Source organism: Geotrypetes seraphini, chromosome 7 (genome assembly GCF_902459505.1).
Source record: "Geotrypetes seraphini chromosome 7, aGeoSer1.1, whole genome shotgun sequence".
Taxonomy (NCBI): domain Eukaryota; kingdom Metazoa; phylum Chordata; class Amphibia; order Gymnophiona; family Dermophiidae; genus Geotrypetes; species Geotrypetes seraphini.
The window spans coordinates 102096736-102168824 of record NC_047090.1 but is presented as its reverse complement, the minus strand read 5'-3'; the positions used below and the strand labels follow the sequence as shown (position 1 = coordinate 102168824).

The 72089-nt window shown below is 42.7% G+C and overlaps 1 long non-coding RNA gene across 2 annotated transcripts; it reads right to left on the bottom strand.

The window, feature by feature from the left end:
- Window positions 1-16432: 16432 nt before the first annotated feature.
- Window positions 16433-48907, bottom strand: LOC117363976. 2 transcript variants are annotated; one of them, XR_004540161.1, is made up of 4 exons: window positions 48695-48907; window positions 25759-25880; window positions 20796-20972; window positions 16433-16799 (listed from the first exon to the last, which is right to left on the bottom strand). It is a non-coding gene; the product is annotated as an uncharacterized LOC117363976 (long non-coding RNA). The 2 variants fall into 2 exon arrangements; XR_004540162.1 differs by lacking the exon at window positions 25759-25880.
- Between the last annotated feature and the right edge of the window lie 23182 nt (window positions 48908-72089).

Genomic DNA, 72089 nt, shown 5'->3' with positions numbered 1-72089 from the left:
ACTCTATTTTGCTTGCTCAAGGGTGGGTTCACCCAAGAATTTATATGTTCTTGCTCCAGGAGGTGAAACTAAAATTGTTGTTTATAATCACATTTTGCGTTAGTTGTATTGTATTCATTTTGTCAAATATTTCACTTTATAATTTGAATATTGTACTTTTTATTAAGCTGTAAAAAAATACTTTCATTTACCACTATAAAGTATCTTTATTTGAATCCATTTACAGTGTTATTGCTATAATTAAATACCCGTGCAACGCCGGGGCATCAGCTAGTATTTTATAAAATTCAGATGAAAAACCATTGGGTCCCGGGGCCTTAGAAAGCAGAGAGTCCCGAATAACCTGCCGAATCTTTAAAGCCGTAATAGGAGCATGCAAGTCCTCAACTGCGGCCCCCAAAACCCGAGGTAACTGTAAGGAGTCCAAATAGGAAGCTACTGCACCCGGCGGCGAAGCTCTCCTAGAAAAGAAGTCCCGAAAATGGCGGGAAAAAATATCAGTGAGATGATCCCTATCGGTGATGAAGGAAGTATGCTGCAATATCCCTTTACAAAATTGGGGACCCTGCCAAGGAAGAACCATACGGGCCAATAATTTACCAGACCGATTCCCATATCTGTTTGTAAAATTGGAAGGATTTATTGAAAGAATCAAATAATCAGTACAATAGGTTAATACAAAAATACATTCAATACAATAAGAATCACAATAATATTTCATACAAATTTAAATAATTTTTTCAAATTTAATTTCCATATGAATTAATTCAATCTTATCTACACCCCCTTAATTCCATCCCCTACCCACCATCTTCCCCTAAATGAAATCCCTCACCCTGGCTGAAAGTTGACAAAAATAAAGAATTAAAATAAAAAACTGGAATATAATTAGTAAACCTAATTTTCATAATAAATCATTGATAACCATACTTCATATTTTTGGTGAAAGATTCTGAATATAAGGATCCCAAACCTCCATAAAAAGATGAGTTTTTTTAGGCAAACCTCGAACCTCCCAACTCTCAAATAAAAATAAGCGATGTAATTGATTCCTCCAATGCCAAAAACTTGGAGATTCTTTCTGCAACCAAAATTGCATAATACATTTATGCCCAATCATATAGGCTTTCTGAAATAAAAGACATTTTAGTTGGCCAAAAACCCCACAAGCTGATGCTTTACCAAAAATTATACCCCTAGGACAACCCACTATCGAATTACCCCATAAAGAACTCCAAAATAATAGGATGGCAGACCAAAATGAGTTGATCAAAGGACACAACCAAAAAGCATGAGATAATGTACCAGGATCTTTAATACAAATTGAGGTATCTATTAAATTCGCATGAAAAGCTTGAATTCGGGAAAAATAAGCCCTATGTAAAATTCTATAAGTACATTCTCTCCAAACATACCCTTTTATAATATTTGGTAGTCTATTAATAGATTGAGTAAAATCAAGAAGAGAAATCTGAATTCCCAACTCCTCATTCCAATTTTGTAGAATTTTATCATATGTACGGGTAGGTAATATATAAAGTATGTTCATGAAGCTTAACCTGGAGCGCCACCCGAGCAGCCTGAAAGGGATTCTCTGTCTACCGGTTTCCTTGAAGCGATCCACCGATGCTTACAGGTGTCAACCGCACGATGCAAATACAATAATTCCCGGGATCAGTCAGCTATTTAACTATGGCACTTTACCTGGGAAACTCAAAACAGTTAACTATGTAAATTCACAAAATTACTCCCCTCAGGGTGATTTGCACAATCCTGTATAGAGTGCATTGCATATCTAATTTGGAATTTGAAGAAAGGACCATTATGCTATTTTATTAATGTGCCGGGTTTTACATCCATTAGAACAAGCTTATTTTATTTGTGAAAGTTACAAATAAACTTTCTCAGTCTCTGTTGCACAGAAGTGGCCGATTTCATCTTTTGATCAGCTTCTTGTTTTTCCATGTCATCATTTGGAGGCTGATACAGAAAGGTTTTTCTGTGAGAAAAATGCTTAGTATATTTGGCCCATGGAGGGTAATTCTAAAAAGAGGCACCATATTTAGACTCCAAGAATGCTCTAATTTGGAGCATATTTTATAGCATAGCAGGTCAAATATGCAACATGGACTCAATATTCAGCCAGTGGCGAATAGTACTTTTGTTGTCCTCCACTGGCATTAACTCTAGATATTAATTTCCAGCAACCAGCCCTAAATATCTTGGGGGGCGCTGGGTGGAGGTTAACCTCTATGGCCTGGATTCTCTAAATGGCGTTTTTTTTAGGTGCCAGTAGGTCTCCAAGCTCAGTAACAAAATAACATTTAAACAACATTTTTAACTGAGTTTCAAAACGCCTACCAGGGCCTAAATATTCAGCGCTGGAATTGCTCCACCATAGGCAATTTAGGCTGCCTAAAGTGGGCGCGGCTATCATCAGAAGTGGCGTTGGGCAGCCTAAAGCGCCTACAGATGCGTAATTTATATCAAAGGTAGGCACCGGAAATTTAGACCTGGAAAACCCTGGCTTATATTTCCGGTGCCTACCTTTGCTGGAGGTGCGATTCTGTAACCAGCGCTGTCGTCTGATTGACATGCGATCGGCGGCCAACTTAACGGTGCCGGTCAAAGAATCCGGCCCTATATAGATAACCGGTTATGCCAATATTCAGTGCTGACCAAGTGACCAGTTAACGTTTTAGCTGTTTCAAATAGGACAGCTATTTATGTGGTCCTGTTTAATCACTAAACTTATCCGGTGCCTAACCGGATAAGTCATGCGATATAGCTGGTTATGTGCTAAAAACCCTGGTGCTGTACAGCCTAATTGAAACAGGGAGATGTATCATATAGTTGCAGCTTCCCAGCAAGACATCTGTTCTATTCACCCCCAAGGTGCCTTTCCCCTCCTAAGGCAATCCGCCACCTTACAATTCTCTATCGCAATCCCCACGGCATACACACTTCGTCGATCTTTTGCCAGCTCTTACCCTTCACGTGGAGAACGCATCCCCTACTCACCTTTTTCCAGCCCTCTACCCCATACATTATCCACCTTTCTCCAGCCCCCATGATACGTACACTCCAACCACTATTTCTGAATATGCCTTTGGTTTAAAGTTTTATAATGGAGTAAATCATATTCATCTATGTGCTGTAAATGGCTTGGCTCATTACTTGTTTTGGCTGGCTCTATCCTGTAGCAATGGTCTTCAGGCAAGCCCTCATAGTTCTGAACCCACTAGGAAGCTTCTTGTGTTAATCCTATCTGTGGGCATGCATTCAAAACTTTATTGCTCTCATGGCTCAGGCTAGGGTTACCAGATGTCCGGATTTCTCCAAATATGTCCTCTTTTTAGAGCGTAGGAAGATCGCTCCTGCCCTGAAAGCCTGCTAGACCACCAGGTAAGGCCGGGATGCCGGGGCGGGGGGGAGGGGGTGTCAGAGCCAGACGAGAAGATATTCGCGGTTTCTCTCAATTCGCGGTCCAGCTCTGCCCCTATCCCCCACAAATACTGAGGGAGAAGTGTATTAGATATGAGCACTTATATCAGCGTTATGGCATGCATTTCACTTGTTATGATAGTATTCGATAATAAAATGTAGATGCCTACTTTCCTTTGTAGAAAAGGTACTACATAGATGACCACTGGGTCCTTATATATAGAGGCATTGCTATTAAATTACCCTCAGAATGTGTATTAGCACTCTGAAGTGTAATGTAGAATTGTTTAACTACTATAATATCTTATCTCTGTAGTCTAAGCACACTCTATTAATTATCTATGGCAAATCAGGGGAAAGCAGAACTGGCAGTGAATGATGGCTTTAGTATGAGTTTAGAGCAGCGATCTCAAACTCAAATCCTTTGCAGGGCCACATTTTGGATTTGTCGGTACTTGGAGGGCTGCAGAAAAAATAGTTAATGTCTTTTTAAAGAAATGACAACTTTGCATGAGGTAAGTACTGACAAATCCAAAATGTGGATTATCTGAAATTATACACAGCTGAAAGCAGTGCAACATGCAGAAAGTGAAAAAAACTATCAAATTATTAACTGCAAGATACAAGATTTTGGTCCAACTATTTTGAGGCCCTCGGTAATACAAAGAATGATTCTTTATGGAAAACTTGTGCCTTAAGTGTCCGGGTGATCCGGTATATAAATTGAAGATTAGATTAGATTAGATCAGATTCAGCTCTCACCTCCTCCAGCACCGGACACACGCACAAGCTGCACTGCCTCCAATGGTTACCTTATGTTCTGGAACATTGCCTGTCTCACTGCTGTAACTTCATGCAAGCGCTTTCCTGCGTCTGTATGCGATTTTGAGGTGGAGTGGAGAGGACAATCGCGTACAGACACAGGAAAGTGCTTGCGTGAGGTTACAGCAGTGAGTCGGGCAACGTTCCAGAACGCGACCGCCAGACACTTAAAGCACAAGTTTTCCATAAAGAATCATTCTTTATAATACCGAGGGCCTCAAAATAGTACCTGGCAAAGGTGTAATAAATTTAACAGAGGGAGAGTTCACAGTGTTTTTTTCCATTGTTTTAAGTCAAATAATGAGGCCTATTCAATAAATCTTTTGCTGATTTTTTTTTTTTTTTTGCTAAAATAGCACTGTGCTAAAATTTTAGTATATACGAGTGAAAATCAAAACGTAAAGGCAAAATACATTTAACAGCTTTAATAGAAGTAAATATGAGCAAATGAACATATCATTTTCCACATAGTCCCCATGCAAGATGACACATTTGTTGTATCATTCAACTAGCTATTGCACTGCTGCAGAGAATAATTTTTTTGGCTGCTTCATCAGACTTTGGGCTCCTTTTATGAAGCCGCGTTAGCGGCTTTATCGCACGCACATTTTTAGTGCGCGCTAACCCCCGCACTAGCCAAAAAAACTACTGCCTGCTCAAGAAGAGGCAGTAGCGGCTAGCATGCACTATTATACACGTTAAATCGCTAACGCGGCTTCGTAAAAGGAGCCCTTTGTCTTTTGCTCTCCGGGCCACAGTGATGCACCCATGTCTCATCGTCGGTGACAATTCTCTTCAGAATACTTGGATCTTCTTCATATCATCTCAGGAACTGGGTTGCAACCTCCACACATCGTTGCTTGTGTAGATAAGTAAGCTATTTAGGACTCCATCGTGCACAGATTTTCTTGTATCCCAAGTCATCATGCTTTATGGCAAATGCAGATCCATAGCTGATATCTAAATTTGCAGCCAATTGAGACACCATTATCCGTTGGTCTTCTGTAATCAAGGCATCCACCCTGTCAATGTGTTCTTGTGTGCACAATGTTGATGGGCGACCAGAACAATCTTCATCGGTTACACCTTTAAACCTTTTTACCCACTCATAAATCTTTCCTTACATGGTACTATGTCCATACTGAGATAATATCCGACAATGAATTTCCACAGGTTTCACTCCCTCTGCCCAAAGGAAGTGCACTACTGCATGTTCTTCAGTTGTGCAATCTTGCAATGGAGAATCCATGTTTCTGACCTTTTCACCTTTTGGCACGCATTGCTCAAGAGCCGCCAACCCGTATTGCTTCTTATCAATGTTATTGCATCATACTTTTTGTTTAAAAGCTGGTACTCGTTTACTTGTTTGTCCCCTGAGGAAGGCAATCCATATAGCCGAAACTGGGATCCTAGTCGGTACCCTAGCTTTGTTATCCAGCCAAGTAAACATACTGGGACTTTGTTATTCAGAATAGTGAAGACGCACGAGGATTGCGAAGACCTGCAACGTGACATAAACACGCTCGAGAAATGGGCCGCGACATGTCAAATGAGGTTTAACGTGAATAAGTGTAAGGTGATGCATGTCGGTAACAAAAATACAGGATGTCTGGTACAGTACTTGGAGAGACTTCCCAGGAAAGAGACTTGGGCGTACTGGTCAACAAGTCAATGAAGCCATCCGTGCAATGTGCAGCGGCGGTGAAAAGGGCGAACAGAATGCTAGGAATGATTAAGAAGGGGATCACGAACAGATCGGAGAAGGTTATCATGCCACTGTACCGGGCCATGGTACGCCCTCACCTGGAATACTGTGTCCAGCACTGGTCGCCGTACATGAAGAAGGACACAGTACTACTCGAAAGGGTCAGGCTGGAGGAGTTGCCGTACAGTGAGAGATTAGAGAAACTGGGCCTCTTCTCCCTTGAAAAGAGGAGACTGAGATGGGACATGATCAAAACATTCAAGATAATGAAGGGAATACACTTAGTAGATAAAGACAGGTTGTTCATCCTCTCCAAGGTAGAGAGAACGAGAGGGCACTCTCTAAAGTTAAAAGGGGATAGATTCTGTACAAACGTAAGGAAGTTCTTCTTCACCCAGAGAGTGGTAGAAAACTGGAACACTCTTCCGAAGGCTGTTATTGGGGAAAACACCCTCCAGGGATTCAAGACAAAGTTAGACAAGTTCCTGCTGAACCTGAACGTATGCAGGTAATGCTAGTCTCAGTTAGGGCACTGGTCTTTGACCTAAGGGCCGCCGCGTGAGAGGACTGCTAGGCACGATGGATCACTGGTCTGACCCAGCAGCGGCAATTCTTATGTTCTAATGTTCTGTTGGTTGTTTTATGACATCTCGCTCACCTTTTCCTCTTTGACCTTGTGGCTGCCACACAATTAAAGGCCGAGTGCTGTACTGTGCATGGACAAATTATCCAATAGGTAATGTATGAGTAATGTATGTTGCGTCTTGCTAGCTCTGTTCTGGCTATCACGTAATTTAACAATTGCCTTTAATTTTTGACTCACCCTCATATAATAAAACCTCAGTAACCTGAAAAACTATAGTGATCACATGCTTATAGTATCTGTGTGCTAAACACACAATAGTGCAATAAACCGATCCTGCTCAGATCTCTTCCTTCTTTCTTCAAAACTGTGTTAAGTCCAACACTGGTAGTTGGCTGTTAATGCTAAGTGATGGATGCAGGAGAATTATGAATCCTAGGAAAGGAGATATGAGAAGAACCACCAGTGGCATAGTAAGGGGTGTGTGATCTGCCCCAGGCACAGTCTTCCTAAGGGCGCAACGGCACCCCTCCTCCTCTCTGCCCTCCCTGTCTTCACGCTCACTTGCACCCCACTCCTCGCTTCTCTCCTTGCCACATGTGCGTGCACCTTGCCTCTCCCCCCACCCCCACCCCCACCCCCACCCCGTACCTTTCCCTGGCACGAGGTTGCTGCCCACATCGGCATTGGCGCTTTCTCTGATGTTACTTCTGGGACCCGCACCTAGGAAGTGATGTCAAAGGTTGAGCCAACACCGATGTGGGCAGCATGCTGCTCATGCGGAGAAGCTAAAAAGGTACAGGGAAAGGGGTGCATGTGCAGCAGCGGGGCAGGGAGGGATGCCACCACCCTAGGCACCACTCAGCCTTACGCCACTGCGAACCACCACACCAGAAGAAGGTACCTCAGATATATCAGGTGTAGCAGAAAGGAGATGGATTAGTTTAAGGATCTGCAGAACTCATAGATGGAGGATGGGCGTGGTACTGCAGCGGCATGGACATAACTATGCCACCAGATGCTTTGTTTAACTAAATAGAAGAACAACATGACCATGGAACTTGTATTTGAAACTCCAATGGGCTTTCTGGAACACACTGCAGAAGAAAACCAAGCAGTACATTTATCAAAATATAGGTATATTTTGGTAGCTATAGGTAGATATAGGTAGCTTAGAGTCCCCACAGTACCATCAAACACATCAAATATCACAATCAATATATCAAATGGAGTATTGAGAAACATCTGCTAAGGCCCTAGCCTTTCACAGGAAAACAAGTGATGACCAAATCTATTCAGATCACCTCACTCTGCTGGAACAACATTTCAAAGAAACATTGGCCTCAGGTAGCATTTATAAGTTTCTTGAGTTCATGGAATAAGACAAGTTATTTCCCTAAATTACCAATATATTTTATTTATTTATTTTTTTTTCAATTTCTATCCCGTCCTCCCAGTAGCTCAGAATGGGTTACAAGCCAACATTCACAATGGAAAACATTTTGAATAGTACAAGTCTATACTATACTATATGTATTAGCTAATTTTCCTCGCAGTGTACTGTATAGCTCTTGGTTTGCTATTGAGGCAGGTTACAGACCTATGGAGTTATTTTTAGCTAGGTTGGAGCCCTAGTAGCTGCAGTGACATTTTTAGAAGTAGAGGCAAATATACACCAGGATCTTTGATGAAGATTGGGGACTTTATAAGAATGGGGCACTCACATTATTTTGGGTCAGGATTCCCCCAGTCCATTTTTAGAGGAACACCTATCTTATCATGTTTATAATGAACATACATGAGATAGAGTTGTATGCACTGGATTTCTAAAATATACATGTAAATTTCATGCATATTTATTATGGATATCTTGAAAGCCATATAAGTCATATATGCCTCAAGGACAGGGTCAGGGAACACTGTTTTACGGCAAGAGATTCAAACTTTCTGATGGAGGTTAAAGAAATGCATTTGTTCCAACAATACAACTTACTTGGCTCTGTTTAGTGTCCCAGATGAACTGCAGCATACACAGGACCCATACGTCTTGATTCCACAACTTCCACAGCGTATTATGAATTATCACAGGGCAGCAACAGCATCATGATGGAATTTGTACAGTGCACAACTATCATCATCAAACTGTCCCCTCAGATGACACCAAGCTAGCATGGCTTTGTAAAGGAGGGCCTTAGTTTAGTTAAATTGATTTTTTTATAGTTTAATTTTTAGAAGTCAGGTTGGGTCAATATTTTTCTGAGCAACTATGTAACGACCATGTAAAACGTAAGTGCGATTGCTAATGTGCTCCGCTTATAGGGAACTTAGATGCTGCTGCCTATCTGTGTACCTGCATTAAGGGCCTCTTCTATCAAACTGCGCTATCAGTTTTTAGTGCAGAGAGCTGCGCTGAATGGCCCACGCTGCTCCTGATGCTCATAGGAACTCTATAAGCGTCGGGAGCAGTGTGGGCCATACAGCACGGCTCACCACACCACAAACTGCTATCACAGTTTGATAGAAGAAGCCCTAAATATCCAGTAGCTTTGGTGATGACCAGCAGTGCTCAGATAACTAACCAGATATAGTTAGGATAGCATAATTGGAGTCCAACATGCCTGTTTAGCTATCCAGGCACCAGCATTAAATATTTGTGGTGCCTGGACAACTTCTAGGTCTGCCCCAACGCTTACTTGGACTGCCCTGGCACTAACCTGATCGTACTGTGGCAATCACTGCTAATATTCAGTGGTACCAGTGGCATAGCAAGGGAGGTTGGCCCCCAGGGTAGTGATGCCTGGCATTACCGCACTGTGCACCCCCCTACTCTTCCACGCCACTTGAGCACCGCCCCCCCCACTGCCCCCCCCTCCCATACTTCTTAAAATGTTCGCCGGTGCAAGCAGCATCTTCCACCTGCTGCTTGCACTGGCCTTGGCTCCCTTCTGACATCATGTCCTGGTTCCCCTTACTACACCACTGAGTTCACTATTCAGTTAAGTAACACTGCAAATCTGCACGATTTAACTATGGAAGGATCCTCTTTAACAGTTTTAGCTAAAGATTTTCAGGTTTATATTCAGACCCCTCAATTAAGGACTTATAATATACTAGAAATGCTATATTTTCCACTGTCGCGCCCTCGCTTTGAAATACAATGCCACCTCACCTCCGTGCAGAAAACTCCCTAAACAAGTTTAAAACACACCTTAAAACATTTCTATTCAAAGACGCCTATCTAAACTCCAACTGAGAATCTGAAAAAAGAAAACCAAAAACTAATAAACAGAGAAACGCTTTTAAGAAGCGACATTCCCTTCTCCCTTTTGTTTTACCCTTCCCTTTCTTCCCTTCCTTTTTATTCATTCACATAATGTAATTAACAACCTCCCTTTCTCCCTCCCTCCTCTCATCACCCACTTGCCTCAATTATGTCTTTGTCTTGTCATTAACTTTCCCCGTTTTGTTTTTTCTTAGCTAGTTATGCAATTTTAAATATCTTATCTATTTTTTCTTTTTAAAAAAATTTTATTATTGTAAACTGACCAGATACTTGTGATGGTCGGTATATCAAATTACAAATAAACTTGAAACCAAAGAGACCTCCGGAGATCCCCCGCAGTCCACAGTAGTACTGTAAATTCAATGCTAGCGCCGTATCCTGCGACCTGCATTAAATTTCTGGTCTATTTTTGACCAGCCAAGACATAGCCGACATCCAATATTCAGCAGCTAGCCGGCTAAGTCTCAATGACCAGCTAAGTCTCAATGACCTTTTAGGTGGTTGTATTTGGCCGCCAAATTTAGCCGGTGAACTTCTGAATATTGGCAGTGACTGACTATGCTGTGCTATATAGCCGGCCACCAGCCAATCCGCTAAGCTGGCTATTCAGCATGAGACAGCCGGCTATCCCCTGCTGAATTTTGGCGGATTACCGGATATGCGCTATTTAGATGGCCACAAGCCATTCCCAGCCATTTAAATAGCATTGAATATCGGACCCTTTAATTTTTTTTTCCTATTAATAGATTTTGTGCGGCATTTTAATCACGCATCTTCACATGCAGCTCTAATAAAATCTGTTTTATCCATCAAGGTAAGACAGGTTTCCCATGGCAGTCTGGATTTGAAATTGCTCTAATTTTATATATAAGGTTAAACCTGCAGGGGTCACTGCAGAACTTTCTGTTAAGCCTGTTAATACAGTATATCCTTCCAAAACAAAGTGAAACTGAATGAGAAACTGTACTAAAGAAAAGAAAGGTCATAAGGTTAGGAATGCAGACTGCTAGCTTAAATGCTATTTCTTTTTAAAACTTGCTCTTCCAAAAGAGCATACTTTTTGAGCTTTAACCCCTGTTCTGTCTGCAGCTGGACACTTATCTCCTCAGTACCCCAAACTGTTGCTATAAAATACCTTGGCTGAAACATTAAGCCTGATTTGAGATAGAGCAGTATAGGACAACAGAATTATTTGACATACATAGTTAGTATAAAAGTACTGTAAACCTAAAGGTACAGGTAAATTTTGATTTTTAAACTGCTTTAAATACTGTTGAGTACAATTGTCAGCTGCAATTCCCTTGGTCAAATGCACTGGCATTGTAAGGGAGGGTCTACCCCGGGCATGGTCTTTGTAAAGGGCGCAGGCACCCGTCTTCTTTTCTGCCCCCCACCTTCCCGACTCCCCCTGTTGCACGTTTGTGCCCCTTCCCTTCCCTCGTACCTCTTTGGTTTTTCCTGCGCGAGCAGCATTACGAACCTGTTGCCCGCGTTGGTGTCACCCCTCTTTGACATCACTTCCGGGCCCCGCGCCTAAGAAGTGACATCAGAGGGAAAGCCGACATGGCACGGGCAGCAAGTTCGTGCTGTTGCTATCACTTTGGAAATTAAAAAGGTATGGGGTAAGGGAAGAGGAGTGTGCGCATGGCAGAGGGGGTTGGGAAGGATAATGGGTGGCAGAGAAGAGGGTGGGGGAGGGGTGCCACCGCCTCAGGCACTACTTACCCTCGATACGCCACTGGCCAAATGGAAAGTGAACATTTTTCTTTCCTTTTGCCCCATAGCTTGCAGACACAGAAGATGGATTTGTTGGTGCTCAAAGAGGGATTATGGACTTCATCTGCAGAGACTGGATTCATGGGTAATAATCACAGAACTATTTGCTGAGCCACCAAAAAGCACAAATGCAAGTTTCCGCAAGACTGTAACCTAAGTTATCCCTTTTGATATGATTTATGATGTCAATAAATTGTCCATGCTGTGCCCTGAGAATGCTTAGGTACAAAACTGAGTCATGAAGATGTGTGACAAAAGAACATTTACAGTTTAAGTTATATTATTTTTAGCCAATGATCGAGTAGCTTAATGGACCCCATCACATCAGCACCTACTAAAAGATAAACTAGGACTTAAGTGCCTGTCAGCGGGGTTTTATACTCTTGTGTCGTTAAGATAAGAGCTGTTCAAATTGTCTCCAAAGAGGCCATAGTTATGTTCCTGTTTAGGCTGCGGAAAGTAGTCATCTGTAATAATGAAGGGAGCTTTAGAGTCTGCAGTAGATTTTTTCTTGGTATTAGTGCATTAGGATTACATGAAACTGCCACTTTTCACCAACTATTTATTGAACGATGGAAGACTTTTATTGATGGCCTGGTATAATCCAAACAGTTAACATTCTCTTTATGCATGCTGAATGAAAAAATAGATGTGACTTGATAGCTCATATATCTGGAGGCTGTAGAATGCTGCTTATTACTAGTACTACTATTACAAGACTAAAAAAACTTTGTTCTGCTTAGAGAACAATAGATAGGGTTACCAGATGTCTGGGAAAACCTGGACATGTCCTTTTTTTTTAGAGGACTGTCTGGGCTCCCGGACAGACTTTCAAAAACCCGGTGTTTGTCCAGGTTTTGGAAAGCCCCTAAGCTCCGGCCACATCTGGAGGGCCTCTGAGCATGCGCAGATGATGTCACACGCATCTGTGCATGCTCCAGGCCCTCCAGAAGTGGCCGGAGCTCATCGCAAAGAGATGAGGCTTTCTAGGGCTGGGGTGGAGAGCAGAATTGGATGGGGCTGGGGCAGGATGGGGCGTGGCTAGAGACGGAACAGGGCGAGGTCATGTGTCCAGGGTTTTCTTTAATTTTTTTTTTTTATTATTTTTTTTTTATTTTTAATTTTTTTATTTTAATAAATATTTTTTATTCTTTTTTTAAATTCTTACATCAAGTGAAATACATGTAATACATTCAATTATGAAAAAACACTTGAAATTGTTTTCTTTTAAAAAATATTTACTTTAAAAAAATTTTAACCACCTATACCTAGGCAGCTTACAAAAATACAATCATAAAGTGCAGGCACATACAATAAGTCTGTACAGACAACTGACAAAACTTGAATTACTTTCAGAGAACAGTTACATAAAATAAACAGTTACATATCGCTGGCAATAGCTTCATAGGCCTCTCTAAGCAATCAGTTAAATGCTTTCAAAAATAAGGTGGGTTTTAATGTCTTCTTACATTTTTGGAGATCCAAAAGGGCATTCAGTGGTCCAGTTAAATTGTTTCACAAAGTTACCCCTGCTAAGGAACTAGCAGATTTTCTCATACTTTCGTAGAGTACTTTCGAAAAATCTGTCAATGACAGTTTTATCATCCCTTTAGAGTGTCATTGCCTGTGTCAAGTACCAAGGGATGACCTTAAATACCAATACTATTATTTTAAAGACGATTCGAAACTTTACTGGTAGTCAATGAAGTTTTTTGAGCTATGGTGTTTATGTTCAAACTTTCCTACTCCACATATTAGGCTGCTGCTGCATTTTGGACTATCTGTAGGGCCTTATTTTGTGCTGATGCAATCCCCAAATAGAGGGCGCTACAGTAATCTAGTTTTGCAATAATTATTGTCTGAGCCACTATTCAGAAATGATATGCTGACATCATCGACTTTAACCCGCTCCAAGAAACAGAAACAGAGAAATGATGGCAAATAAAAACCATTTGACTTGTTCACTCTGCCCATCTACTCCAACTGCTCAGTTCTACAGTCCCTCTCTGTAGTACAGACTTAGGCCTCTTGTCATTACTCTGTGCTCCTGGAGCAGTAACTTTCCAGGCAACATACAGTCCTCTTGCACAGCTTCACTCAGAGTTTCATTTGCTTCACGTTGTTTTGCATGTCATTTCTGGGAACATTCATTTATTTATTTTTCATTCTGTCATCACAGAATCTAGTTAAGAGTGTGTACTTAAAAGTGCACACTTTGCAAAGAAAACACTGCCTTCTGGAAGAGGGCACACATACAGAATAGTGTGCATTATTTATTAAGTTATTTTGATTTCTAGCCCGTCCTCCCCGAAGCTCAGAACGGGTTACATCAGGACATTCACAATGCAGACATTACACAAAAGTGAAGGACATGACTGGTCATAGGGTAGTGGGTACAAAGGGGGAGAAAATTGTTGAAATTTCATAGAGACTAAGGTCGAGATTGGTCATTAAATAAAGGGACATGGAGGGTTATAGAAAGGGGGAGGCAGTCTGACAGAGTCTGTTTAGTTGAAAAGGAGGGTCTTCAGTGTTCCCTCTAAGCGGGCGGGTGTTGTGAGCAAACTTTTTTCACTGTGAGCTAAAAATATCGGGCGCCAGCAAGTTATGAGCCAAATAAATATGTTGTCAAAGTTGCTGATACATGAGGACGAGGTATTCAAAGGAATTTTAGGCCTACACGCTAAATTAAATAACGTTAAATAATATTTTTAAGAACACAGAAATTGTAGGGATGAAATGATATCTTAATAAATGTTTTACAACAAATGTAGTTATGTCTGTTACATCCATATGTGTAAACTGTAAATTAAAAACAGTCCAGAAGACAATACGTTTGATGCTTTCAATTTCTAGACCAGTGTTTTTCAACCTTTTTTGGGCAAAGGCACACTTGTTTCATGAAAAAAATCACGAGGCACACCACCATTAGAAAATGTTAAAAAATTTAACTCTCTGCCTATATTGACTATATATAAAGTAATTCTCTTGAATAGGAATCAAATAAACACAAAGAAAGTATTTTATAATTACTTTATTATGAAATAAAAATTATAAAAATTATAAAATACTTTATTCAGTGCGAAACCTGGGCCTGTTTGGCTGGAATGGAAGAAAGACACACACGTAGCTCTTCGTCAACAGCTCTCAGTCTCTCTCTGTATTTGGTTTTTATAGCATACAAAAATAGACAAATATACCCTCCATCCTTTTTATTAAACCACAATAGCAGTTTTTAGCGCAGGGAGCTGCGCTGAATGCCCAGCGCTGCTCTTGACGCTCATAGGCTCCCTGCGCTAAAAATCACTATTGCGGTTTAGTAAAAGGTGACCATATTGTAAAATATAGACAGCAGATATAAATTCAGAACTGTGCATAGTAAGTGAAGGGAAGTTTTCATCTCTGGGAATTTACCCAGTTAACTATTAAGTTATTTGGGCAAATTCCTTTGAAAACTGTGGTAATACTGCCTCCACTTTGCTAAATTTAAAATAAAATCATTTTTCCTACCTTGTCTGGTGATTTCTGGTTGCACTTTCTTCTTCTGACTGTGCATCCAATCTTTCTTCCCTTCTATCAGCCTGTATGCTTTCTCTCCTCCACACCTCATTCCCTCCCCCAACTTTTTCTTCCTCTCTCCCTGACCTTTCTTTCTTTTTTTCTGTTTCTCTTCTTTCCTTCTGTTTCCCTGCCTGCCCCCTTTCTTTCTTTCTCCCAGCCTCCTGTCCAGCAGTAACTCTCTTCCCTTCCTCCCCTCCCAGCAGCATCTCTCCGTCTCCCTCTCCAGTAGCAGCTGTCCCTTTTTTTTCCTTGCCCAGCAGCTTCCCAGATTCCTTTCCCTCCTCCCCTCCCAGAAGCATCTCTCCTTCTTCTCCCTCTCCAGTAGCAGCTGTCCCTTTTTTTATCTTGCCCAGCAGCTTCCCAGATTCCTTTCCCTCCTCCCCTCCCAGAAGCATCTCTCCGTCTCCTTCTCCCTCTCCAGTAGCAGCTGTCCTTTTTTTTCCTGGCCCAGCAGCTTCCCAGATTCCTTTCCCTCCTCCCCTCCCAGATGCATCTCTCCTTCTCCTTCTCCCTCTCCAGTAGCAGCTGTCCCTTTTTTTTCCTGGCCCAGCAGCTTCCCAGATTCCTTTCCCTCCTCCCCTCCCAGATGCATCTCTCCTTCTCCTTCTCCCTCTCCAGTAGCAGCTGTCCCTTTTTTTTCCTGGCCCAGCAGCTTCCCAGATTCCTTTCCCTCCTCCCCTCCCAGAAGCATCTCTCCTTCTCCCTTTCCAGTAGCAGCTGTCCCTTTTTTCCCCTGCCCAGCAGCTTCCCAGACTGATAGTGGTTTTCTCCCCTCCCAGCAGCTCTTCTTACTTCCCAGCGCAGCGATTCACGAAGGCAGCCTCGGGTCCTTTGTTGTGTCGCGCCGCCTCTGAGGAAAGAGGAAGTTGCATCATCAGAGGCAGCCGCGACTCAGCAAAAGCCCCGAGGCTGCCTTCGTGAATCGCTGCGCTGGGAAGTAAAGGAGAGCTGCAGAGAGGGGAGAAAGCCACTGTCGGAGGCTCCCCAAGATCTCTCCGGCCCAGCGCACGCTTCCGATGCTGATCTTGCTGGTCCTGCGCGGACCGGCAGGAAGTTCAAATGAGTCAATCTTGCCGGTCCTGCGTGGACCGGCAAAAATTTCCTGCGGACCGATACCGGTCCGCGGACCGGCGGTTGAAGAACTGTGGATTAGATCGCCAAGACAAAGTGAGTCCTGGGTGATCGACTCACTTTGCCTTGGCGAGCTACTGGCGCCCCTGCCTCGGGCCCCCTGTAAGCTCCGGGCCCGGCGGCCCTGCGGCACACCAGGCAACATCTCGCGGCACACTAGTGTGTGCGCTGTGACGAGAAACTTGTGCGCTGCGATGTAATATTTTGTGCGCCAGCGCACGCCAGCGCAGCTTAGCGGGAACACTCTTCGGAAGGTCATCAGTGAGTTCTGAGATCTTATCTGATCAGGCAACTGGTTCCAAAGCTGAGGGATGACATGACTGTATGAGCGTTTCCAGGCCGTTTCCATCTGGAGAGATTTTTCCCTGGGGGATGCACAGTTGTATTTCCGCAGCTAAGCAAAGGGGCGATCGGGGATGTACTGGTGGAGTTTGGAAGCTATGTATGCCTAAGAACAGTACCGGGCAGAGCTTTGGATTCTTGTCCAGAAATAGCTAAGAATAAAACAAACAAACAAATATTTAGATTGAATCAGGTTGGGCAGACTGGATGGACTATTCGGGTTTTTATCTGCCGTCATCTACTATGTAAAAACAAGGCAAGTAACCTATTAATGGCACATGAAAAAACATGACATTTTGTAGGTTGCTTTTTTTTCTCATGTCTTATGTCATTTCAAGCAAATGCACTTCCCTAATTTCCAACAGGTGATAAAAGTTCACACACACTGTTGTTCTGACCCTCCATAATTAGGTTTCCTGCCCCAAACAGCTGAGTAGCAGGAGGCTACTTTCGGGGCTTCCCCTGTCTCTCAGTTGTTCGGGATTTCCCTACCAGCTCTGCACATGTGTGAGAGTTGCTCTCACATTCATTAGTGAATCAATAGCTCTTTTTGAATCAGCCAAAAAAATCAGATTGGAGAAACCCACACAGTCTTTCCGATCCCTATATATACTATATAGAAGAGATAGGTTTGGGCAAAAAGGGGGGGGTATTGCCCTGTATGTCCAAGAAGACATAGAGTCGGTTAGTGAAGGAGATACAGAAGTAAATGGTAAACTAGAGTCACTCTGGATAAAGATTCCTGGACGAAAGGAAGCAGACACACGAACTGGTCTTTATTATCGACCCCCGGGACAGACCGAGGAAACAGACATTGAAATGATGGAAGAAATTACTCAGAGAAGTAAATCGGGAAATACAACGATCATGGGAGACTTCAACTTTCCGGGGATCAACGTCAAACTGCGGCAGGGAGTTAAAATTCCTTGAAATGTTAGGTGACTGTTTCCTTGAACAAATGGTAAGAGATCCGACAAGAGGAAATGCAATCCTGGACTTGGTCATAAATGGCATTGCTGGAAGGGCAGCAGATGTAGAAGTTACGGCCCCTCTAGGGACAAGTGATCACAATATGATCAATTTTACCATTGACATCGGAAAAGAGAAACCAATCAAGACTAAAACCACGACCTTCAACTACAAAAAAGGAAATTACGACAGCATGAGAACTTTGGTTAGAAAACGGCTAAAGAAGGGCATAGCAGACATCCAAACAGTTGAACAAGCATGGTCTCTACTGAAAAACACCATCATAGAAGCACAGAATCTACACATTCCGAGGATAAACAAAGGAAGGCGTAAAAAGAAAAATGGTGAACCAGCTTGGTTATCCAAAGAGGTAAAAGACGCAGTGAGGGAGAAGAGGAACTCGTTTAAAAAATAGAAACGAGAAAACACGATGGAAGCCTGGAACTGTCACAAAATTGACCAAAAAAGGTGTCATAAAGTGATAAGAGACGCCAAAAAAGTCTATGAGGAGAAGATAGCGCATGAAGACAAAAACTACAAGCCCTTTTTTAGATATATAAAGGGAAAGAAACCAGCAAGAGAGGCGGTAGGACCTCTCGACGATCATGGAAAGAAAGGGTCAATTAAAGAGGATAAACAGGTTGCCGACAGGTTAAATACATTCTTTGCCTCAGTCTTCACAAATGAGGACATTTCAATAAAGCCGGACACAGGGAAGATATTCACCGGGGCCACAGAGGAAAGCCTAACAACAGTGAAGGTGACGCTGGACATGATTTACTCCCAGATTGACAAACTAAAAAGCGACAAATCCCCTGGACCGGATGGAATTCACCCGAGAGTTTTAAAGGAACTCAAGGAGGAAATTGGCGATCTATTACTAAGAGTGGCTAACATGTCAATTAGAACTGGACAAATACCAGAAGACTGGAGGATAGCTAATGTCATCCCAATTTTCAAAAAAGGATCAAGAGGGGATCCAGGAAACTACCGACCTGTGAGCCTCACATCGGTTCCAGGGAAAATAATTGAAACACTAATCAAAGAGAACATTGTACAACACTTGGAAGACCACAATCTAATAAGGGATAGTCAACACGGTTTCAGGAACGGGAAATCATGTTTGACAAACTTATTACAATTCTTCGAGAAAGTGAACAAACAATTGGATGGTGGAAAACCAGTGGATATAATTTACTTGGACTTTCAGAAAGCGTTTGACAAAGTCCCTCATGCAAGGCTTATGAAGAAACTAATAAGCCATGGAATTGGAGAAGTACACAGATGGATCGGCAAATGGCTGGAAAACAGAAGGCAACGGGTTAGCATAAATGGGAAATTCTCGGACTGGGAGAAAGTGACTAGCGGCGTGCCCCAGGGCTCGGTTCTTGGGCCTATCTTGTTCAATATTTATATAAACGACCTGGAAGAGGATACATCATGCAATATAATTAAGTTTGCAGATGATACAAAACTATGTCGGGCGGTTGGCTCTCAAAGGGACTGAGAGGACCTCCAGAAAGATCTGAACAAGCTGGAAACGTGGGCAATAAAGTGGCAGATGAACTTTAATATAAACAAATGCAAGGTGATGCATCTAGGAAAGAAAAACAAGGAACACGAGTACAGGATGTTGGGGGTGAAGTTAGCAAAAAGCGAGCAGGAAAGGGATTTGGGGGTACTGATTGACAGTACCCTAAAACCATCGGCACAATGTGCGGCAGCGGTGAAGAAAGCAAACAAGATGTTGGGCATAATTAAGAAGGGGATTACGAGTAGAACGGAAGAGGTCATAATGCCACTTTATAGAACAATGGTCCGACCGCACTTAGAATACTGTGTCCAACACTGGTCTCCATACCTTAAAAAAGATATAACTCTGCTGGAAAAGGTGCAAAGGCGAGCCACGAAACTTATCAAAGGAATGGAAAATTTGACCTACAATGATCGACTCAGGAAGCTGGGGCTGTTTACCCTTGAGAAGAGAAGACTAAGAGGGGATTTGATAGAGACTTTTAAAATATTAAAAGGATTTGATAAAATAGACCAAAAAGAAGCATTACTTAAATATTCTGATGTGACGAGGACAAGAGGACATAGACTGAAACTGAGTGGCAGCAGGTTTAGGACAAATGTCAGGAAATTCTGTTTCACACAGCGCATGGTAGGTGCTTGGAATGCACTCCCGGAGGAGGTTGTGGAGGAGACTACTGTTCTGGGATTCAAACGCAAGTTGGATGCACACCTTCTTGCATATCATATTGAGGGATATGGTAAATCCAGGTCTCCAAAAAGGAGTACCTAAATGGGCCGCCGCGTGTGCAGATCACCGGACTAGATGGACCTCGGTCTGATCCGGTGAGGGCGTTTCTTATGTTCTTATGTTCTTATCCCCTTTAGTGCATCTAGGCCACAGTCTTTGTCTCCACCACCTCTGCCGGGAGACTTTATCATTCATGCCATTCATTTACGTGCAGCCATGCAGCTCTCAAGTGATATGGCATTACTTATCAGTGTTGTCAACTTGTATTTCTTATTGCGACATACAGACATTTTATATTACAGCGCCATCTACTGGATTATCAGATGCCCCCTGAAGCAGGTTTCTTTTCAATGCCGAAACACGGACCGTGTCAGGTCTGGAAGGATATGTCAGATAGTTTGGTCATTTTATTTGTTTTGTATTTTAATAAGCTGATTGTATTCAATAAACTCAACTTTGTTTCAGGTTGATGTGTACGGTTCCTTCCCCACTCTCTCTTTGCTGTACATTTACCGTGGGGTTACTTGCCTTGTTTTTTGTATTGGGAAACTATTCTACACTTCTACCACCCTTTCTGTAAAAAAAGTATTTCCTTAGTTTACTCCTGAACCTATCACTTCTTAACTTCACCCTATGCCCTCTCATTCTAAAGTTTCCTTTCAAATGAAAGATACTTGCTTCATGTGTATTTACGCCACATATGTATTTAAACATCTCTATCATATCTCCCCTCTCTCAGTCTTTCTTTCAAAGTATACAGGAAACAGGAAAAGAAACAGAGGCAGTGTTTGGGGTAGGTGAAGTGATAGGTAAGGGTTTTAAGCATAAAGTGAGAGGTATTACTGTATGTGCCTTAATAATAGGATCATTGACCAGCAGTTTTCCAGATTGGTTCCAAGTGCTTAACTGCCTTTACCTGTGTTCTGAACCCCAGCTGCTTCTCCTCATCTCCTTGAGTGATCTTGTTCAATATAAAATCACCTCCTGCCATTTAGGACCCTCATGTACCCTATCCCTTGGCATTAGATGAGCTCAATTACTTTCATAGCTTTCATATGCTGTCTTGAACTGCTCTGGTGGTGGAATGCTGTATCTGAAATGAGACGTATGGAATAAGTAAGTTACAGGAGGACTGAAACCGAGGTTGTCAGTTTCATCCAAAGTCAAATCTAAGGCCATTATTTGCCACACAGTTTCAGCCTAAACCATCACATTGTGCCACACAACAGAGAACAAGTCCCCCAGCCCTCACACCCACCAAACAACAAGTCCCCTGCCACCAGAGAACAAATCCCCTTGGCCCCCTGGCTGCCCACCTACTAGAAAACAAGTCTTCTTGGGCCCTCGCTTACCAGAGAGCAAGCCCCTTCAAGTCTAATGGGCCCTCCCCAGCAGACAATCACCTGGGCCTATTGTTAGATGCACTAGCTTTTCAGGGAAGAAGCAATCCTGAGTCATTCCCATCCCAACTATGCAGGCAAGCTGGCTGCCAAGACTGCAGGAGGTCATGAAAGCCATTTTGAGATTAGAACTGGTATTAGCAGGAGCATCTCTGGGTTGCTCCTGCCCTGAAAAGCCACTAGACCACTAGGACATCTAAAGGTAGTCTTGGGGAAGGCCTTCGGGTTGGCCTGTGTGGTGCACTGGGTTGAGATGGGTCTGCAGGGAGAGGGTGGCGTTTCAGTTTCAATTGAAAATGCATGGGCATTTTAGGCCAAAACTGAAGCATGATCGAATCTGGATTTCATGCTGGTATCAGCACCAAAGTCAAAACTGAAACTGAAATTTGGTCAGCCTTTAAGTAAGTTAGGGTTAACAAGGAGGCCCAAAGCTGATTTACCAAAGAGAGCCAGTTTCTGTATATCAGCTCTGTACATGGAAATCATGATCACTTATTTTTCCAGGTAGGTAAGAAAAAAGACAGTAGGAGGGGGGGTGCTGAAAAGTTCTTAGCCAAACCAACTTCCTAAATTCTGAGCGTTATTTTGCCACTGTAGCTGAAAAGAGTGTTATCTTATTTCATTAAGTGTCAGCTTGCAGAAATTCTCTGTTTTGACATTGTTTCACATCATTGATTGAACCATATCCACATCATTCTCATCTTGGTTGAGCTGAGAACCTTTCAGCACCCCCTTGTATAAGTTCCAAATTGACAATGATCAATTCTTACTAAAATTATGGAATTACTTCTGACTGATATAAATTTAGCCTGATACACTCACAGATTTGGGCAACAGTTCAAGCAAGGCTGGAAACCACATAAATAACTGTGAACTTTAATATGTGGTCAGCTAAACAAACAGCAAATAAACTCTATAGCAACAAGCAAACAACTAGACTTATAGTTAAATTCAGAGAAATAAAAACATCTCTTAAACACAGTCTCTCATTCCATATGAGCATAATAAAATGGAACTGTTTTGGTTGGGCATTTTGTTGGGATCTTGTTCTGGATATCAGAAGTGTCGGAATGGGTTCAAGTTTCAAGTTTATTTATTCTTAATGAATCGCCTATTTTAAATCACTAAGCGATTTACAAAGCCTTAATACATACAGATTGAAACCTAAACACATGCAGATTAAATGTTATTGATAATATAAATTAAAATTTACTTAAATATTAAACATACTTAATTACAAACGTATATTAAAATGTTAGTTAGGGTATCGAGACATACTTGAATTGTGAGGATAAGTAGGGAAGAAATTACAATAATTGGATAGGAAAGGAAGAGTAATAATAAAGGAAAAAACAAATAGGAAGGGGAAATAAATTTATAAATGAATAAAAAAGCATAACAAACTATTAAACATCATATGCATCTTTAAAAAGAAACGTTTTTAGTGTTTTTTTAAAAATGGATAAATCTTTTAATTCCCTAATGTGTTGCGGTAAGAGATTCCAAGACTGAGGGGCAATAACAGAGAACATGTCATTACGTCTAGTTCCAATCACCTTCAAAGAAGGGACCGACAAAAGGTTGGAAGAAGAGGAGCGAAGTGAACGAGACGTGTTATACGGAATTAACCATCTATTAATAAATTGTGGCTCGTTTAGAGTGATGGCTTTAAAAACTAAAAATAAAAGTTTAAACGTAATACGGTGTGTTACCGGTAACCAATGAGATCTGATAAGAAGGGGAGTCACATGATCATATTTTCTTCTGGTTGCTGTAATTTTAAATCTTCTATGTGTAGCATATGTTCTTTCCTTCCCCTCCCTCCCATCTCCCCCAGTGGGACCCAGCATTACAACCTCTCTCTTTAGCTCCCGACTCCCCCACCTACCTCCTCCCCAGTCGCTGTTAAATCTTCAGGCAGCCACTGCGCAGCATCACGAGATGAGCCTGCTGCCATCGGCCTGCCCTGGAAGTCTTCATTCTGAAGTGACTTTCTTTTCCCGCAAAGGTGGGATGCTGCAAAATGAAGGGTTCCGGGGCAGACTGACAGCAGCAGACTTATCTCGTTCATGCTGTGCGGCAGCTGCTTGAAGGTTTAACATTGGGGGAGTTGGGAGCTGAAGAGAGAGGTTGTAACGCTGGGTCCCACTGGGGGAGATGGGAGGGAGGGAAAGGAAAGAAGAACATATGCTACCTGCTGAAAATTTAAAATTACAACAGCCAGAAGAGGAGGTAGGGGAGCAGAGCCACCGCCAATTTGGGGGAGGCCATGGGCCCTGTGCTCTCCCCCCATTCCGACACCTCTGATATCCAGAACAAGATCCCAACAAAATGTCCAATCAAAACAATTCCCACCCACTGAAAATATTATTGTGCTCATATGGAATGAGGGAGAGATGTTTTTATTTCTCTGAACTTAACTATAAGAAGGAGGTGGATGGGGGAGTCAGAAGTTGAAGAGAGAGGTCGAAATGCAAGGTCCTTCTACGGGGTGGGGGTGGGGTGGTTGAGGAAGGGGAAGAAGAACATATGATACATGCCATGGGCTGGGGGTAGAGGGTTGGGAGCACAGATGCTGTATGGGCTAGGCAGTTAGGAAGGGAGGGAAAGAGAGATGTTGCACAGGTGGGGTGGTGGGAAGAGAGGGAAAAAAATGCTACCGGGGGGGGGGAGAGGAATGGAGAATTTTTGGACATAGGTGTGTGGGAAAGAGATATGGTGTACATGGGGAAAGGAAGAAAGAGGGAGAATTGTTGGACATGATAGTATTGGGAGAAAGAAGGGTTGGATAGATGGAAAGGGAAGTAAGAGAAAGGAATGCTGAACATGGTGGTGGGGGGAAGGGAGGAAGAGATTCAGCATTGTGTTGGAGATGGTTGATAGAAGGAGAAATGTTGGGCATGGAGTTGGTGGGGAAGGACAAAAGATGTACAGGAGGCAGGGAATGAGAGAGGGAGAAATGTTGTACTTGGCAGTAGAGGCAGTAGAGATACACCCTGGGTCCCCCCTCTCTTCTTTCCCACTCCCTTTGCAGCAAGGGAGAGATGGTGAACAGTGAGAGAGAAAAAGAGAGACATGTTGCGCTTGGAGGTGGAGGAGAGAGAGGAAGAAATGCAAAAGAAAGGAAAGCAGAGAAAAGAGAAACTGGAACCAACTTGATGGAAAATTAAATCTCCAGAAAACAAAGGTAAAAAAATGAATTTATTGACTGAAATACGTTAGTTTTGGGAAATTTATATAGCAGATGTCTTTGGATTCTGTTCAACAAAAAAAGGAAACATATTTCTGGTTTTATTTCTCCAGTACTGAAGTACTTGCTGACTCTTGCTGTAGCTGGTGGGGGTCCCAGAGCATTGCCAGCTGAGGTCCTCCTCTAAAGGTGGCCAGAACTCCCTTCTACCAAGCATATCAGTCACTGGCAGCATCCTTGAGCCATTGAGGTGCCAGCGTCTATGATTTAGGGATGCTGCTGCTGCCTGTCAAGCTTGGTAAGAAGGGATTTTGACCACCTTCAGAAGAAATCTGCCATAGTTTGAAGGTCCTCATCAGCTGGAGTATTTATATTTTATATTTACATTAAAGGCTCTGACAGAGACCCATTTACAAAGTATGTATTCTTCCCAATTAATATTTCCAAATTAATAAATTGTAAATGAGTCTCTACAAGAGCCTTTAGTTCAGTAGCATAATTAAATGAAATAACTACTTATGATGTTTATGGAGACAGGCGGGGGACGGAAGAGATTATTTGCGGGAACAGGCAGGTACAGAGTTCGCAGGGATGGGAACAAATCTTTTCCCCATGTTTTTCTGTCATGTTATGATGTATAACTTCCTACTGCCTTCTATGCAGTCTGCTCACCTCCTGCACCTCACTGCTGCCGGCAGGGCAGGATTAATTTGTCGAGGGCCCCTAGGCACCCAAGTACACTGGGCCCCCTGCCCCGCCCCACCCCACCATGCACCCAGGCGGAAACAGGAAGCTGCATTAGAGGGAAGCTTTGGGCAAGCAGCACCGCTTACACAATTACAGTTCCCGTTGCCTTTCTTACCCGCGTTGCTTGCTTGTCTTACTTTCCATTGATGGGGGGTCGCGTTGCCGATTGGGGTGGGGCTCGCATTGCTGATCAGGGGGACCTGCGTTGACAATCGATGCTGGAGGTGCCCATCGCCATTTGAAAAAAACAATGTTGATGCCCTCTTTCATCGGGCCCCCCTGACCATTTCAGGCCCTAGGCACGTGCCTATTTGGCCTATTGATTAATCCTACCCTGGCTGCTGGGGGAGGGGGGGTTTAACTATATATCTGCTGTATTTTTGTAGTGATTTGTGTCGAGAGTGGGTCTTGACGAACTCACAATGCTTCACAGTTGTGCATGGTATGATGTTTATTAAAATTACATAGTTACAAAAAAAAAATAAAAAACAGGATACTGTGAAAGATGGACCATTGGTCTGACCCAGTATTCCTATTCTTACGCTCTTTGCAGGGCTTTGTATTACTTCTTGTATCTTGATGTACTTGTTTGGCACTGAAGGGGAGTTTTCTGTAGCAGTTAGTGAGGTGACATTGCATATTTCAAAGTCATCTGCCTTGACCTCTGAAAAAAGCAGAATATAAATGTTAATTAAATTTTTCTCTGCACAGTGCTTTATGTAGTTTAATTTTGTGGTTACTATTATGTATTGTTAATAAGATTATACTGTGTATGCATGAAGAATGAAAGGAAAAAATGGCATTGGGTAAGGTTTAGGGTGGAGCTTGAGTGGGGTTGTTTGGGTGGGGTCTTCGGTGTGGTGGGATCAGTTGGATGGGGTTGGGTGTGGTCGGTTGGGTGGAGTCTTGGGCAGGGCTTTTGGACCCCCCCCCCAAACAAAAAAGTGTTTCGTTGCCTATGCTGGATATTGCAGTTTCTCCTTCATTTTAAATTTTTGTTGAGTTCCCTTATACTGTATATGTATTATTTTCAAAAATCTTAAATAGGTTTGATGCCTGACTATTTACACCATGAACACTTGATTCATTATTTAACAGAACATAAATGGCTGTCTATAATTAGCTAAGTTAAGTTCAAGGTATTTCTGCTAATGCTGAATCATTCATGAAGAACCGCCTTCATGGTTAAAAGAACCGGTAAACAGGTATGAACCGGTTCAGTCTTTGCATTGTTCAGGCAAGTATTTGATGGCTGTTTCATCATGTGCAGTGGTAAAAGCAGTTACGAGTACAACTCAGGCCAGTGCCTTTTCAGTCGCTGGTCTAATTATGTGGAAAGCATTGCCTCAGGATCTTAGGGAAGAGATTCATTATTGCCCTTACAAGAAACTATCAATGTTGTTGCTCAGATTATAGCAAACAGATGAGATATAGTATATGTACTTATAGGGAATACAGTGGTGCCTCGCATAACGGACGCTGCGCACAACGAACTTCAGGTCTTGCTTCCCACAACGAACTTCGTTTCACACAACGAAGTCGCCCGAGCTGCATCCTTCCGCGCAGGCACTGCGCTTAACTGCCCTCTCTCCGCCTGGCTCCCTGTGCAGTGGCGGACCGTCGGCTCGCAGGGGCCCGGCGCCTACTGCTGATGCGTTGGGGGGGGCGGAGCTACTCTCGCCGCGCTCAGAAGAAGAAATGTTTTATGTAAAAGCAGCACAAACTCGGGGGGAAAACGGCAAATGCTGGGACTGTGAGCTGCCCCGCCAGTAGAGCAGAGATCTGCCTTGCAGAAACAACTGCCCTCTGACCACAGAACATGAAAACCACCGGGCCAACCAAAAATAAGCCAAGAAAAAAAAAAATGAACAGGTAAGTCCCAGTTTTTGCCGCTGAGACTCTGCCCTCTCTCACTGTAAAATTAGACTCTACTTAGTCTGTCTTTAAATTAAAAAAATGTGTGTTGTTTTAAAAAACAATTATGTTTTTAGATGTATCTAAATAAACATAATAACAAAAAATTTATCTTTTTTAATGTCATCTTAGCATATTTTATGCTGCAGAACAAATTATTTTTTTTAACATGTATTGTTATGGGAAAACGCGTTTCACATAACGAACTTTTCGCATAACAAACTTGCTCCTGGAACCAATTAAGTTCGTTGTGTGAGGCACCACTGTATTAGGTTACGTCAATACAACAGTCACAGGCTGAACTAAGACCAGATATTCAGTGCATGGCTTCCAGCATTGAATACCCAGGAATATGCAACAAGCCAGAAATTCCAAATGGTACCTGGTTAACTCGGAGGATAAAGTAAGACAGCCTTTCAGCTCTCCTAACTTTATCCACATTCCTAGCCAGTTAGCAGACTGAATATTGCCACTAAGTGACTAAGGGCTCCTTTTACGAAGCCGCGTTAGCGGTTTAACGTGAGTAATAGCACACGCTAAACTGCTGGCCGCGCTAGCCGCTACCGCCTCCTCTTGATCAGGCGGTAGTTTGTCGGCTAGCGCGGGGGTTAGCGCGTGATATAAAGTCACGTGCGATAAAGCCGCTAACGCAGCTTCGTAAAAGGAGCCCTAAGTTGTGGCTCCATCCGAACTCTGTCTCCAGATAGCCCTTAACTTATCCAGTTTGGGAACAGCCAGTTAGTAGTAATATTCAGAGGCATAACCCAGTTAAGTGGCACTGAATATCAGAGACAGACCAGTTCAGCAGGGTTTAACCAGATAAAAGCCTCTCCTGCCTGGTTAAGCCCCTTTGAAAATGTACATATGTATAATGTTTAGTGCTTTTGTTTGTTTCTTTTTATTTCAAATTTTTCTGTCATGCTTATATAGAGAGAGAGATGCTCTTCTAGACTGGCAGATAATATTGTATATCAGTGGTAAAGCCATGGGGTGTGGATCTTCTGGTTAAGCCCCTTTGAAAATTTACATATGTATAATGTTTAGTGCTTTTGTTTGTTTCTTTTTATTTCAAATTTTTTCTGTTCATGCTTATATAGAGAGAGAGGCTCTTCTAGACTGGCAGTGGTAAAGACATGGGGTGTTTGTCTTGACGACCTAGGCCCCCTCACTTTGGGCTCAGCCACCCTTACCCACTAAACTACAGTACCCTGAAAAGATGGGTGGGTTCCCCAAACCCCACCAATGAAAGACTTCCACGGTCCAAATCTCCACTTGTGTGAGGAAGTCAGCTGCAGCTGCCAACACTGGCACTCCTCATGCATGCTCATTTCTTGTGCCTGAACAGAACAAGTGCAAGGAGTGTCAGCTGAAAACCACACCACTGGCTTTCTTGCACCAGTGGAAGTTTGGGCCGCGGAGCTCTTCAGCTAGTGGGGCTTGGGTATCGCTGCCACTAAAGGTAAAATTTTTAATGTACGACAAGAGAAAGCAGAGAGGAATGGGCGACCCATCCAATCTACCCTAGGGCTCCACCATCTATCTATTTAAATAGATAAATATGCATACACAAATATTATAACCATTGGTTTCATTTTATGTCATAATAGAACAATACCAAATAAAACAGAAGGAAAAAAAAGGATTTGCACAGTCATTCATGAATAATTAAACACATACCAGATCAATTTAAAATAGAAACTTTAGAGACAGATTTACTAAGTGGTCTTAATACATTAATTTGTGCTATTGCTATTTAATGCACATTGGGGCCCTTTTACTAAGCTGTATTAGGTGCTAACATATGCCTAGCATAGCTAAGAGTAACGAAATATACATGTGCTGACTGTGCATTAAAATATTTTTCTAATTTTTTCAGAGGTGTATCAGGACGGAGAGTGTGTGCATCTACATTTCTGTAAATTAACTGTCTAGCGCAGTGTTTTTCAACCTTTTTACACCCGTGGACTGGCAGAAATAAAAGAATTATTTTGTGGACCGGCACACTACTAGGACTAAAATTTTAAAACCCTGTTTCCGCCCCATCTCCGCGAGCTCGGTCACCTCAGTAACTATAGAAAAATAGACAAATATAGTGCAAAATATAGACAGCAGATATAAATTCTCAAAACTGACACGCTTTGATCATTAAATTGAAAATAAAATCATTTTTCCTACCTTTGCTGTCTGGTGATTTTATGAGTCTCTGGTTGCGTTTCCTTCTGTCTGTGTATCCTTTCTTTCATTTCTTTCTTTCTGCACTCAAGTCCAACAATTGTCCCTTTCTATTCCCTCCCTCTTTCCTTCCCATGTCTTTAGTGCCCCCAGTGTTTCCTTCCCATGTCCTTAGTGCCCCTTTCTATGTCTTTAGTACCCCCAGTGCCTCCTTCCCATGTCCTTAGTGCCCCTTCCTATGTCTTTAGTGCCCCCAGTGCCTCCTTCCCATGTCCTTAGTGCCCCTTCCTATGTCTTTAGTGCCCCCAGTGCCTCCTTCCCATGTCCTTAGTGCCCCTTCCTACGTCTTTAGTGCCCCCAGTGCCTCCTTCCTATGTCCCTCTCACTGCCTTCCACACTTTGTCCCACCCCCGAAGCCAGCCTGTCTGCCTGTCTACCTCTCTCCCTCCCTCCCTGGCCAAAGCCAGCCTGCTTGCCTGACTACCTCCTTCCCTCCTTGCCGGCGATTGGCTGGCCCAGAACGTCCTCTCCGACGTCGGAAAGAAGATTTCCTGTCAGGTTTAGCAGCAGCAGCAGCAATCTTGTCGGCCCTCTGCGGACCGGCAGAAATTTCCTGTGGACCGGCACCGGTCTGCGGACCGGCGGTTGAAGAACAGTAGTCTAGCGCACAGATATCACATGAGCCCTTACTAGAGTTACCAGATTTCTTCTTTAAAAAAAGAGGACACATGGCTCCAACTTCTTCTGTCACCAGCCCTGCCCCATTCCACCCCAGGCCGTATCCCATTCTGCCCCTAGACCCACCCCCAAACCTCATTTCTCCTTACTCGAGCTCCAGCCCACGTCTAGAGGGCTTCTGCTCATGCGTGTGATATCATCTTGTCGACATCTGCACATGTGCAAAGGCTGTCCAGACGTGGCCCTGAACTCGGGGCCTTCCAAAACACAGATAAACTGCCAACAAATATCTTCTTACTTGAGGCTATGACACCAATAACACTTCACGAGATTCATTCCTACCAGAACACCTGGCCTTGGTCACACATATAGAACACAGATAAACCCTATGCATACATTCATTCATACCCTATGCAAATACAGCACCACAAAATAAAAGTCTGAATACACACAGATTAAACCCTAAGATGCCAGACTCTGTATTGTAATACAACAGAGAAACGGAAATACATTTTTTCCTGAGCAATGCAAAATATAGACAACAGATGTAAATTCTGAAAACGGACACATTTCAATCACTAAATTGAAAATAAAATCACTTTTCTACCTTTGTTTTATTTTATTTCTCTACTCATCTTTTCCTAGACTCTGTTTCCAGGGCCTTCTTATACATTTGTTCTTTTCTCTCCACTTTCTGCCCATCTTTGACATTAACTTTTAATATTCAACTTTCTTCCATTTTTCTGCTTCCTCCTCAGATCTATCTACTTCCCATTTATCCATGCGCACTATCTCCTCCCTCTTTCTGTCCTTCCCCACCATCCATGTATGCCATCTCCTACCTCTTTCTTCTTCCCTATTGCCATCTATCCATAAATAGCATTTTTCCATCTCTTTTCCTTTCCCTTCCATCCCTGTGCACCATGTTCTCCTTCTCTCTCCCCTTCCCCTCAATCCCTATGTACCATCTCCTCCTTCTCTTTCCCTCTCCTATGCCTATGGTCTGACCTCTGTCTTCCCCTTTCCCCCCTCCTATGATCTGGGATCTTTATCCTCTCCTTCCCAGAGTCTGGCATCTCTCTCCCCTCCTTCCCCCTTTGTGATCTGACTGCATCTCTTTGGCCTAGATTCACTAAACCTCCAAACCGTGCACGATCCATTTCAGTTTGCATGGCAGCCGACGAATTCAGTAAAGGCCTGAATGCAAATGGGGACGATCGTTAACTCGCCCCCTACCCATGTCTAGAACGATCCCCGCTCATGCGCACACCCTGTCACTGCTGTCAGGGCTTAGCCCAGATCTCTCTTGCCTGCAACCGGATTCTCCTGCTCTCTGCCGCCGTTCCCTGCAGTGCAAGCCTGTGATTTTAAAGCGGGCCTGCACTGCGGGGAATGGCGGCAGAGAGTAGGAGAGTCCGGCGAGCAGGGAAGAGAGATCGGGCGCTGGCTCGACATATCAGCCCTGCTCGACACTGGCCCTCGCCCCCCTCCCGGCATGGCCCACCCACCCCGGCACCAAAAAGTTGGGAGCAGGAAGGGTGCTCAGTCCCTCCTGCTCCTAGTCCTCCCACCCTCCTGGAACCTGTTTATTTCTAAATCGCCAAGAATAGCAACAGTGCTGCAACTTTGGGTGTGCAATATTTACAATTATTGCATGCATATTGTGGCAGGGGTTAGAGCATAAGCAGAGAGTGAGTGTAATAGGCATTTGACAGTGCTCACTAGCCAGCAAGCGCTAACTAACATAGAGGTAATGTGGAACCATTTAGTGCTCCCTAAATAGGAGGTATTAACCTCCAGATTCTGTATAGATTGCCCAAATTTGGGCACAGACTGCAGATGTGTGTGAAAATGAATTAGTCAATTAGGTGCTAACAATCAATTATTAGAGTTAATTGGCACTTAATTGGCAGTAACTAGGAGTTATGCACACATGTGCCTTATACCCTATTCTATAACAGGCGCATTTAAATTTCATAGTGCACAAAAAGGGATGCGGCCATGCGAGTGACATAGGCGGGTCGAAGCAGTCCTAGACATTAGGCGCAAAGTTATAGAATACTTGGATTTGTGCATCAATTGGGCATGAAAATTCACACCAGCTTTTGGCAGGCATAAGGGTTCTCATCCAAAGTTTGGTGTGGGAAGAACACCAAGGTACTATTCCACACCTAGAATCATCACTAGTACTGGGCAATTTGACCATATAACTCCGGCTTTAATCTCACTTCACTGGCTTCCAATTGAACAGAGAATTGTTTTTAAGCTTCTTTGCCTAACTTAAAAAGCTCTTCATAACTTAGCCCCCCCCCTCCCCAATTTCCGCATTGTTGCAGCATCACCAGCCTACCAGGACTATGTTCCTCTGGTGATCTTACATAGTAACATAGTAAATGATGGCAGATAAAGACCTGAACGGTCCATCCAGTCTGTCCATAAGTTATACCCATTAAAAAATTATACATGATTAAATTAACTTGTCTCTTCTTTGATATTTCTGAGCCAAATGCTGAAGTTGCCATCCACGCTCACTCCAGCCTATCCAACCATCCCATTGTTTGCATGATATCTACCGTAAAGTCTGGCCAGTAACTTCCTCATGTTCCAAATTGGTGGAGTTCCCATTGATGCCCACCCCAGCCCATCCTACACCGAATCACCATATATGGGACACAGATCGTGCAGATCTGTCCAATCCGGCCTTAGTTCTTTAATTTACATCCTTCATTTTCTAATTAGAGATCCTGTATTATTATCCCACGCTTTTTTGAATTCCATCACCATTTTCCTCTCCACCACTTCCCTCGAGAGGGCATTCCAGGCATCTACCACCCTCTCCGTGAAGAAGAATTTCTTAACATTGCTCCTAAGTCTTCCTTCTTGTAACGTCAAATTATGCCCTCCAGTTTTCCCTTTTTTTCTTCTCTGGTAGTTCCAGCTTTGGATCTTTCAAGAAAAAGCTCAAGACTATTCTTGTCCTTCATGCCTATGGGGTTTTCATGAGTGTACCCACTGTCTAACAGTCTAGCAGTTCTGGTTCAGTGTTTTTGTTAATTAGCACTAACTGTTGATTGCCTGTTGTTTCATTTAACACAGTGTATGTCTGTTGTAATCCACCTAGAACTTTGAGCAGTGTGGAATAGAAATGTAGAAAATAAATAGTACATAAATTCCATAAAGTTGACTCTGTTCAGAGTGTCCTTTATGGATCACCATTTTAGCGTGATCAATCATAATGGCAACTAATTTTGGGTGCTATTTACTGAATCTGGCCCTAAGTGCTTCGATGATAAGTCTAAGTGACAATTTTCATGCAGGTCCTAAAGGGGCTAAAGTTGGCATGCTCCCAATAGTTGTCACATTAAAATTGCAGCTGCCATACTGTAAAGTTTCATGTAAGGTCATGGCAGCTATACATTTTACTGCAGCTTGCTAAAAAGGCCCCAAAATAAAAAGGACACAGGATTAGAATAAATCAGGGGAAAGAAGAAGAGGCAGATACTGTGCATTCTTCTTTCTTTAAAAATCAAACTTGAATCTGACAGTAAAATTCCATTTTCAAGCAGTCGCTGTATTCTATCAGCAAGTGAAAATTATACACAGTTGTAAATGCAGTCTATATGTTTATGCGTAGACTGTGGTTCTGAGCGTGACGGGAAACCAAAATAATTAAAAAATAAATAAATAAATAAACTGATCAGATTCCAGTTTCCAGAACTAAACCCCAAATTCAATTTGCTGTTCTGGTTCAGCAATGGCAAAACATGATAGTAAATCAGGAACGTAATCATCAATCGTACAGAGAACAGAATGAACTAATCAGCATCTATTAGGATCTGAGAGGGAGCTGAGAATGAAAAACAGACAGCAGTGAAACAGTATAAAATTCAAATATGCATGAAATCCCTCAATGCAATAATAAACTAGATGAAATGATAAAATGAGAGTTACTTCTAGGGAGGGTAGAGAAAGGCTATGCAAGGAAAATCTCAGGTCACATAGGCTACTGTGCTTCGGAGTTATTGGGATTGCCTATCTCGCTATCACAGTCTTTGCAAATTCTGGGGTGTCAGATTCCAGTGGTTGCGCGATGATCAAATATCCTCAGTTACTAAAGCTAGTATTAATGCTCTTTGGCACATTCAGATAATTAGGCCCTTCTTGAGAAAAAAAGGTAGTCTTGCCATCCTTGCCTACACACTGATTGTGAGCAGTTTGGATTAATGCAACCCACTGTGCAATGAGCATAGGTTCCAGAATATGGAGGTAAAACTCATTTAAAGAAGCAACAACCTTGATGATGTTCTAACACAGTGGTCTCAAACCCGCGGCCCGGTCCTATTTTGAGGCCCTCAGTATGTTTATCGTAATTACAAAAGTAAAATAAAACAGTTTCTTGATCATATGTCTCTAGCTATGAATGACAATATTATTATTAAGACTTAACCAAAAGGAAAGATTTATAAGCTATAAAAAGTTTTACCTCATGCAAAATTGTCATTTCTTTAATAAGACATGAACTATTTTTTTCTGAGGCCCTCCAAGTGCCTCCAAATCCAAAATGTGGCCCTGCAAAGGGTTTGAGTTTGAGACCACTGTTCTAACAGGTGAATTTATTGGCTTTGACACGCAGCTCCTGATTGGTAAGGCCCGACTTTAGTATATGAAGAGGCGGTCGGAGCGTACAGCGAGTGATTTCCTTCACTCGCCGGCGCTCCGGCTGCTCTCTCCTGCCTCTCCCACTGCCCTCTCCAGTCAACCCCCATGAAAAATCGTATTTGCGGTTTTTCAAGATTCGCAGGGTTCCTGGAATGGAACCCCCATGAATATCGGGGGGAGTACTGTATATCACACTGAATATATGTATTCAGCAGTGACTGTGCTGGCTTTGTCCATATAGATTTCGGTCTGCTATTCAGCAGGATTAAATCTAAATGGATGACTCATATCGCCATTAAATAAATAACTTCTCATGCCTCCTCCACCCCCTCCCCTAACCTGGGATAAAATATGGCATGTCAGCAATTTAAATATCCCAATTTTATTCAGGTAATTTTTAAAAGGTAAGGTATGGAATATGTTCCTCAGGCCAATAACTTAAAAGTTCAGCAACCAAATTTTATTTATTTATTTATTTGGTTTTCCAGCCTGTCCTCCCAAGGAGCCCACAATTGGTTACAGCGATACATTCACAATATTTGGGGGCGCAGGGTTAAGAGCACATTCACATTCTGCTGAGGGGGAGAAGGAAAATAGAGGTGCACTCACAATATATTGGAGGCCGAGCATCAGGGTACATTCACAATACACTGAGGAAGAGGAGAGAGGGTTACATAGGTATATTCACACTAGAATGGGGGCTTTTAGGTTTAAATCATCACACGTTATAGTGTCATCTTTGAATGTACTGGAGGCATGTAGGGATGAATTAGAAATATTTTAGAGACATATATGTTTTTAGAGACAAAATGTTTTGGAGGCATTTGAACAGATTATATTCCGGTCGGGCATATAAAGATGCATTAACATTGTGTTGGCGGCATTTGGTTGAAGAATTATGACAAGTACTCAAGTCGAGGATTAATGGTGACAGCTATGGGGCTGGTGGGACTGAATGTACATGTGTTCTGCACACCTTTGCTCCATCATATACCATGGTCCTTTTTTAAATGTATGACTTTGCCCCACATAAATGCTTTTGTATATTGTCCTGATATTGTTTACAAATTCTGCCTGGAAAATCAGGGAGGGACAAGTTACATTCATGGTGGAACCCTCCAAGAGACCCAACACTGGCATTTTCAAATGCCTTATCTACACTAGGGGCTTCCCCCTGCAGCCCCACACATTTTCTTCTAAAGATGTCATTTACGATCAGCATTATTCATCATTCGTCAAAACAATGACCGAGTGTAGGTTGTGTGTTTCATGCCCTGGTCTTCAGTGAAATCATCCAGCACACGCTAAAGTTGCAAGACTTGTTGACTTAAGGTGGAGTAACATTTTATGCATAGAATAACTGCAATGAAATGCAAGACTAAAGGTCAGAAGTCGTGCTAAAAGATTGAAAAACAAGCATTGATTGGGGATTTTAGTACTGTTCCAGTGTGGGCTTGAAAGAGTTAAAGTGAATTGCCAAATGTCAAGAGTGATGCATAGTGAAAGGGAATCAAAATCATGTGTCATCTTATGCCTAGCGCTTCTCTCATGAAAGATGAAGAATTACTGCTTAATGCATTTGCGTTATTTCCACTCTCTCACTGTTCATTCATATTAGATTTCAAAGCTTGATAAGTTGTACCCACAATTGTGTAGACTTGCTGGTTTGCTTAGGGAAAATGAGCAATTTACTGTATGGATGGAAAAAGAAGATAAACTGTAAAATAATAAAAACACACAGATTTGGAAACTGCACATATTTTGGTCAATGATTTTCTTTTTTGTCTAATTTCAGAAGAAGAAAAAAAAAGTGCACAAAAAACTTCTCCAAGCAAAAAACTATAGAAAGTGCTGTGGAATGTTTTTCTCCCAATGTTTAATTCAATGTGATTTTTAATGTGATCTTTGTTCCCTGCTGAGATTTGTGGATAAGTTTACTGAATACAGATTGCGCCGGCGTTGTGGGGGGTTTGGGGGGTTGTAACCCCCCTCATTATACTGGAAACCTTTTCCTGTTTTTTTAGGGAAAAAGTGAAGTTTTCAGTATAATGTGGGGGGTTACAACCCACCAAACCCCCCACAAAGCTGGCGCGATCTGTATTCAGTAAAGTGGGGGGTTCCCCCCACGCCCCCTGTCGGAGCCCCTTAAAATACTGTTTTTCTTTGGCGCAGACTTCCGCCTTGCGCTCAGTTGGCTCGGCGCACACTTTTGACCTGTCACCCTATAATTCATTAGGATTGAACTTTGCAGAACTGATCACTAAACAAGATCCACCCTCTTGGCACCTTATCAAAAACTCTCCAGTTTTGTAAACTAAAATAATAAATGATTTTACAATTAATGCCAAACCCTTTGGCATAATATATGTCCCTGCGTTCCAAACATTCATAGCTAACACCCTCAAGCTTTGAAAGGATATGTATTGGAGAAGTGCTCCCTCCTTCCCTCTGCCCTTGAAGATTTGGCATTCATACATACAAACTATTCTGAAAATACATTAATGAGATTAGAGGTTTCTTTCAGTCTTGATTCTTCTCTGCAGGCTGTGAGAAAAATAATAAGATTTGTTTTTGTTCCTTCTCTAGCAAAAACACCAATTTTAAAGACTGAAAGAAAATGAGACTGCTGACTTTTCCCTTCAGGAAACACGGGGCTGCTAGGGAAAGGAGATTTCAGGGGTGTTTTGATCTCACAGGCAGCTGCTCCCAGAAAGAAAAACAGAAAGGAGATTATTAGACTGGAAAGGGAAATTAAATCTCTTGGAACACTGCACAGAAAGGCATTGCCCCTGGTGTACAGCTTATTAGTTCACTTGGATTTGACCCATGCAAATCCCAGCACGAAGAAATAATATTAGAAGCCACATACGTACAGAATAAAACTCCTGTGTGATGCCATCTTTTACTTCTTGACGTGAACCTTTTTATTTATTTATTTATCTGCTATATGTGAATTTTTAACTTTGTTACTATCCTCCCACCATGTATTTACTGAACGTATTTGCCCTAAGCAACGAATGTACTGAATCTCTAGCTGCTATACTCATATTGCCTTATCGTTCATTGCCTTATTGGTTGTTCTGTATATTTGCTATGTGTAAATTTGTAACTTTGTTGCTATCCTTTCACTGTGTATGTAAAATTGTAACCCGTTCTGGGCTCTTCTGGGAGGATGGGCTAGAAAATCGACTTAATTAATTAATTAAACAGTTTGCAATCTTGTCATTTTTTTTTTTGTAGTGTATTGGCCAAGTCAACTGCGTAAACTGCAAAGAGCACAAACTCATTGAATATCCTCTACTTTCCCTTGTGGTCAAGGAGCATGTTCATTAAGAAGCTTTAGGCTCTTGCACTGAACATATGTCAACAGCCAAAATCAAAGGACTCTACAGCATATTCAGTTGGTGGCAGGCAGTGCTTTTCCTGTTTGGCGTTGGCGTTAAATCCAGATATTCAATGCCGGGCCATTTCCGGAGGCCAACATTGATTCCAGTTAATCGATTATGCTGATATTCAGTAAATGGTTAACTTTATAGTGGTTTAAGATAGGGCCGATATTAATGTGGTTCTATTTCACAGCTAAACTTATCCAGTTAGGAGTTGAATATCGATGCCTAGCCATATAAGTTGTGCAATATAGCCAGCTCAGCTAGTAGCGAGCTTTTAATCAGGAATATTTAGCCAGTTAGTTTTGAATATCAGTCAAAAATGCCCTGGTTCTATAAAAGATGCCAACATTTAGGTGCCTAAATCGGTGTGCCTGGTTAGGTGAATACAACTTAGGTGCCTGTGTTAGTTTTTTTTAATGAGAGCTGTTCTGAAATTGTGTCTGTATGTGGTGTTTAACTTGTCATGATCGTAATTTTTATAAACCATATAGTTAATAATAATAATAATAATAACAGCTTATATACCGCAATACCGTGAAGTTCTATGCGGTTTACAAAAGATTAAGCAAAGGTACGAATTGACTGACTTCAAGAGGGGAAGAAGAAAGAGAAGTAATTAGACAGGAAATTCATTGTTGAGGAGAAAAGTGATCAAAAGGACAGTAGGTCGCTATTGAGAGGAAAGAGATAAGTGGATCAGTTGTCAAGATGTTTTAGGAACAGGTGTGTTTTTAGACGTTTCCTAAATTCCTCATAAGTAGAGGGCGAAAGTAATTGTTCTAGGTCTTTACCCCATGATGCTGCTTGGTGTGAGAGAAGGAATTCATGGTGTTTTTTCAGTTTGCAACCTCTCACTGGGGGGGGGGAAACGAAGTTGGAATGTGAACTTCTCTTGTGTCTGTTGGTTGAGAAGGAGAAAAGGTCAGTAATGTATTTGGGAGCAAGTCCGTGTAATGTTTTAAAGCAGAAACAGGCAAATTTGAACTTTACGCGTGCCTTCATCGGCAGCCAATGTAGCTGCCGGTAGTAGGGTGTCACGTGGTCAAATTTTTTTAGTCCAAAGATTAGTCTGACTGCCGCATTCTGCAACAGTTGTAGGCGTCGCATATTTTTTTGGGAAATTGCCAAATAGGCGATGTTACAGTAGTCAAGCAGGCTTAGTACGAGGGATTGGACTAGGATTCTAAAAACCGATGTAACAAAATAAGCTTTAAGGGATCTGAGTTTCCAGAGAGTGAAAAATCCCTTTCTGATTAAGGAATCTACTTGGTCTTTCATGGTTAGGCATTGATCCAGAGTTACACCTAGTATCTTTATGGAGGGCTGGATAGGGTAACTAAGGTTATTGATACAGAGGGGTGATTTAATGTCAAGTGGATGTGGTGAAGCAATGAAAAAAGTTGTTTTATCTGAATTAAGTTTGAGCCTAAAGTTTGTCATCCATTGTTCCATCATGTTTATAGCTTCTGAAGCTTTGGGGATAGTTTCGGAGACAGAATTGGTGAATGGGATGATAATCGTAAAATCATCTGCATAACTAAATAGTTTTATCCCCAGCTGGGTTAGCTTCGTGCCCAGTGAGGACATGTAGACGTTGAAGAGCAATGGGGATAGTGGAGAGCCTTGGGGCACACCGGATGGATTGCTCCAGGTGTCAGAAAGCTCATAATTAAAACGAACCTGATAGGTGCGGGATATAAGGAAGCCACGGAACCAGTTCAGCACCTTATCCCGGATACCAATGGCATCTAGGCATTGCAGCAGTTTCATGTGGTCCACTAGATCAAAGGCAGAACTCATATCGAATTGCATTATCAGGGCATTAAAGCCTTTACTAAACAGTAGGTGCAAATTGTCTAAGATAGCCGCAATTACTGTCTCCGTACTGAATAATGGCCTAAAACCAGATTGAGTTTCATGGAGGAGAGAGAATTGATCAAGATAACCCATCAATTGGGTGTGAACCAATCCCTCCATAATTTTTATAATAAATGGAATGGAAGCTACCGGTCTATAGTTGGATATTAGGGCTGAGGATACTTTACGATTTTTTAGAATTGGGGTTATAATAATGTGACCATTATTAGAGAGGAACTTCCCATTGTTTAGGTTGTAAGCCAAGTATTGCATCAGTGATAATTTAAATTCTAAAGGTGCTGCTTTCATAATTTCTGGGGGGCATGAGTCCAGAACGCAATAGGATCTAGAGTATTTGTTATATAATCTGATATAATCATTCCTCTCTAAATCCTGAAAGGAGCTCCAGATCATGTCTGCCGGTATATCATTTCCTTGGGTGTTCGCTATTTGATGATCACAAGAGTCGTTTGTTGAACAATGGATTCTAAGGTTATTAATTTTAGAATCGAAGTACAGAGCTAAGTCATTTGCAAAGGGTAGTTTAATGTTGTGTGTGGGTGAGGTGTAGCGAGTGGTGTCAAATAAATTTGTGATCAGGTTGAATAGCTCTTTTGTATTGATTCCTTGTGAACCATTACAAGATGAGTTGATTTTAGTGGAGTAGAATGCTTTACGTTTGTCTTTTAACATTTGTTAATAGGCAGTATATAAATTTTTAAATAAATTAATATATTAGGCCAAGGTTTTCTTGGCCTAAAATACCACACCTAACAGCATCTAACTCTTTCCACACCCAAACTCCACACATAACCATGTCTACCTTTTGGATAGGTGTTATTAGGTGCTGGGAGGCGCCTCAGTGTAAATGGCTACTTGACGCATACCAATGTGGGTGCCTATCCGAAAATTAATTTCTAATCCTTTTTTAATTGGTTCTGAATTGTGTTGTTTAATTCACAGTGCCATTTGAACCAATTTAAAAATTGAAGTTAGGCGCCTTCATCAGTAGACATCCCAATCTAGGGGCTCCTTTTATCAAGGCGCACTACGGGGGTTAGCGCGTCGGACATTTCATCACGCGCTAACCCCCGCGGCAGCCTAAAATCCTAACGCCTCGTCAATGGAGGCATTAGGTACTAGCGCAGCAGGTGGTTTAACGCGCGGTATTCCGTGCGTTAAACCGCTACCACAACTTTGTAAAAGGACCCCTAGGTATCTACTGGTAGGCACCATTTATATTCACTGCCCAACAGAGCTCCGTTTCGTGTCTTCTTCAGGAGCAGGAATATTTCCTTTGGACTCAGATAAGTTGAACTTTTTTAAATTGTTACTTCTTTGAGCAGTGAAAAGAAATCTGAATGATAATAGGACAAAAGAAAAAAAGTACAGAAGAGGGGAACAATTTGAAAATAAGTGTTTTTTCATTTTTTCACTTTATTGTTCACATTTAATTAGTATTACTTTGCACATAAAGGAGACATTATGATGTACGGGGCAAAATCATTTAGGTTCTACTTTTCAATCAATATACGAGTTGTCTGCCCATGGAGTATACTGCTAGGTGTTGATCTTGTGCAGTTCTCCAGTACTGAGGTCTTTCTCTTTCCTCTTTTCAGAATATTTTGTGTAATACTTCCCCTCTTTTCAGATATAGTGAGGAGGCTTATTGGCCTTTTCACTTTCCTATATATTGTAGCGTGGCCGGCCCTCAAGACTAGCGGTAACTGGCCCACGCTTATAATATTTCCTTAGCGTGCTTCCCCAAGAGGGAGGAAGACCCTGTTGTGGATAAACTATCCTGTATCCAAAAACAATATGGCTTCACACAGGTAAGAAAGAACTCAAATTTATTGTTCATCCGAACAGGTCCAAACAAAAATGCATGAAAAGTAACAGACTCAAAAGGTCATGGCAATAATAGTGAAAACAAAATAATATTGCGTTTACCAGCCTGTTCTGGTTAATTCTCCCAGAGTTTTACTAATGTCCCAGGTAAGTTCTACTGGCAAGTAGTGAGAACAGTCCAAAGTATAATAGAGTCTGGCAACCTTTAACTCTCAAACAAAGAAACACTCTGAGCAGTCAAAATGTAGCCGTGCTTCCCCCTTCCCTTCAAGCATACAGGAGCGGAAGGATATGAGCTTCATCAATACAGCTCTTTGGTACAGCAAAACACAAATGAAAAATATAACCCACAAACATACTATCCGGCAGTCATGCAAACTGACTCCCAATCTTCAGGGTTTTCACAGGTCTCCCAGCAATGCTTTGCTCATGTGGCTTAATTGTCCTTGAACCAAGTTCCTGCAGCAAGTCACTCAGCACACAAGAAAGTCCATAACAAAATCCAACTCTGAAAAACACACACCCAGCCAGTTCAGCTTACTTCCATGGCTTCCGGACATTCCAGCTCTGGAAGGGAACTGCAATCCATGTCCTCTGGTACCTGGGTCTCCGGTGCTTGCTGGTTTTCCGCTGGGTCAACCATTTCCACGTCTGTGGGCTCGAGAGAAGGTGGAGGTTCCTTCCACCTGGGAACTTCCTTTCCTTCACTCCTCCTCCTCCTGGACAGCCAGCTCTCCAAGTGTTCTAAAGCTGCTGTGCCCCGCCCAGTCCTACTCAGGGGCCGGGCTTCCTTCAGCTGAGGCTGCTCCCTGCCCTATTTAGCCAGCCTCTTACAAAATGGAGGATTTAAAGGGGCCCTGCCAGTTTTCACCAGGCTATGTTCTAAGTCAGGTCTGAACACAGCCTGAGCTTCCTGGTCCTGTTCCTGCCTAACAGGGACAAAGTGGTTAGCCCGGACTAGTTCAGGGGATGTTTTTTATGATTCTTCCCTGGCACAAGGCCGGCATTGGGCTCGGGTTTGTGACAATATATATTTATATATTTTACCAAATTTTTTGTGGAATTCTGTGAATTGGAGTTTGATAATTTTAGGTTTTGTTTTGGGCTAAATCTTAGCCAACCAGGAGCCATTCCTGGATGACTAAATAGCACTGAATATTGGGCAGACTGAGCGGACTGCCGGGCACGATGGACCCCTGGTCTGACCCGGCAGAGGCAACGCTTATGTTCTTATGTTCTTATGACTCCCGTGTCAATTGTGATGGTTTTTAAAATGCAAAACACTGATCTAAGCACACAAAAAATTTCACAGATATGGTTATTGATGATATTATTGGTGTTGTATTACCTTTATATATACAGTATACACACACACACGTGAGTATATACAGTATGTGATTTAAAAATATGGTTAATGCTGCTGCCATGCGCCATCCAACAGAAAGGCAGGGATCTTCAATTCAGGAAGCCAGGTGTCAAACCTTAGTAACAGAGTATGACAAGTTTCAACTTGTTTGGTGCAGTCAGTTGATTGTGAGCTACGGTTGAGAGAAGGTGTGTTTTAAAGTATGTTATAAATCATGGATCACGAACAATGCATTAACATGAAATTTTGTTTCAAACTGCAAAAAAGTGTTAAAGAAACACACAAAATGTTAAAATTAGTGTGTGGTGATGCTGCAGTGACCATGAAGATAGCTTACAAGTGGTTTGAGCGATTTTGTAATGGTTGTGAATCGATTGAAGATAAGGAGAAATCGGGATGTCCTTCAACATCAAAAACCCAAGAGAATGTTGAAAAAGTAATCAAAATGATTAAATCAAACAGGCGATTGACTATTAGGGAAATTTCTGAGGATCTGAACATCTCTTAAGGTTCCATTCAAAGCATTATAACAACAGATTTGAACACAAGAAATTGACAAACGGTTTCATCTTCCATCACAACAATGCTCTGTGTCGCGCATCGCTTCTGGTATGGCAATTTCTGTCAAATAAAAACATTATGTTGTGTCCTCATCCACCTTATTCACCAGATCTGGCATCATGCAACTTCTGGCTCTTTCCCAAAGTCAAAATGACCATGAAAGGTAAATATTTTGAATCAATTCAGGAAATCGAGGCAGCCACGAAAGCACAACTAAAGACACTCACAAAGGAGAATTTCCAGAACTGCTTCAGAAAGTGGAAAGAACAATGAAATAAGTGTTTGAAGTGAGGGGGAACATTTTGAGGGGGATTAATGGCTATGGGGCTCATAATCAAAACAAAAAAAGTCTAAAAAGTGGCCTAAATGGGTACTTGGACGATCAAAAAGCCTGATTGTCCAAGTACCCATAACCAAAGCTAGTTTTAGGCCTTTCCCCTGCCTCTAAACGCATAGAGCAAAAAGAGGCATTTTTAGAGGAGGGGGAAGGGCAGGAGGTGGGCCGACCTACACTTTGTTGTACAGCAGGTACAACCAAAAATTTAGGCAGGTTGCCTAGTCGGCACTTATATGTTTTGACTTAGACCATGTCAAAAGAGGTATAAGTACCGAAAAAGGGGCTGCTGAACTGATCACGCTGCTGCGATGAGCTCAGCAGCCCCGGCAACCTTCCTACCACCCCCGACAACAATCGGAGCAGGAGGGAGCCGAAGCCTTCCTGCCCCTGTGAAGGCCGACACCTCCGACAACGATCGGGGCAGGAGGGAGCCCAAGCCCTTCTGCCCCGACAAAGGCCAACACTCCCGAAAGCAATCAGGGCCGGAAGGAGGCCAAGCCCTCCTTCCTCAGCAAAACCCCCTACCCCCCACCCCCACTAAGATATAGGCAGGAAGGATCCCAGGCCTTCATGTCCTCGGTGCACCCCCCCACGATCACCATCCCCGAACCCCTCAATTGGCCCCCTATCCGCTGACCCCATGACCCCCTGTTGACCCCTCTACCACCCACACACCCCTGTACCTTCAGAAACTTGGATAGACGGACGGGTCCCAAGCCCGCCTGTCCAGCAGGCCTGCCATCCATCGAATGGCAGGCCTTAGGGCCTGATTGGCCCAGATGCCTCAAACCCCGCCCACAGGTGGAGCCTGAGGCACCTGGGCCAACCGGAATCGGCCCAGTAGCCTTAGGCCCCTCTGTAACCGATGTTCTTTTTGACAGACACTGGTTACAGAATCCAGCTTTTAGGTGAAAGACTGGCCCCCTCCTTCGCCTAAAAGCTCTTGGGTGTTTGGGACTTAGGCTTTTTTTAGGTTGATTATATGGTGTAAGTTTAGACATAGTGGTGGTCTAGGCTTTTAAACAGCTGAACGTAGAGGCAGGCCATTATTTTTTAAAAAACCCTTCTTTTGGATGTTTTTTTTGAGAATGGACATTTTCCCTGCTTCTACTTTCAACGTTTAGGGTTTTAGGCCAAAAGGGGACTTAGACTTTTTTTTTTAAATTATGCCCCTCCACGTGTCTTTTACTGTAATCTTTTTTTAATTATTATTTTAACATTCACCATATTTTTAATCACATAGGAGAGTAGTGTGGCGCGGTGGTTAAAGCTACAACCTCAGCATCCCAAGGATGTGGGTTCAAACCCACACTGCTCCTTGTGACCCTGGATAAGTAACTTAATTGTCCCAAATACATTAGATAGATTGTAATCCATTCTAAGCTCCCTTGGGAGAACAGTGTAGAAAATTAAATACAGTGGAACCTCGGTTTGCGAGTAACCTGGTTTGCGAGTGTTTTGCAAGACGAGCAAAACACTCAGCAAACTTTTGCCTCGCAAACCGAGCATGTTCTGGTGTACGAGCACCTCCCCCCCCACTCTAACCGGCATCGCACCCCCCCGAACCAGTATCGCAACTCCTCCATGAGAACGCCCCCCCCCCCCCCCGTGAGAACCGCAAAGCACCCCCGTGCTGAAAGCGGCATCCGCCCGCCCTCCCAAGCACGGTCCTTACCCCTTCTGCTTGTTGTAAGGGTGAATGCAAGCTCCTGCCTCTTGCCTGGGCTGGGCCTTGAGCATCTGCGCATGCTCAAGGCCTTCTGGCTCTCATTCTCTGGGAGAGATCTCCGAGAGAACGAGAGCCAGAAGGCCTTGAGCATGCGCAGATGCTCAAGGCCCAGCCCAGGCAAGAGGCGGGAGCTCGCATTCACCCTTACAACGAGCAGAAGGGGTAAGGACCGTGCTTGGGAGGAAGGGCGGGCGGATGCCGCTTTCAGCACGGGGGTGCTTTGCGGTTCTCGCAGGGAGGCGTTCGTGGGGGGGGGTGTTGCAATGCTGGTTCGGGGGGGTGCGATGCCGGTTAGAGCGGGGGGGGGGGGTGATGGAGCAGCGCCGGTAGCCATTATCTTGTATGGGGAAAGTTGCTTTGATATACAAGTGTTTTGGTTTAAGAGCATGCTTCTGGAACGAATTATGCTCTTAAACCAAGGTACCACTGTATATATATATATATATATATATATATATATATATATATATAGTATAAAGTAACCTGAATCTGAAAAATTAAGGTTCATTTATAACAGACTGAGAGGTCAGGTTTGCTCCTGCTTTATTTATTTTGTTTAGTAATTTCAATTATACAGATACACAAAAAAAGAATCACATTGGTGAACCATATTTTACAAGAAATATTACAAATAGAAAGGAACTAATTCTAAAGTCTACTTCAAGGAGAGATTTGCGAGGATAAACTAAAAGTAAATCATTCCTGAAGGAAATCCAGTTAGCATCCTAACTATAAACATTGAGATCCATTTTCTCTTTTAATTACCCTTTTTTTTTCATGTTCCAATATAAATTTTTCCATATGGGAATGATCAAAAAATATAAATTGCTTACCCTGATCATGTAAAATACATCTACAGGGAAAACGCAAGAAAAAAGTTGTTCCATTAGCCGAAACCCTGGATTTCAGGGCCAAGAACTGTTTCCTATGTTCCCGAGTGGCTTTCGTTACATCTGGAAAAATTTGAATTGGCTGCCAGCAAAAAACAACCTTTTTATATGTAAAGTAATTATTTAAAACTAGCAATTTTTCTCTTTCTGACAAGAGAGGTACCAACAAAGTTGAACGAGTGGTAATTATATCTTGAGTGTCCGTTAAGAAGGCAGTGAGTTTCCCAGCTGCATCCACCGCTCCTCTAGTTGACATTGCTAGTGATGATGGCAGATACATAACCTTCGGAAATACAACTGACTCAGATATTTCCAGTTTTAAAATTTCTCTAAAATATTTTCTAAGTAATTTGCTCTTGCTTTGTGTTGCCAAACATCTGGATTTACCCGGACATGTCCTCTTTTTAGAGGGCATGTCCAGGCATCCAGATGGCTTTTCAAAACCCGGCACTTTGTCCGGGTTTTGAAAAGCAGATCTCATCGGGAGGGGCATCCGTGCATGCGCGGATGCTCTCCTGACCGATGAAAACAGGCTGAGGGGGTGGGGCTAGGGGAGAGGCTGGGGGCGTGGCATTTGTGTAATGGGGCGGAGATGGGGCGGCAGCCTGGTGAGGGGTCTATGACTAGATTGAAGTTGCAGACATTTGTGCCTGGTCAACAGCAAACATAAATACTAGCACATAATGTATATGCTTACATGTGTGTTTTATAAGTGCATGCATAAATTATGGAGTGGGGGCGTGGCCTGGTGGTTAGAGTTGCTGCCTTAGCACCCTGAGGTTATGGGTTCAGTCCCAGTGCTGCTCCTTGTGACCCTGGACAAGTCACCCAATCTTTTATTGCCCTAGATGCCATAGTTAGATTGTGAGCCCACCAGGACAGACAGGGAAACATTTAGGCCCTGATTCTGCAAAGTGCGTTCCGATTTTAGGCAGCTGTAGGCGTCCTACAGCTGTCTAATCAGCCAATTGGGACGCACGTTTTTTAGAAAAATGCTCCCCAGGCAGGCCACCTATATTGAAGGTGCCTCCGGAAGCTTAGGGAGGCCCTCAAGACTGCCTAAGCTCACCTAAGGGCCTTAGGTGAACCACGGCAGCACTACGCATCTCCCTAGTAGAGGGAGAGACGCTTATAATATAGGCCAGCAAAATGCTGGCCTACATTGTAAGTAGATGCGGCCACTATACTTATTGCGACAATCAAGCCTTAGTCTTAGTGAGGATGGGCTTATCACTGCAATCAGGCCTTAGGCTTAGTGGGGATGGGCGGACCCAATAAGCCTAAGGCTTGATTGGTCCAGGCTCCTAGACCTATGGCCTAAGGATCCTAGACCTAAGGCCTGATTGATCCAAGCTCATTTTGACGAGGCAGGTCTGCCGGATGGACGGCTGGAAGACCCGGCCAGCCGGCCAACAATTAGAGGTTAGTTGGAGTGGAGGTTAGGGGGGTCATCAGGGGGGTGTTAGCGTGGGGGGGGCGTTAGCATGGGGGGGTCCGTAGGGGGGCATCCTCCGGCAGGAGGGGTTGGGTACCCTCCTGCTGGCAATCAGGGGTGTTGGGTGGGTGGCGTTCTGGCAGAACGGGTTGGGTACCCTCCTGCCAGCGATCGGGGGGGGGGGGACGGGACAGGTGGCTGCAGCCGCTATACCTATCACTGCCACGTCTACTCTAACCCAATTCTGTAACCGGCATCTGTAACATGGATGCCGGTTATAGAATCGGGGTTAGTGTAGGCCCGATTCTGTATAGGATGCCCTTCCCGGGCGTCCTATACAGAATCCGGGCCTTAGAGTACCTGATTACTATTCACTGTAAACATCTTAGATATATATGAAGTATACAAATCACATTTACATTCTACCTATGCTGTGCCCAAACTCTTTCACCCATCACAACTACATGCCACTTGTCTTGGCACTTTTTATTCACGTAATCCCTAGTGTAAATTTATAAACAACTTTTTACATGCATGAAAAGGTCTTTATGCAGAGAAAAAAAGTCTAAAGCTGTCTAAAACTACCTCCTAAGTTACATTTTTATGGAACTGTAATTGTATTTTAATTTTCTTCATTTCTTACCCTTTATTTCTGTGCATTCAGCAGTCATGGAAGGTTTTAGTTTCTCACCCTGTAAGAAAGCGTGTCAAAAACACCAACTTGCAAGGCCCTTTAAAAGCAAAGTGTGGCAGCCCAGATGAAAAGAGAAAACAAAATGACTTATCTCCAATGACTTGGCAGTGGAATGTGGTAGAAAACATGGACATAGTTCCTTATTTACTCTATCAGGAGGTTTCTTCCAAGTCTGTGCTTGTGTATTGATAAATGAGGCCCTGTGTCTTTTGTGAAACTTGCAGACATCAGTTTGTGGCTGTAGAAAAGGTTATGTAATAGGCAAATGAAAAGCCAAATCTAAATAGCCAATAATACCATAACCGTACAGGAAATCATCCAACTTAATTTAAAAAATGTTTACTGAAGCAGCTTGTGCTGTGCCAGCTGGCAGGAAGCTTTTGAAGAAACTGGTCAGAACAGGCACAGTAACAAAAGGCTGGCAGGCTGGCACGGAGCACACAATACCCACAGTGCAGTCCTCTTAGTCCTCTTAACGTTCCCTTAAACACACTTGAAATGTATTCTGTTTCAGCTTTAGTCTTGAAAATAACTTGAGATGAGGAATGCAATGAGGAAAAAAAAACGCATTTCTGTCTTGTTGAAACTTACATTTCTTTCTCCTTTTTGTGCTTTCAAGAGGATTTTCATGGACATCAGGCGTCTAAATGGTACAAGTTATTATCTGAGTATATGCCTAAAAAATCTAAAACAAGTCTCTGTGATATTTGGAGTATGGAAATTCAATATGTCATCCCGACGTCTCAGTGGTCCAGAATATGGAATCGTAGAGTAATATGCACAGCCTCTGCTGCAATCAGGCAGGCCCTGTACTTTTTACTATACAGAGTGTTCTGGACTCCAGTGAGGTTACAAAAAGAAGATAAAAATTGCTCCAATAAATGCTGGCATTGTCAGCATGAGCCAGGCAAATTAGATCATTTGTTATTTTGTTGCCCTTTAATTATTAATAATAATAATAATAATAACAGTTTATATACCGCAGGACCGTGAAGTTCTATGCGGTTTACAATGCTTAGAAATGCTACAGATTGAGTGAATAAGATTAAGGCCTTTTGGATATCTATATGGGGCAAAATTACTTCAATTCTTGGTGTTCCTATTCCATTATCATATGGGATCATTTTATTTAGAACTTCAATTATGCCTGAGAGTCCGCTTGATATTCACAAAGATAAGCTTTGCTTGGTAATGTCTGGATTTGGGTTGCAGTTAATCACAAGAAACTGGAAAAACTGGGATCATCTAAACTTCACATTCTGGCGGGAGTCACTGTGTTTGTATTATTGGTTTGAACAAATGGTAGTGGAGCAAAATGGTCAGTTCCGGGCATTTAATGACATCTGGAGCCCATTGGATATGTTTGTTAAAGACCATGGCGATATTTGATGGCTTCTTTTATTTTATTCAGATTATTTATTGTATTATTCATATTCTTTATACACATCCAGTAGAGGTAAGAGGGGTTGGCTGGGAGGAAGTTTGGGTTATTTTAAGAATTTGATGTAGTATAAAAATGCCGTTTGATTTTATTATATTTTCTTGCACTTTGTATAAGTTATTATATATAATCAATAAAAATTATAAATCATCAGAAACTTCACATTGTGGCCTGTAGCTTGGAGGAGTGGGGGAAGGGGTTGAGAGGGTGAGCGGGGGGGGGGGGGAGAGTTGCTGTGTTGAGGTTCTGTATTTCAAAATTGTGAGCTTGTTTATTGCTCTGTAATGCTGTATATGTCTTTTTCTTTAACGAGCTCAATAAATATATTTGATGATAAATCATCAGAAGCTTACATTTCTTTTGCAAAGCATATTATAGTCTCACCTGTTTTAGAGTTGCACTTTAAGAGGGCAATTTAATAAAGGGTGCTAAAAGTTAGGCACCCAAAATCTAGGCACCAGTTGGTGTCCTAACAGTGCCTAACTTAAGTGGAAAAAGCTGTTTAAAAATTATTAAATATCGTGTTTTTAAAAAAACATGTAGATGCCTAAAAATATGGCACCTGCATAATGGCTACATAGAAACATAATGGCAGATAAAGGCCAAATGGACCATCTGCAGCATCCACTATCTCCTCCTCTCTCTAAGAGATTCCATCCCAGGCTTTCTTGAATTCAGACACAATCTCTGTCTCCATCACCTCTTCCAGGAGACTGTTCCATGCATCTACCACCCTTTCTGTAAAAAAAAAAAAGTATTTCCTTAGATTACTCCTGAGCCTATCACCTCATGCGCATTTACAGCACCTAGGCATTTAAACCTCTCTATCATATCTCCCCTCTCCTGCCTTTCCTCTAAAATATACATATCGCTTCAGGCAATAGCAGCTCTGGTTGCCTGTTCCTCACTCTTTTTCTGCAAGTAGCTGAGTTACCAGATAAAATCTGTCTTGGAAGCCATTGAATTATCGCCTCTGAAAGGCCCCTTTCTAAATAGTTGGGCCCTAGGCATGACCTGGTTTGCGTATTCCTTAGTCTTTCCCTGACCGTAACTGAAAATCATGAACTTTTGGCTGTATTTCAAGTTTCTCATTATATTGTATATCGCTGGATATTTAAGATCTGTTATCTAGTTGTTGCTTGTCAAACGTCAGTTACTTTTTGCAGCTGTTCTGAACAGCTGTGACTTTCCTTTCTAGCAGTTCAAAATCTAGACAGAACTCCAGACATAGCTCAGTTCTTGATACTACACTGCTAGTCAGCAAGAGGCAAGACCAATATGAGGCAGGTGGGACTCATCAAAACCCAAGCAAGAGAGAAGCACACCAATTCCCACAGTCACAGAGCATAATTCAGAGACATTTTGGGCAAAACAAGGAAGTCTAAACCTAATTTGCAGAGAGTAGTTTTGTGAGACTCCTCTGGAAAATATGCCATTTTATTTAATCAAAAAAACCACTTCCCTGGATATGCAATAGTAATGATTTGACAATGCTATACATATGTAAAGATCAGCTCAGAGATATGGAGGGGCTTTTACAGAAGGCAAAACCCCCCTTATATCACCTCACCACCCAATCATTGCTGTATCTTCCAAACTTTGAAGCATAAATAGTGCCAGTTCGTGCCAAATTAATATCAAATCAGTGTGAACAAATCAAAAAATTAAAGTTGCTTAACATAAAGCTTGGTTTCTTGGTTTCAACGTGCACACGTTTCGTGCTCTTGCTTCAGGAAACCAAACAGCTTAGAATTCAGTCGCACTCATCAGAATGTGCTGGGTGGCAATGGGTACTTTAAATCTTCAATGCAGCTTGAATGTTCAAAAAGACGCTCCCACAGGTTTCTTAGCAGTGTAGTTCTTGACTAGTGTTGAGACTAAGGGGTCTTTTTATCAAGCTGCGCTAGCGGGGTTAGCGCATCAGACATTTCATTACGCGCTAACCCCCGCGGCCGGCTAAAAAAATAAAGTGCGGCAGGCGTTTTAATGTGCGGTATTATGCATGTTAAACCCCTACCGCAGCTTGATGAAAGGACCCCTAAGCTGCATATAAAGATACGTGTTGTGGAACTTTTAGAATTAAGTTTATTGGCACCAGGCACTTTGTTTTGAGTTGAATACACTAGAATCACAGAAAAAGAGAGGTTTTTTTAAAAGGTCAGTGATAGAAATTAGTAACCAATATGTCTCGGAGTTACATTTCATTCAATATCTGAGCCGGTTTCTGAGATCTTTTTCCTCTCTCATAATTGATATTTGCTGCACAATTAAGAGGTTCTTCGAAATTAACACATGGCCATTTGAAAAGCCGTAATTTCCAAAATAGAAAAGTTAGCCATTTTCCAGCAGTGAAAAAAGAAGTGGCCTTAGCTTGCTGGAAAGACCTATTCTGGGGTTAGTGCAAGCCTCTTTTTTTAGTAAAAGGGCTCCAAAACGATCTCAAATCATTTGTTTACTTTCAAACCTTCTTTGTGGCAGATCTCTGTCCCATCAGGGAAACATTTTCAAACCTAATCTGCTTCAAAACCATAGGAATTCTTAACATAAAATACTGTTTTAAGTTTTATTTTTATTGCCTTAAAAAATATATAAAATAATAATAATATATTTTTTTTAAAATTCAATATAGCACAGGGATGTGCTTTTGCTGTGAAACAAAACAACAGCATTAAATGACATTTCTTACTGTATTTTGTTTTTTAAAAAATATAAACCCATTGGTCTCTATTTTGTTTCATTTCTTAAATAAAGGCCCTTCTTCCCCATGATCAAAACAGACAAAACAATCACCCAGGGCCTTCTCCCAATCAATCTACCTTCCCGAGCCACTTTCCCTATTCCTTCCCCCATCCTGGGTGGAAACAGACAGGAGCGGCACACAGTTGTTCTTGTTCTGCTGTTGTGGTAACCCAATATGGCACCAGCTGACCCAGGGCAGACATTATTTTTGTTTCACCACACTCCCCAGGTCAGCTGGCATCATTTTGAATTGCAGTTCTGGTCCAGAAAGAGTGACTGGGATTTGATTCTATCCCATTTCAGTTCCACTGAAATGGGATAGAATCAAATGGAAGGTTGGAAGGTTCAGGAGATATTTTTATGCTAGGCGGTGGGGGAAGGAGGAGCAGAACTCTGGTATGGACATTTTCAAATTGAATTGTACTTCAATTTAAATAAACAAATGAGATTTTAAAAGGAAATGTTATAAAACAAAACAACAACAAAAAAATAAATGAAACTATGTTAGCTGTTTAATGTGGGAATAGCCTCGAAAGCAAGAAGTATGATTCTTAATATTTTACGTTGAAGCTATGTAAATGTTCTTTGCATTTTTATACTTGGCATTTCATGTCACATTTCATTCTAGGGTAGGGGGGAAATAGGAGGAATGATATTAATATATGTAAAATTACTTGAAATGTATTTATGTTTAAATTCATTTATTATAATATTATTTTTTTTTTTTGTTCAATCATTTTTATTGAAAATTTTTGAACAATTACAATACAATTGGGCAACAATGACCAATATATAAAGCAGAGAATAACAGAGGACAACATTACAGTCATCATTGCCATAAAAGAGAACAAGGTAGGAAACGTCCCTACCAGAACCATATGTAACAAAACCAGGAAATCTGGCCAGATGTGTAAAATGTAAGAATCATCAAAATGTAGATAATATTAGCAAAATAAATAACAGAATGAGCAATAACATCATAATATAGAAATAAACAAACAGTATCAGGTTCGCATGGGCTGCAGGACATCAAGAAAACATATCGCCTTAAATACCCTCAAGTCTATTGAGCAGAGGTGCCCATATTTTCCTGAACCGAGACAGGAAGTTGCATCTTTCAGCTGCTATTCTTTCATATTTAGCATACAAACACATTGTACTCCACCATTCATTAAAAGACACATTGGTAAAATCTTTCCAATTTGCAAATATGATAATAAAAATAAAATAATGGTGGGAATAAGGGGGGAAAGGTTAAGGGGGGTTAGAAATTGAGGGAATGTATTGAGAAATGTAATAGGTAATTTGAAAAATTTATTTTGAAGGAATGATATATATTAGAAGTTAATATGGTAAATTTAAATGTATTAAATATTTTAGTATATTATATAATTAAATATTTATGGCATTTCTTCAATAAAATGTTATTAATGAAATAAAAAGAATGAAGGGGAAGGGTAGTGTGGAAGGGGAAGGGATCAGGGGGGATATAGAAAGGAATGGATTAGGTATATGTAAATATATTTTGGAGGAATGATAAAAATATGTATGAAAATATTATTATTGTGAATTTAATTGTAATGAATATCTCTTTGTATCATATTATTGTATATTTATTTTATTCCTTCAATAAAATGTTATAAATTAATATGTGTGGGCATGACTAGAGTAGGGCAGAGGATTGGCCCGCTGTGACCACTAGAAAACTAGTCATTGCCATGCCTTAGCTATCATAGCTGCTAATACCGTAGCTGCTCTTACTGATGCCTTGTAGGAGGCAGCAGATGCAGCTACATTATCAGCAATCCTAGAATGTGAGGACACACCCCATTCCATCTCCGTTCCCGCTCCGTTCTGCTCACAGCCTTAGTCTGTTCTGCCCACAGCTCCACCCCATTCTGCCTCCCAACCCCGGCCCCACTCAAACCTCGTCTCTTCAGGGGCCGCATCTGAAGTGCATCTGCACATGTGGGGATGCCCTCCAGATGAGGCCCCAAGTTCAATGGTTTTCAAACCCGGACAAACTGCCGGGTTTTGAAAACCTGTCTGGACATCTGGACCTAGGGTTACCATATTTAAAATAAGAAAACTCTGAACACATGACTCCGGCCTATGCTGCCCCAGCCCCACCCGGTTCTACCTCCAGCCTCTCCCAGTTCCACCTCCAGACTCTTCCAGTTCTACCTCCATCCCCGCCCTGTTCTGCCCTTCAGCCCTACCCTCAGAAAGTCTCCTCTCTTTGCTACGAGCTCTGGCCACATCTGGAGGGCCTGGAATATGCATGGATGCATGTGAAAAATGCCAGGTTTTGGAAAGTCCATTCAGGAGCCCAGACAGTCCTCTAAAAAGAGGACATGTCCGGGTTTTCCCAGATGTCTGGTAACCCTAGGTAAACCTGTGCAATCTGGTTCTGGTACAAAAGTTCCTATAGAAGCTTTCCACCATTATATAATTCTACATCCTGCCCCCTCAAGTATTTTATCCATTTTCCGTGAGACCCCTCTATTCAATCCAGCCCCTCCCACAAGAATCAAATCCCACTCTCCAACAGGTCAAAACACAGTCTTGAGCACAAGGTCCTATCTCCAAAGCCCACACTTTCCCTCACCCTTCACCATCCCTAGACGTACCTGGGGGGGGGGGGTCTTCATTGTTTTTCAGTGGTTCTGGGCAGGAATGATCCCCCTCTGTTCTCCCTCAGAGACTGCAGTGAGATCCACAATGGCTTTCCCCTAGCCATTGTCCTACAGTCCTACTGGTAAGGGGGAACACTTCCATATAAGGAGCTCCTCTCAAAATGTTTATAAAAAGGCACTGTGAGGAGAGAGTGTGACCTTAGACCTTGTGCCTCAATGGTGAGAAGAAAGCCAGCTGAGCATATGTGCTTGTTCCAGGGAAGACTGGGTTGACATCCCAAGCCACCAGCATCTGATGTCACAGAGGGTATCTACAGCCTAGAGTTGATACTATTATTTTAGATATCAGAAAAGAAGAGCGGATCCCAAGTAGAATTCTGGGATCTGATCTTCATTTTTTATATCTGCGCTGTTGCCGATTTCTAATACCTCTATTTTGGACTATTATTTTAGAAACATCTCTACATGTAAATAGTAGTATTCACACGCAAATTCCAATCTCAGAAAGCTATTATTTACACATAAAAATTCACACCATGCAGAGATTCAAGGGGGTGTGGTTTGGGTATAGTTTGGGCAGGATTAAAAGGGAATACATGTGTATAGGGAATAAGTACCACATCAGGTTTTGCACCAATTCAAAGTTGCCCAGAAGTTTTAATAAAGTGATTGTTTTGGTCAGGGCTTTATACAGAGGATTAAGAGAATCATTATCCTTAGTTCATTGTAGTTTATTTCCTCCTTCAAAATGAAACCATATTAAACTTGCCATACTACTGAATTGGCAGCACTTACAAGTGACGATTGATAAAATGGTCAATATAGAGAGGGAATCAAAGTACAAAACACACAGAAAACAAAACAGCAGTACCATGGGCCCTCAAGTTTGAGACAATCGATCTTCCTTTTACTGATGGACTCGACAGGGGCTGTATCTCAGCGTAACCACCTGCTTCAGGGGTCAATGGAACAAATTATGTAATGCTTAAATTGCAAATAAGAATTCCTATTCAGTGAATGAACCCAGTAGATGCTCTATTATGCTGTATATTTCTTTTTCTTTAACGAGCTCAATAAATATATTTGATGATAAATCATCAGAAGCTTACATTTCTTTTGCAAAGCATATTATAGTCTCACCTGTTTTAGAGCTGCACTTTTAAGAAGGCAATTTAATAAAGGGTGCTGAATAAAAACAAAACTTCATAAGAAATATAATGAAAACACTGAAAATCCTTGAAAACACTGTCCTCATTTGTCTTTAGGATCCTCTAAAGGCAAATGTGGACAGTGTTTTCAAGGATTATCTGAATAAAAGGAGTGCCAAGAACATTGTATTTCTACAGTTTCGTTTGTTTTAGATTGTTCTTCTTTTCCTGTGGAAAATTGGGTCTTCTCTTTATGTTATTATTTTCAAGTTGGGATATGCTCAGTTCTGACTGCATTTTAGAGACACAGAGCCTTTTCTAAAACACCTGCAGGAGTGCCATTTCCTTGTTGGCTTAGGCAGCAAGAATAGCTATAAAAAAAAAAATTCACATGGTCTTTGGCAGCTTCCATGTATAAGAGCTAATCTATAATCTCCATGTCTAAGAGGCACTGCTTCCACATGTGGCTGCCCTATTTTAGAAATCTGTTGATCCTTTCCCTCTGACACAACTTCCTGTATTTTGGAAGGGTGGGAGGGGACAGAGGGAATGACCAGGTGAAGGCCATAGGCAGCTTGTAAGTAAGTCTGCTACTGGTGCTGCAGCACAGATAGACCAGTGTCAGTGTTGTAGTAATGGGGTGGGGACACTGGGACCTCTCCGCCTCACCATGCCATGCTCGCGCCTTCCCTTCCCTGTCTCTCCCCTGTACCTCTTTAAAATCTTTGCCAGAGTGAGCAACTACTCCAGCCTGCTGCTCATGCCAACCTGGCTCCCTCTGAAATCACTTCCATGTCATGGGGCCAGGAAATGACATCAGAGGGAAAGCCAATGCCAGTGCGAGCAGCAGGCCAGGGAAGCTGCTCGTGCTATTGAAGATTTAAAGAGGTACGAGATGGGATGGGAGGGCACAGTATGGCATGGAGGCACAGAACGAATGGGGAGATGTGGAAGGAGTAGGGGGCATGGGGGCAGAGAGGAGGGTGCGGGGGACCTCTCACCCTCGTTATGCCACTGACTGGGGTTTGGGCTAGGGAATGAGAGAGAGCCAGGGGCAGGGCTGGGAGGGGAGTGGAGGGAAGGAGAGATATCAGCCTATGCAGGGGATGGGTGGGAAATTGTGCAGCCCTTGAAGGCTGAATTTTAGGGCTCCTAAAATGCCGCGTGCGCTAGTTGCTACCGCCTCCTCTTGAGCAGGCAGTAGTTTTTCGGGTAGTGCGCGCTAAAGTGCATGCTAATCCGTTGCGTGCGCTAAAAACGCTAGTGCACCTTTGTAAAAGGACACCTTAATGTGGTCTGGAATCGTAATTTTAAAGGGTCCAGATTCTTATGTGGTCTGGATCTTTGCACCCAGATTTTTGGATATTAAATATGGCCCATAGGCAGGTTAATATGTGACTGCATGTACCGTAGGCAAATCATTTCCTTATTAGCATATATTTCCATCTCCATTTACATTCTATGATGTCTATTTAGATGTTATATTGTATATTGCATTGACATTTTAAGTAGCATTCTTGCGCCATAATATGTACTCTTATTTGAATATTTTTACTGCTGAAATTGTCTACTGCCAAAATCTGGATTGTTCTTAACAAACCCAGACTTGAATCTTCCTTACTGGTATTCAAATCTAAATTAAAAACTTTCCTATTTGAGATGCTTTCGATGCATTTAGCCATCTCATACCCTTCTGACAAAGATATTTCCCTCACCTACTGCTCTATTTCCTACCTGATACCCTTTTCCAAAGCTAATTTTATTGTAACTTTACCTCCCTCCCCCAACCTCCCTCTTGGACTTTTGTCAGTCATGTTTGTCTGTCTGTCTTCCCTTCTCAATGTTTTATTCTTTTTTTTTTTCTTCTTTTAACCTATTGTAAATCGTCTGGATACTAAGGATAGACGTTATAACAAGAAATAAATAAATTAAACTTGGATGAATTTCTTTTAAAAAATGGTAGATAAATCCTAATAATTAGGTAAATAAACAGATAATTGTAACTACAGTGTGCATCAATATATATCTCTACCTCTGTTTACACCCATTTGCTATTAAGATGTTTCATTCTGTATTATGTTGACATTATAAGTAGCATACTGTACCATATTTGATATGTCTACTGCTGTAATTGTCTATGGAGCCCTTTCTTTTTTAAGCTGTGCAAAAAAATTGTCCAGCGCTATCACCAGTATGGGGCTTTCCTGCATGCTGAGGACATTTTTAGTTCAGTTGTAAAATGACTCTATTTTCTATTTTGTCTAATAATGGCCACGTGCTAATAAGAAGAAATATTTTTTTCACTCAGAGAATAGTTAAGCTCTGGAACACATTGCCAGAGGTTGTGGTAAGAGCGAATAGCGTAGCTGGTTTTAAGACAGGTTTGGACAATTTCCCGGAGGAAAAGTCCGTAATCTGTTATTGAGAAAGACAAGGGGGAAGCCACTGCTTGCCCTGGATCGGTAGCATGGAATGTTGCTATTCTTTGGGATTTTGCCAGGTACTAGGGACCTGGATTGACCACTGTGAAAACGGGCTACTGGGCTTGATGGACCATTGATCTGATCCAGTAAGGCTATTCTTATGTTCTTGCCCTCATTAGCATGTGAGCCCTTACCACCACCTATTGTCTAGGTCAGGGGTAGTGAACTCCGGTCCTCGAGAGCCGTATTCCAGTCAGGTTTTCAGGATTTCCGCAATGAATATGCATGAGATCTATTTGCATGCATTGCTTTCAATGCATATTCATTGGGGAAATCCTGAAAATCCGACTGGAAAACGGCTCTCGAGGACCGGAGTTTCCTACCCCTGGTCTAGGTAGTAAGGGCTAATTGGTTCCCTTGTGATGTCGTTGCACTAATTGATTAGCACTGGCTCACCTACTCTCCAGACCCATCCCAAGTGCAAAAAATTATTTTCTATTTTTTTAGCACATGAATAACACGTGCCAAACACAAAACTTCTAAGGAACACATGAACAGCTTAGTAAAAGGGCCCCTATGTTTGGCTTATTCTCAGTCATTGCACACCTCATTTTAAAGAAATTCAACCCAGATCCTCAGCGATACAACCTTAGGCTCGAAAAACTCTCACTGCCTAAAGACTGACATGCCCGCTCATCACTGGATCTTTAATATATTAGGTATAAATTTTCATCTGTATCTTTATACGAGACTCAATAAATTATGTACAGTGGTACCTTGGATTACGAGCATAATCCGTTCCAGGAGCATGCTCGTAATCCAAAATGCTTGTTTATCAAAGCCAAGTTCCCCATAGACAATAGTGGCAACAGCAACAATTGGTTCCAGAACCCGGGGTCTGTACCTGTCGGGGCCGGGTGCTGCAGCACTGTCTCCTCCTTCTGTCTCCTCCGTCCATCATCGGAAGAAGAACCCGACAGTGCCGCTTCCAGGGGGGGATGCGTATAAGTCAGCCGCCGGAGAACCCCGCAGTGCCGCTTCAGAGGGATGCCTCCTCCATCCACCGGCCAGCCCTCCACGTCGGATGCCCCTCACATGCTAGAGAACCCCCACCCGAGCCCACGCAGCCGATCGCCGCCCCACCCACACGCCGCGCACGACACACACAACACCGATGATTGATGCTGTGCGCGTCACACGCAACTCGCAGGCGGGACAGCACCTGGCCGCGCAGGCCCAGACAGAGGTCCTCCAACCTGCAGAAGGCACCCGACGTGGAAGGCTGGCCGGAAGACAGAAGAGGAATCCCCCGAAGCAGCGCTTCCTGGTCTGTAAGTCCTCGTTTATCGGGGCAGTGCGAGTCAAAAGTTTGCTGAGTGTTTTGCTCATCTTGCAAAACACTCGCAAACCGAGGTTCCACTGTACTTTAAAAGAGTTCTTACCCTCCTCTTTTACTAAGGTGCGCTAACCAATTAGCGCGCGCTAAACGCTAACGTGTCCATAGACTAACATGCACGTGTTAGTGTTTAGTGCATGATAAATCGATTAGCGCATCCTATCGCTTAGCGCACCTTAGTAAAAGAGGGGGTTAGCTTTGTGGTCTTTAACATAGGGATATATTCGCCACCATGTTTCACCCTTGTGTTTTATGAAGGGTTTACATCCCTAAAAACTTTATGCCATCTCATTAGACCACATCGTCCATTAAACCATATCATCCTTTAATGGACGATTTGGTCTAATGAGTTGGGGTAAAGTTATTAGGGATGTAAGCCTTGATAAAACACAAGGGTGACACGTTAAAGACTACAAAGCTAAGTACTCTTTTTAAAGTACAAAGGACTCCTTTTACTAAGCTGCGATAGCATTTTTAGTGCACGCAGGATTTTAGTGCGCACTAAACCTGCACTACGCGGCTAGAACTAACACTAGCTCAATGCTGGCATTAAGGTCTAGTGTGCGCTAAGCACGCACTAAAAACGCTATCACAGTTTAGTAAAAGGAGCCCATAATTTATTGAATCTATATATATAAAGATACTGGTGAAAATTTATACCTAATATACTAAACTAAACTAAACTAAACCTTAGGTTTGTATATCGCACCATCTCCACAAGCGTAGAGCTCGACACGGTTTACAGGGTTAGGTTGAAAAGGAGCTACAATGAGGGGTTATAGGAAAGGAGCTAGGAAGATAAAGAGGGACAGGGAACCAAAAAGCAGGAAGTGTTAGATTTTTGAAAAGATTTTTGAAAAGTTTTCAGGTGTTTGCGGAAGGATTGGAGGGAACTTGAAACTCTGAGCGGGGATGTGAGATTATTCCAGAGTTCTGTGGTTCTAAAGGGGAGGGATGTTCCTAGTTTTCCTACGCGGGATATACCTTTTGTAGAGGGGAATGATAGTTTCAGTTTTTGGTAGGATCTAGTGGAATTAGGGTTAGAGGAATTCCAGAAGAGTGGGATAACGGGAGGGAGGATGCCATGTAGGATCTTGAAGGCTAAACAGGCACATTTAAAGAGGACTCTGGAGTGAACTGGGAGCCAGTGAAGTTTGGACAGGAGTGGGGAGACGTGGTCGAACTTGCCTTTTGCGAAAATAAGCTTGACTGCAGCATTCTGGATTAGCTGAAGTCTATGGAGTTTTTTTTTAGTTAGGCTTAAATAGATGGAGTTGCAATAATCCAGTCTAGAGTGGATGGTGGATTGAACAAGGACGATGAAGTGAGAATGATGAAAGTACGATCTCACTTTCCTCAGCATATGAAGACTAAAGAAGCATTTTTTTACCAAGAAGTTGGTGTGGTCATTGAAGGAGAGAGAGGAGTCTATGATGATGCCAAGGATTTTGCTTGAAAACTCAAGCTGAAAAGTGGAGCCGGAATATAATGGGATGGAAGTGGGTAAATGATCTAATATTGGGCCGAGCCAAAGTAATTTTGTTTTGGACTCATTCAATTTCATTTGTACAGAATGTGCCCAGGAATGGAGGTTCATTATACATGCGGATATGTTCTCAGCGAGATTAGTGAGGTTCGAGTCGGTCTCGAGGAGGATGAGGATATCGTCAGCATAGGTGTAGAGAGTTTCCAGGGGGGATAGGTGAAGAAGTTTCAGAGAGGACATGTAAATATTGAAAAGGATAGGAGAGAGGGGTGAGCCTTGCAGGACTCCACATATCGGCTTCCAGGGAGGGGATGAGGTACCGTTTATGTTAACGGTGTAGGAGCGTAAGCGTAGGAATTTCAAGAACCAGTCTAGGACTGTGGAACTTATGCCTATTTCAGAGAGTTGGAAGATTAAGATATCATGATGGATGACGTCGAAAGCTGCGGAGAGGTCGAATTGTAGAAGTACAGCGAATTTGTTGCGAGAATGAAGTTGTTGTACCTTAGAGATTAGTGAGGCTAATAGGGATTCGGTGCTGAAGTTGGGTCTGAAGCCGAATTGGTAGGGTAGGAGAATAGAGAATCTTTCTAGGTAGGATGAGAGTTGAGTGGATATGATGGATTCTAACATCTTGGTTAGGAGAGGGATGTTTGCTATTGGACGATAATTGGAGGGAATAGAGGGATCAAGGTCGGTCTTTTTCAGTAGAGGGGTTAGTGCAATATGTCTCATTTCGGAGGAGAAAAGGCCCGAAGTTAGAGCAGCGTTTATAAGTTTGGTGAGGGAAGCGATGGCCTGTGTAGAGATATTCTCGAATAGGTAGGAGGGGAAAGGGTCCAAGGTACACTTGCAAGATTTTAGTTTGAGGCAGAGTTTGGAGACTTGCAATTCGGAAACAAGCTCAAAAACGGTACAGGATCTGACGACTGGAATGGGATTGGAGACAGGTAGGGAAGGGTTGAGGTCAGTAGAGATTAGGGAGTTGTAGGAGACTGTAGGTGGGAAGGAGCATCTTAGGATGGTAACCTTTTCATTGAAGAATTTTGCAAGGGCATCTGCTGATATATTAAAGATCCAGTGACGAGTGGACACATCAATCTTTAGCCAGTGAGAGATTTTCGAGCCTAAGGTGGTGTTGCTGGATCTGGTTTGAATTTATTTAAAATGAGGTATGCAATGGGTGTACTATAGAATAGTACATCAAATTTGGATATACCAGAGTTTTCCCTCAATTTAAAAATAAAAAAGACAGAGGTGCTATTATTGAATTGGCTTATTCTCAGTGGCATAGGAAGGGGGAGCAGGGGGAGTAGACTGCCCCAGGCGCAGTTGGTGGGAACACTGTTACCTCTCCTCTCCGCCCACCCACCTCTTCAAAACTGCTGCTAGAGCCATCCTCAGCTCTGCATTTGACATCACTTTCTGGTCAGAGGGGGCGCTGAGGCTGACGTGAGCAGCGGGTAGAAGATGCCGCTCACGGCCAGCAAAGATTTTAAGAGGTATGTGGGGAATGGGACACATGGGGGGATAGAGTGCAGGGCTGGACAGGTGTGGCTGAGAGAAATGCAGGGGAAAGTAGCACAGCAATGCCGGGCGCCAAAACCCTGGGCGCCTCCTTCCCTCGTTACGCCACTGCTTATTCTTGCTGTATACTGCCTTGGATGAATTTCTTCAACAAGTAGCAAATCCTCAACTTTAGGAAAGCAATTAAAACATACCTCTTCACCTAACTTCCACGCCCACGACCGATAGATTACAAAGAAATGTACATTGATAAAAGACGATTGGTATGTATCGCGTTAGGATAAAAACTTGTACCAGAAAAAAAAAAAAAAACCCTTGTACTGCAACTATGGCAAATTGTAACCTAATTGTATATTATGTACAGTATGTTAACCTGTAACCCGTCCTGAGCTCTTCGGGGAGGCGGGATAGAAAATGAATCAAATAAATAATAAATAAATCCTAATAAATAAATATTTGATGACATTAACAGAGAGAGCAACAAGAGGTTGACACTGACCATTCCCACCTTAGATTGATATGTCAATTTATATCAAAAGTTTCTTTATTCTAGAATTTACATTATTAATTATGACTGTTTTAGGACCTCAATTCACAGTTCAGAGACATTTTGTCGTCAGAATTCAGACAGTTGCTGAGATCAGTAGTAACTAGGTTTTGTCTTGCTGTACTCACTTCACCCTTCTTAAAGTTAAAATGAACTGTGCATCAGAACTCCCCCCTCCCCCCAATTATTTAGAATCCGACTGGTGCATTTCAAGTGTACAAGGGGTTTCCCCTGCAATAAATAGAATGAGAAATGTGGAGGAGGTTTTGCTACAGTACATCCGTGTACCGTGGTGTCTGAAGCAGTGGAAATTGCACAGGGGGGTCAGACAGACAACACAATAATGACATGCAGAAAGATGTCAGTTGAACTGGTGGAACAAGCATAGAACAGGCTGTACTCTCATCCCCTCATTGCATTCATTTTTACATTAGAATTTTTGTAATACAGAAGGTCTGTAAGATTTATTTCCTGCACAAAGTGGAAATAAATACCAGAATTAGTATGCATAAGGCCATTTCATGTGTATAAAATTAGAATTCTGTGCCCAAAGTCTCTAGCATGTATTTATTTTTATTAAAAAAAACTTATTACTCATTACATCCTACTATTCTGAGCGAGTCACACTATAAAACATACGTGGAGGGGAATAATCAAAACAAACATTCGTCAAATTTGGTCGTATGACGCTAGACACCTAAAGTTGGAAGTGGGAAAATACCCATTCTTGAAAAATACATCTAGAATATATATATTTAAGTCTATCTGGACATCCAGGCTATTGTTCATCCAGACCACCAAAACATCTATCGTTATACCGCATTTTCGACCAAAATTTTGTCGAAGTCCCAAACGCCCAAAATAAGACCATATAGACTTGGGAGGGGCCAATCTTATAATGGACTGGCCACCAGACATGGCAACAGAGCAGTGGGGCACCTTACAGGGCACTGCTGTGAACTTCATAGAAAGGGTGCCACATAAGCATCACACCAGGACTCCCTTATAGGTTATGGTGAACCCCCCCAAACCCACTATACCCACCTGTCTACAACCCTAATAGCCCTTATGGCTGCAGGTGGCACCTATATGGCAGTAGAGTAGGGTTTGGGGGGTCGGTGGGTGCACATGTTCCACTATAAATGTAGTAGTTAGAGTGGCTTATGGGCCTGGGTCCTTCTATCTATGTTTCACTAGCCCACCCCCCAGGCTATTTAAGACACTTGTGTGGAGCTCTACTAGGCTTTCCTATACCAGGTGCTGCTGTTCTGGAGACAGGTATGAACCTTTTTATTCCAATCTTTGTGGGGGTGTGAGGGGGGTCAGTGAACATGGGGGGAGTGTGTTTGGGTCTTTATTTTGTCTCTGCAGTGGTTATCTGGTCACTTTAGATACCTTTTCGGCACTTATACCTGTTTTTACATCTTCTAACTCACAACATTTAAGTTTTGTCCAGGATGTCTAGTAAAACATTCGATTATCCCTGCAAGATGACTAAGTCTAGGTCGGCCCACATCCCATCCACATACTGCCTTAACCACTCCTCCAGATACACCCCTTTTAGCTCTGGGCGCACAGTAGGATTTAGAGGCCTAAAAAAATCCCACGACACGTCCTGAAAATCGGTTTGATTATTGGCACTTGGACGACCTGTCTTTTAGGTCATCTAAGTGCCGACTTGGGTGGGTTTTTAGACAGGTTTCAGTTTTGATTATGAGCCCCATAATGTCCACACAAAACATGTCATACAACTATATATCATTAAACCAGCCTCAAATGACTTTAGTGCGTATGCAATTATATGTGACAGGAATCCTGATAGTCCCACCAGAAAAAGGGAGACAGTTCCTGTAAGCCCCATTAAAAACCCTGTTAGGTCTACCCTGTTTCCCCGAATATATGACACTGTCTTATATTTTTAAAAACTCCAAAATATGCACAAGGTCTTATTTTCAGGGGGATGTCTTATTTTTCCATGAAGAAGAATACAGTACACATTTATTGCTGAAAAAAAGACATTTATTACCTGTATATGGTACAGGTCATCACAAACCAGAAAAGCTGTATCACAAACCAGAAAAAACTGTATCACAAACCAGAAAAACATTTAAGGCCCTGATTCTCCAAAAGTGCGTCCTGATTTTAGGCAGCTGTAGACGTCCTACAGCTGTCTAATCAGCCAATCGGGATGCATGTTTTTTTTAAAAAAATGCTCCCCAGGCAGGCCGCCCGGGAGAGGCGTCCTATACTAAACGCCGATTCTGTAACCGGCGTCTTTAGAGAATCGGGTTAAATTAGACGCGGCCTCTATACTTATGGCAGCAAGGGATCTCCCTGCTGCAATATGTATAGCGGCCACGGTTGTTGCGGCCGCCTGTCCCATCACTGACAGGAGAATGCCTAACTCCTCCTGTCGGAACCCCGAGCCCCCTCCCCCCCAAACTCGTAATCGCCGACAGGAGGATGCCCAACTCCTCCTGTCGGAACCCCGGAACCCCCTCCCCCCCAAACTTGTAATCGCCGACAGGAGGATGCCCAACTCCTCCTGTCGGAACCCCGGAACCCCCCCCCCCCCCAAACTCGTAATCGCCGACAGGAGGATGCCCAACTCCTCCTGCCGGAAAGCCCAATGACCCCCCGCCCCAACTAATCTCCCTCCCCCAACTAACCTTTCAATGTTGGTCAGCTGGACGGGTCTTGCTGCTGTCCAGCCGACGGGTCTACCTCGTGGAAATGAGACGGCACGCCCCTTCCCGGCCCATCCCCGCTAAATCTAAGGCCTGATTGGCCCAGGCTAGGCACCTTGGCCAATCAGGCCTTAGGATTAGTGGGGATGGGCGGACCTGCTATGCCTAAGGCCTGATTGGTCCAGGCTTCTACAGCCTGGGCCAATCAGGCCTTAGATTTAGCGGGGATGGGCCGGGAAGGGGCGTGCCGTCTCATTTCCACGAGGCAGACCCGTCGGCTGGACGGCAGCAAGACCCGTCCAGCTGACCAACAATGAAAGGTTAGTTGGGGGAGGGAGATTAGTTGGGGCGGGGGATCATTGGGCTTTCCGGCAGGAAGAGTTGGGCATCCTCCTGTCGGCGATTATGAGTTTGTGGGGGAGGGGGCTCGGGGTTCCGACAGGAGGAGTTAGGCATTCTCCTGTCGGTGATGGGACAGGCGGCCGCAACAACCGCGGCCGCTATACATATTGCAGCAGGGAGATCCCTTGCTGCCATAAGTATAGCGCCACGTCTAATTTAACCCGATTCTCTAAAGACGCCGGTTACAGAGTCGACGTTTAGTATAGGACGCCTCTCCCGGGCGGCCTGCCTGGGGAGCATTTTTTTTAAAAAAACGTGCATCCCGATTGGCTGATTAGACAGCTGTAGGACGTCTACAGCTGCCTAAAATCGGGACGCACTTTTGGAGAATCAGGGCCTCGGTGTACAGAGGCTGTTCCTGGGCTTGTTTTCCTGGACAGCGGAAGCAGGAAGTTGTGTGACCACGCATACGGTACTGTACCAGTACTCTGGATCGCCAAGACATGCTTGCCAAATAGTGCCTTATTTTTTTTTGGGGGGGGGCCCTTATATTTCCCAGGTGGGGAAAAAAAGGGGGGTGTCTTACTAAAGGAGGAGGTCCTATAATGGGGGAAACACGGTAGTAAACCTGAAGTGTTTAAAGATCCTGGGCAGAGCTTTAGAAAGGAGCCCACCCCTTTAAGAGTGTCCAGAGCTCAGGCTGACATTGAGAGTGCAGGGCCCTTTAAGATTTTGCCTGCCCCTGCTAGGAGGGGGCGTGGCTGGATGCCGGAGCTTTCATTTACTAAACTTTCCTCAACAGAGAGAAGTGGGAAGCAGCTGGACAAATAGCTGAACGGAGGCTCGGAAGGAAACTAGTCCTTCCAGCTGAACTGAGGCCAGCACAAGGCAGCTCCCCCTCAGGTCCTGTTGAATGGGAAACGGAGGAGCTTGCTGAAAGACAGATTAAGCCAATCACAGAAGCCCAGCCAGAGGAATATGCTATGGAGTTCCAAGAGGACTATGCTTTGCCTGACTGTAGAGAAGAACGGATGGACTGAAGTAACTGGATTTACAGAAGCCTTTTTGTGATTTGCTTGGGCCATACTTACCAGTATGTTTTGGAGTTTTGTCTGCTATTAAGGGGTTTTGCTTTATTCAACAAGGGAATCTCAGTGTGCAATTTGAGGGAGGCATTGAAATCTTTGTTACACTGCCTTTATTCAAACTCTGGGACAGGGATTCAGAGGGGCAACTAGGCCTAGCCAGGATCCTGTCCCACAATTAGCACATGCACATGTGTTAATGATGGAGTGTCATGTGTACACTAAGGTTTAGCAGTAGCACAGTGTTTCCCAAATTGTGGATCAGAATTCCAAATAGGGTCACATCAATGGGGGATGGAATCACAGAAACAGGGATGCTCTCTCCACCTTTGGACCTCTACTTTGACTTGTAATAAAAAATGGCAGTCTGCATGGGGCCTGTGAGTCACCAAACATTCACATGCCCTGTCCTTTTTCCTGTGTAGGCTTCCTTTTTTGACTGGAAACTCGGGCAGCATATTGAGGTCTCCGAATGTGCACTGGCACACGAGACCCTATGCTGACTGTTGCTTCTGTTGCCACTACTGATGCTGCTGCCTTCATAGTGTGGATATGTGGGGGAGGAGGAAGTGGATGAGGGAAAGAAAGGAAGTAGAGATCTGATATTTTTAATCATCAACTTCTGGGGACATGTGAACTTTTAAGTCTTAAATTGAGTCATATTGGATAAGGTTTGAGAAGCACTGAAATTTTAGTGGGTGTACAGGAAATAGTTTGGTATGCGATTCTCCATGCCTTATTTAGTGAACACCTGATAAAATCAAAATTTAACACCCAGTCAGATTAAGTGTTAACTTTTATGTATTATGGCTTATTCGCAAAGCATTTATGTACTCGAGACAGCTAATTCTGCAAAGGTTCTCCTACAGGCCCTTGAGCTATAACGCCTCTTCATGTATTTCTCTTTAGAAAAGAAAGACATCAGCATAATTTTAAAAACAACTTCCTACACAAATTCATATTTATTTTTATATTCTGTCTTATCTAACAAAATGTCATGATAATTGGCATTCAAACAGCTTTGTCCATTCTACAGTGTACTATAGAAGGCTCGTTGTTTTACACTCTTTAATAAGAGCTGTTCCACAAGTTGAAAAACAAACATAGGCCAATATCCAAAAAACACTCATGCTGTTGGCAGTGGCGCCAGCTGTGTAAGTACTTTTTGTACAAAAAAAAAAAAAAGAAGAAATTCTTGGGGGCCAAATGGATCCATTTGGATAGAGAAACAAAAGAGAAGAGAATCAAGAATCCGGAAAGCCGGGGCTCACTTGAACAAAGTTTATTCAATGTAGAAAATGCACCCAAAACATACCCACAGAGAATGTGGGACGTGAGCCGGCTTAGACTTAGTCATACTGAATGTATAACCGAATGTTATACAGCACAGGATCGACGGAACTTGGACGTTGTGACTTAGACCATTTAAAACATGGTCTAAGTCACAAAAACCCACCTAAAGTGACGAGATAAGCACTGCAAACACATAATACAGACCCCCATACACTACCCCAGTGATCACCGACCCCCCCCCCATAAAAATGTTAATCACAACTTGAAAATTGTGCCTCCACAACATCATCACCTGGCAGCCTGGCATAGGAAAGCCTAGTCGTGCTGCACAGAGGCGTCTTAAGCTGTCTTGGGGGAGGGTTAGGGACCCATGGAGAGGAGGACCCATGCCCATAAGCCCCTGTAATCACTCCATTGATCTTGAAACATGTGCACTCCCCTATACACCCCCAAAACCCTTTTGTACTGGCATATAAGTGGCTCCTGCAGCCATAAGGGCTATTGGGTTGGTAGATAAGTGGGTGTAGGAGGTGGTTTGGGGCGCTCACCATGACCTATAAGGGAGCTGTAGTGAGATGAAGACATGGCACCCTTTTTGTGAAGTTCACAGCAGTGCCCTGTAAGGTACCCCACTATTTAGGTGCCATGTCTAGGTGTTCAGTCCATCACTTTGCAGACCCTTCCCACATCCAACAGGGCTTGTTCTAGGCGTTTATGACTAGGACGAAAAGTTGGACGAAAATGTGGTACAAAGATGGACGATTTAGCAACTTGGACGATCAGATCGGCAGGACGATTTTCGAAACGAAAAAAAAAATTTGAACATATTTTTCAAAAATGTGTCCTAAGCTGTTTTATACTTTGGATAACTTGCGACTTAGATGAAAACGGACTTAGATGCTCCTTTCAATTATGCCTCCACCTATATACTGATTATTGTAATTAATCTGTTTTGCCAATCATTTCTGTGAATTGTTTAAGTCATGACTTGTTTATATTTGAAATTATTAATAAAATATTTTGAACTTAAAAAAAAAAAAAATTAGCTTACAGACTGTCCAAGATTTATAAAATTGCTTATGATCCAGTGATGAGGAGGGCTGTTTCAACCTATGCTGTTTGAAAAGATATGAGAGCAGTCAGATTCAGTAAACAAGCTCAAGACCTGGAACTTGCAAAGCAGTGGTGGAAGAAAATAATGTTTAATGTGCTCATCCTCAAATACAATCTAAAGCAGACCAAATGGCAACATTTCAACTTGCAGACCAAACACTTTGGATGAGTCAGGTGAAAAGAACAGTTAGTCATTCTTTCAGTTAAGTTTTACTTCATTATTCTATGCTCTCGCTATTACTTTTACATCTGATTTGTGAGAAAACATGCTTTCATTTTGATCTCCTTAGGGCTAATTTACACCCCCCTTTTACAAAACCATGAAAGTGTTTTATTAGTGCTGGTCGGCACAATGAATGCTGTGCCCTGCTCCAACGCTCATAGGAACCTATGATCGTCAAAGTCGGCCGGCGTAAAAACCGCTGTAAAATATATGGTGGCCCAAAAATTGGCGCTGAAAAAAAGTACTGTACTTTAGGCTGCACTTAGAGCTAGGCACGGTTTATAGAATAGCGCTTACGCCCAGAAAATGTGACAAAATTTAGGTGTAGCCATTTGCACCAACAAAAACGTGGTACAAATGCCCATGCCTACATTTAAGCATGGAGGCCCTAATTGGAAACAGAAACGAGGTGAGACTGCTATCGCCAGTCTGCCCCGGAAGCCACCTCTATGCAGCGACTCCTTGTTCCCAAGTAGGTGGGACCTGCAGAGAGGCGGTTTCCAGGGCAGGACAGCAGTAGAAGCCTCACCTTGTTGCTGCCGCTGGCTGACTGAAGATTACATTACAACGGCCAGGCCTGGGGAGGTGGTATGTGGGTGAGTTCGGAGAGCCAGCAAAACCCTGACAGACTCCCCCATTTAAAAAAAAAAAAAAGCAAAACTGTTCAGGCACCCGGACATTCCTCTAAAAATAGGACATGTCTGGGTTTCTCTGGACATCTGGTAACCCTAGTTGAAAGCAGGATACTTGGCTAGACAAACCATCGGTCTGACCCAATATGGCTATTCTTGCTCGTATTGAAAGACTGGTTTCCTGTTGTTGGTGAGCTGTCCTAACTTTATTATTGCTGATTCCTGGATAAATGCCAGCAGCCCATTAAACCCAGAAATAAAGCACTAATATCTGGGCGCAGTTTCTCACTGAATTTCTGAGAATAAGAAGCTTGCTATGGTTGGTGTTCAAAAAACGCTGATTACTTCAGGCTGAACTTTGACCAGGCAGTCTCTTAAGTATCCCTGTCTATCTGGATAGTAGAATTTGGGTACAGTAATTGAACACAGATCTCCCAAATTGGAATGGGACAATTCAGGCTGCCGTTTCATCGTGGGACATTTTCATCACAGCCATGCTGAAATGGCTACGCTGAATCGTCCCATTCCGTGACATTCACTTCACAGATCTGGTTATCCGGTGTCAGCCAGGTTCTGTAACTGAAACCCATCAATGTTGCCAGTAATACCAAAACCAGGGTGCCCGT